This window comes from Lissotriton helveticus, chromosome 4_1 (genome assembly GCF_964261635.1).
Source record: "Lissotriton helveticus chromosome 4_1, aLisHel1.1, whole genome shotgun sequence".
Classification (NCBI taxonomy): domain Eukaryota; kingdom Metazoa; phylum Chordata; class Amphibia; order Caudata; family Salamandridae; genus Lissotriton; species Lissotriton helveticus.
The window spans coordinates 722,313,827-722,385,915 of NC_136063.1; positions in this window are offsets into that span (position 1 = coordinate 722,313,827).

Genomic DNA, 72,089 nt, shown 5'->3' on the forward strand with positions numbered 1-72,089 from the left:
ATGAGATCTTGAGGTCGTTATTAACTAAAACATGCATTTCACCAACAATGTATAGATTTTCTTAATTAATACGCAAAGTTACAATTCTTCACTTTAACTTTTCTTCATGTGTTACATCATGATATGTTTCTTTTTTGTGGCTTCCTCATTTTCACATGTCCCTTAAATTTCATTGTAGTGATCTCCACGGGTTGTCATGCAAAGTACCCGTTTGGTAAAAATATGATATGTCTGTGTGTGTGTGCGTGGGTGTGCATGTGTGCGTGAGACCTGGTCTCATGCTGCTGACTGGTTAAGATTTAATGTGTGTCAAAATTGTCTACATCCAAAAGATGTCAACCAGTGCCATGGGGAGGACTTCACAATCAGTGGCAAAACTTGTGTCTGTTTGGAGGTACAGGAGAGTAACACACCCTTCTGGGGGGCCCCACTCAGCCTACAGCCTAAGTCAAACGTTGACAAATCAGTCTCAGGGACCCTGCCACATTCTGCAGGGAGAGCGCCATCATTATGTATTACTTCACCAGGGAGACACAATGTTAGAAGTAGAACGGTTTTGTTAAGGTGGCTAGGACCGAGAAGTTTAAAGGTTGCTTTCCTTTGAGAGTTGTGTGGGGAATGACTCTTAGGAAGATCATACAGTGACTAATCCCTCTGACTGAAGTGTACTGTCTGGATGTTACCATGACCATTAGATGCAATTCAGGAATTGTATCTACAATCCATCCATTACATTTAATTTGCCCTCTAGATTCGGTTGCATGTCTGACAATCCTAGCAAAAATTTCATCTGACATATTTATTTTGCCCTAAATATCGCTTTCAAAAATATCACTCCATTGGGCTTTAAGTTTATATTAAAAACTCCAGTGGAGCAATATTTTTGTACATGATACTTAGGACAGTATTTTATATGGCAGATCAGGCCACGGTATTATGACGACACCCTAGAATATGCATTTTTGCAGTCTGATCATTGGAGTTGTCATCAGATATTATCATGATATATCTCCTGAGGAAAGAACTGTGTTACCCAGTTCGCCATTTCTGTAAGTGTGATGGATCCCAGAAAGCAGGTCTAACCCTTGATGTTCATAATGTAATAAATATACAGTTACAGCACCAAGACTGATAATTTCGTGCTGTATGAAGCTTCAGGAATTTATATCAATATTATGATCTTTTCAGACCCAGCTTTCTTCTATATTTGATAGGGACCACTTGAAATTGCAGACTTGATCAGTAAAATTGATTACTGTTCTCAGATGATACTGTCTGTTTCTTGGGATTCAGGGCGAGACTCTTTCTTAAGTGAAGCTTCAAAGATCGAAACGGTGTAAGCACAACTAAGGTGCGGCTGAATAAGGGTTGTGTCTAATAGATAAGATCAGGAAATATACTGCTTATGCAAGCTGTGCCTGGCAGAATAAACGCACGATTTTCCTCCGAAGACATACATTTACTAATATTTCATGGTATGCAGCTCAACACCAAAATTTGCTGCACAGAGTTGTGTGAAACTGCAAAGACGTCCCAGCGCCATATTTACAAAGATTGGCCTGGTGCTGGTGTCATCACCTGTGGTGGTGCACAAGCATGCAGACCTGGTGATGCACAGCCTCACATCATGATGTAGAGGAGATTGTGTATTGTCTTGTGTAGGATTAGTACTGAAGACATACCCTTCCGGCATAAATTCTTATATGCAGACAATTAGAGAAGACAGAAAAATAGAGAAGAGTTCGACCTATTGGATGTGTGCTGTGCACAGTAGCACGTATGCAATGTTTCAATTTTTTCTGGAATTACAGCCAGATTCATCAAACCAAAATCCGCTCGCAGAGGGCCAGATTCTGAGAATCTGGCTCTTTGCAAGCGCTATTTTTGCATTTGGGATGCATCATCCCAAATGCAAAAATCGCAATTCTAGAAATCTCTAAATTGCGATTATTTGCATTTAAGGAATCTCAATTTGAGATTCCTTAAATGCAATGCATGAACCATTTCAGAATTGCGAATTCGCAATCTGGGGCCGCTATTTACCGCGAAGTCTAACTACGTGGTAAATAGCAAAAACGTAGAAAAATGCACTGTAGTGCATTTTTCTAAGTTATATGTTACACACACACATGTCCTTGGGACATGTGTGTGCGCAACACCAGTGGACATTACCATTTCAGGGGAGCAACAGGGTGTCCTTTGGACACCCTGGCACCCTTGAAATTGCTTCCTTATTTGTGATTCGCTAATCGCAAATAAGGGAATGACTCCCCATTCATTCCTTATTTGCGATTAGTAATTAGCGAATCGCAAATAAGGAAGCAGTAGAAATCGCAAAAATGATTGCGATTTCTACATGCATCCCGTTTTGTGAGTCTTTAATAGCGAATCCTTAAAATTCGCTATTAAGGACTCGCAAAACACGACTTTCATGAATCTGGGGGATAGTCTATTACATCACGTGTATTTGCAAAGCATTCTTTCACCTGTGGGCATCTTGGCACTGAATAACAGATGTTTATTGTTACCCAACTCAATGGTACTCATTTTATTGGCCCCTTGAAGGATGAAAGGGTGAATGGATCCACCAGGATTTGCACCTGTGACCATGAGGTCAAACACAGGTTCCTAAGGTGGGCGCATTGGTTCACTCAGCCCCCAGACGCAGCTTGGCCTTATTAGCGCCTGCTTCCAGTAGATGCTTATTTTTGATGCAAAGTCTAACCAGGCTACCTCAGTTGATTAAACTTTACACCAAAAACAATGGGTGTTTGCAGTGGTCCACTCCCCAGTAAAGTTTGCTTGATGTAAAGCAGCAAAGAGTGGATTTGGCACTGTGAAAACGGCAGCTTACCAGGCCAAAACACTTTTAGTGCTGGGAAGTAATTTATTTTTGCCGCTTTGCTTTGCGTTAGCACTAGTGCAAAGCCTTAGTAAATCTGAGCCTATGTGCCTGTAGAGGAACTTGAGAGGTTTATGTATGATTGACAGGTGGGAATGGGTCTTTTATTTCTGGCTAACTGGTCTACAGACACATATCAAGCTGTAAAAGTATTGATGCTAAGTGACTTCTCCTTTTGGCAATTGTGTTGTGGCGTCCCTAATTGAAATAGCAATGTATACAAGGAGGAACCATCAGAGTGTGGTGATCTGTCGGAAATGCATCGCGAGCCATTCGTAGGACTCCACCGGATTGCTCCTATCCCACATCCTTCAGTGAGTTATGGTGTCTCCCAATAATACTTCCTATGTCTCTAAGGAATGATTGATCCTAAGTTAGAATTCTGGGAAAGGCCCCTACTGAGGGCATATGGCCCTCAACAGCCAAGAAGTATCCCCACACATTATACGGATATCATACATTGCCATGTCTTTGAGTCTGGTACCAGAATATTCCAGACTTACTATCATCCTGCAAAAATACCATAGACAACATAATGACTACTAAAATATTGTTTAGGTAAGTATAGGTTTACTAAACTTAATTGTACTTATATGTATCATGACACTATATATATCAAAGTTCATGGATGTAGAATTAAGAATAATGTATTTTTACAAGTCATATTAAAAAGTGCCGGCAATGGAGGCAGGGTTAGGCCACAATCCCCTCAAACCGCACTGAGATTTAAGGTTGTCTAACACTGAGCTATCAGTGGCTTAGGCGAAGAGCACCACTAGGGATTTTATTTTTCAATTAAGCTGCACATGAAGCTGATCTGAAATGTTTGATATGTGAAACCAACAGTTGCCATGAATAAATATGCGCTTATTTGGCTTACTTTTACGCTTTTAGGAAGATGACACGGACATCCTAGTCCTCTTTCCTTCAAACCAGGTATAATTAAATTTATGGCTTTCTCTATAGAATAGAAGCGACTACTAGGCCGTTCATTTTTAAGACACAGAGGCCTAGTATTCCCTTGCACATTTTGTCATTGCCCCTATCCCTTCCATTCAGTTGTCCCTGCAGCTCTGTTATTTTCTCCACAGGTTCACTATCCGGCTTTCATCTTTAATTCCTCATTGACGCCGATGAACACATCTCTGCAATCCCAAAGTCCTGTCACTATCAGTTGTTCGATATTTCCTGAAACAGTTGTTTTCTTTTTGACTTCCCTTTTACTTCTGTTTTACCCCCATATTTTGTCTTAATTATTGGTCTTCTTTATATGTGGATCTCTCCAACATGTTGCTGCTCCTTTACCATCCTTTCAAATCCCATTCATGTCTGATTTACCCCCTTCCACCACACCTGCTATTTATTACTTACCTATTCCAACTTCATTTTTTGATGAACTCTTTAAATCCATTTTCATTTTCTGTATTTAAGCCCTCTAATGTCTCTGCATATGTCAACCAGTAGCTACATTGAACAAAGGTTGCTAACGATCCCACAGGTACTATGTCTCCCAATCAAGCAGCAATAAAGGAGTGCATTGGGTTAAGACTAGGAAATATGGCTCTGAAGGTCCTTTGAGAACATTGCTTTTGAAATGAAAATTATTTGATTACCCGAATGTTTCCACACAACTTTGTAAATTAACTGAAAATATATGTATTCATTTTTTTAATTAAAATGTGTGCCATCCTTTGTACTGTTCATTTTTCTGTCAACTTTATGTATTGAGCAAAAAAATGTAGTCCAACTACAAAATACTCACATTTCGTCCTGCAATTGAAAAGAGGAGTATGACAGCACAATCCATCCGTAACACAGCTCTGCAAGTCCATCAGACATCTCCTCTTATATATTTCTTTTTTGGTAAAGTTGTATAAGACATTTAATTCAAGTAAAATGCCAGGTAGACATGCTTTCTTCGCTGTAATTCTCATTTTACAACAATTAAACCCTGTGTTGTTGAGGCTTGTAGTAATTGGGGTAGTTCACTGACGTTGAAGACTGTTGTTCTGTCCCCATGTGTCTCTTGCTAGTGCCTGCAGTGCTGCCACTGCATTGTAAATGTGGCCAGTTCCTTTACCACACTGAGGGGCCTATTACGATGTTGGTTGGAAAGACACTGACCTGACGTCAGATTCTTACCGACTGACATCTACGGTTTCACTTCCAACCACCAAATTACAATCTAGGCGGTCAGAAGTGAAACCAGCAGGTCATTCGAGCTGGATTATGAAGGGCTCAAGGAGCCCGTCGGCCAGTTGGAACTGGCACATAATCCCAACAGGACGGCCATACCGCCATCTGGATTACAATGTCAGTTTCCAACAGGCTTTCCATGCCGGGCTTTCCGACATGAAAAGCCTGTTGGGAAGCGACTTTGCGGTCTTTTAGGAGGACCCCCTTCTCCCTCCAGCCTCCAGTTGTGGGCCAAGGGGGCACATATTGATCCCCATGTTAATCCCATGAGGTGCCTACCACACAGTGCAGGGATTAACAGAATCTCCTATTTCTCTATGAGAGCTTGTGCTACGGATTGTTTATGGCTGTAGTACAAGCTCCAATAGAGAAATGGGAGTATGCAACCGCATCATGTGCGGTCGCATTGTAATTGTGGTGTCGGGACCGCCAACCGGAGGTCGGTTGGTCACGAGACCACAGTGGTGTGAGTCGGAGACAACTCCGACTGACATCGTAATCGGGCCCTGTTTATGGAAAGAACACAAAGCATGTGCCATCTTCTGTTCTCCTTTTTATTAACTGCTTTCCTCTTGCCAATCATTCTGTCAACAGGTGTACTCTGACCTAATAAATCTAGACCGGACACCCTTCACTCTGCCTCACTTTATTACTCAGTAATGACTGTCTTTACTCTTTCTTAGTAGGGCCCACAAAAGTAAGAATATTTTTCATATACCTTGAGTTGGTCTTGAGTCCGGCACTTGCTCATGAGTGGATGACAATTGTGTCCATTTCATATCATTGCTTCTGATGCGATGGCTTTCTTCCATACCCTTGTGTCTGTCCTGCCCTACAGCATTTACATTTCACCATGCTTTTTAATTTTCTGAGTTTATCGCTAGACATGAATGTGTGGGAAGTATTTGTTTTCATCTTTTTTTTAGATATTTGAGCTTTTGTACTTGTGAGTGTATTTCCTACGCACCCCCCCTCCTCTTTCTCTCTCACTCTCTCTGTAGCAAATTCTTTCTTTGCCCCTCTGCTCCTCTCTCTTTCTCTCTGCACTCTCTGCCCTACAATCATCATTTACTCTAATACCCCCTTACTAAGTATTACTCTTTCTCCCACCCTCCTTGCCGTGCTGACAATAAGCAGTGCTTTGGAACAATCTGTCTCTTCCTTTCTTTTTCATCTCTCGCTCCCTCCACATGGTGCAACTGAATGCTGCGACCTCTGTTGGCTTTTTAAATGTTTTTAAGATTGCAATGGCATTGAAAAAATCAATAAGCAGCGGCTATCCATTGTGCAATGTTGTACAAGATGGCCATCTCATTGTGTAAATGGAATATCATGGCCATCTTGAAAGTATAGAACAGAGGTTCTTAACATTTTGACTTCTGTGGATCTCCACGGAATCCTTACTGGAACCTGGGGACCCCCACCAAATCATAGTTTGAATCGGGGGACCACCACTGAGCCATTACTGGATGCGGGGGCCTGGCCTAAGCATTTACAATGATTTGAAACACAAAATAATACACAAAATATGAGAAGTAAGCACAATATATATAAAAAAATACTAAGACGGTTACAGCTTTTCTAAATTCGATCGACGCCATTCATAGTCCATACTATATTTTGTTTGATGTACTTGTACAGCTCTCTCGAATCAATTAGAGGACACTAACTCATTTTAGCCTTCAATTTAAAATTCTTTTACATTTACAGAACATTTTAAACATTTTAATGCACAGATTGCTTTTACTTATACATTTTATGTATCTGTTAATATTTAACTTTCTAAGGAGTAATGGATCCCCTGGGTAGGCTTTGTGGGCCCTATTAGTTCAAAGACCGCAATTTAAGAATCACTGGTATAGAAAATAACATTCCAAGATGGCCAGCTCTTGCTATTGACTTTTGACTCCTGAGGACCCCCATTGAATGACTACTGGAAGCCGGGGACCCCCAAGCAATTTGTACAATTTCAATTTCAAAAAATTAAAACAGTAATTCGCCAAAAATACAAAAACATGTACACACCAAACAAATACGTGCATTAATAAAGCTTTTATTATTTTATATTGAGAAATATGCAAAAATCAAAACATTTTAATGGGAAGGATGGTGCTGCATCTCGGCTACTAACTTTTCAATGTTTGGTTTTATTTCAGAAAGTTGAATCCTTAGGTCAGATTCAACATTTTGCAAGCGATTTCTGCACTTATTTTTAAGGTACATAAGATTTGAGAAAGCCTTCTCACATAAATATGTGGTGGGGAAAGGAAGTAAAACCTTAAGTGCCTTGTACGATAATTCAGGGTAATTCCCGCCTCCCCGGGACTTGTAGCCATTCCAGTACTCATCTTACTTAGATGCACACGCATGGACATCCTTTTCTCTTTACTTCTACTAACTCCATCATTTCCCATCATGGCGAAAAACAATCTGAGGATGGAGTCGATGACTATGCACAGTATTGTCCAAGGGAGGAGTCCCCTATCTCGTGACTACAAAGACTTCTTCCAAGAAGACAACAACAACCTGCAATCATCCGAGCCCAACACCAGGTGGCGATCTATCACAGACACCACCACATCACTCTGGGACACCACCACATCACTCTGGGACACCACCACATCACTCTGGATCACCACCACATCACTCACAGACACCACCACATCACTCACAGACACCACCACATCACTCACAGACACCACCACATCACTCTGGGACACCACCACATCACTCTGGGACACCACCACATCACTCTGGATCACCACCACATCACTCTGGGGCACCACCAATCACTCAGCCCAACCACACCAGCACTCAGCACCACAACAGCATCACTCAGCACCACAACAGAACTGTCCTTGCTTGCTACCAACAAGCATTGCCATAGCCAATAGTTCTCGCATTAGGAAAGTGTAAGCTATTGGCTTTGTAAATAACAATGCTATTACTTTATATATTTTCAAAGCCAACACATATTTTAAAAAATTGTTATTTACAATACCAATTGTTCACACTTTCCTAATGCGAGACCTATTGCATTGCAAATGCTTGTTTAAAAATACAAGCTTGCCTTTGTCTCCACTCATAGTGTATGGCAGGTACCACTAGTCAGAGTGCCCACTGCTGTGTTAGCACTCTGGATTGTCCAATTTATGATTTCTCTCTTTTATTTAACATCCAGCAGATGCATACTGTGTGGGCATCTTGGTCCAAGCACTGCACTTCTGTACTGGGCTCACAGCCCATAATTAATGTTACAAGGGTTATGCATGTAACAAAGGACACAACCTATGTTAGGGGATTTGTGGGGCGGGGGGCAACAGGAAGAAGTTGAGAGACTAAAGCAAACCTTTCTGCTACAGTGGAAATGCTATTTCAAAGAGGTAGGTGATCATCGAAATTAAAACTGTGGTAATATTCACACAATCCTACTATTTTTCAAAGTTGTAAGTCAGCAAAAAAATATATCGCAACAGTGCCCTGTGTTAAAACGTTTCCTTCATAAACTTCAATGGTGGGGGCTAGCATGTAATGTTGGTGAGCCAGAGGCTGTGGTCCAAGCAACAGGCTTAAGTATTGCGCCTTCTGATAAGACTGGAAAAACCACTGCAAAGAACTCGAGTGGAACACTTTTTTTGTAAAGGTCAACTGGAAAATAAAGACTAGTCTCTACGTACCTGCTCCACCTCCTAGCAGACATAACTGGGAAGTAATTCCACAGTTGAAGTCTTTTCAGACAAGATGGGCTCTGGTCAGTGATTTTTGTTTAGTATGTTAACTTCTTGTATAATGTGTTGTGGCGCCTGAAGACCGCAATAAAAAGCAAAGAGCGGTTTATTAAAAAAAAACCTTGAGACTGAAATTATACCCAAAACTCTGTTGTCCACCGGACAGAGCAATAGTGCATATAGGATAGCAATTATTGAGCATTAGAAAGTACGTGACAGTGTGGATACATTATTGTACACATGTAAATATAGAATGCTGGGGCAAGCCAAAGAGGCCTGATGGGCACGTTTTGCAGGTTGTTGATACTGCTGCAACAATAAAAAATAAAGCCCTCCTTGCACTAGGGGGCGGCCAAACCACGGACATTAATCTTCATTTATTTATGACTGGTTGCCTGGAATTCTTTTATTTTCTCACATGGTCTTTAATCCGGGAATGCCAGCTCGTTCTGAAGCTACACTTATGTTTGTTTTCAGTGAAAGAAAAGGAAAAGACTAAAACCCATGAATCATTTTAACTTCAGGGCAGTTGTGACAAGTGCACTTATTTCCAAATATAATCACTCATCTGGTATGCTGTAGTCCTGAGTGAATGCGTCACTGATTTTAGACTGCTTTCTTAAATGCAATTACAAATCAAAACAAACAAAACAAATCTACACACAAACACGCACACACAAATTAAATACTTAGATGCAGTTCCAGAAGAAGAGCCCTCCTGCCCGTTCGACGTTCTGCAGCGCTCTTCAAACTCGCCACGCAGTTGCTTTCAGGGCAAATGGGGACAGATAGCAAAATGCCCAGGACCTGGTCACAAACAGAACAGGAACCACACGCACTGCTGTGCGAGCTCGAGGTCGGGTGATGGGCAGATTGATTTACACAATATAAGGGCAATCACCCTTCAGCTTGCACCTATAGCTGAAGGGTGATTGGCCCGATTTCATCGCAGTCATGCCGCCCCTGGCGCCAAGGATATTCACACCTCTCCTGTGTGGGGAGCCTGAGGGGCAGATTGTATGGCTGTGTTGGCGCCCGGGCGCCAAGAATATTCACACCTCCTTATGTGCTGCGAGGGCTTGTGAGTGTTTAGTGTTTTATACCGACGTTAGGCACTCAAGTCCTGCAGACCCCCTGGGAATGTGTCACGGACCCCTGGGGGTCCGCGGACCACAGTTTGGGAAACGCTGCTATACAATATTAGTAACAACAAAACATACATATACGAACATGTTAATAATTGAAATTAAATATCAATGAAAATATAATATTTACTTTGAAAGAAAACTAAAAACATTAATATATACACAATGAAGACCATTGATATAAAAGATGATGCTAAACAAAGAACATAGTAAATGAAATAGAGGGAACGGAGTAAAGAAGGGAAAGAGGGAATGAAAAGAGAAGGAAAAGAGAAAGCAAGATCAAACATAAAGAAGGTAATTATAAAAGTATAGTAGCTTGAGAATGAGTGAAATAAAGCAAAATAACATATACCAAAAGTGAGTAGAAAAAGTAAGAGAGTATAATGTCTTATTTCATGGAGTTTACGTTGTACAGATTTATAGAGCGCACTGTCACCCTGGAGGGTATCCTGGTACTGAGCAGGTGTGATTCTAGCCAAATTTAGGGTCTAGTGACAACTCGAAAAGCCAGGTCCTCAGCTTCTTGTGGAAGAAGCTTCAGTATAGATAGATGTCAGTTACAAAAAAATATTTAATGAAATCCAAAAGATACTTCTTTTAATTACATCCTGGGATGAATTCGCATGTACCACATTGATTCTGTAATTTGCACAGATACCATCCATCTAACTGGAGGCCATTGCTGAAAAGCAATAGAGATAAGAAAGAATTTCTATTTTATAGTCGTTAGTATGGTTTAAAAGTGAAAGAGAACCCAAAAATAAATTTGGAGATTCAAGAGGTGAATTCAATTTAAGAATATAATTGCTGGTATATTACCATGTCAATTTCAGAAACTAAAACAAAATCCACAAGAAAACAAACAGATGATAAAGGGCTCCTTTTGCTTTTTGACTTAACCAACAGATGGATCACCAACTGCGCAGACGAGCTCACATCCATAAGTAACCCCAAGAAAGGCCACCTGGTTCACTGCCGACCTATGAGAATCCAGGCGCACCTGCAGAACTCTCGTGATGAACTGGAGAAACAGCAAATCCTCGGACGACCACACCACCTACAAGAACGCCATGACAGAATACCACCTATGCATCAGATCCACCAAGAGGACCTTCATACAGAACAAGGTCCTCTTAAACTACAGCAACTCTAAGGAACTCTTCAGCGTTATCCAGGAGTTCACAAACCCCCCCAGCAAAACTACGGACATCACCCCCTCGCAGGACCTCTGCAACAAGCTCTGCTCCTACTTCCATCTGAAAATCAAGGGCCTCTATGACAACTTCAATGACCAGACACCTGACTCTGAAACCACTCCCTCCTCCAGCAACGCCAGCCAGCCCACCATCTCCTCCTGGACCCAAGCCACCACCGAAGACACCGCATTAACCATGAAAGGCATCTACTTAGGAGCCACACGGACCGCTGCACATCTTCCACAGAGCCGCCGCCACTACCACACCGGAACTACGACGCACCATCAACGCCACTTTCGAAACAGGCATCTTTTCCGATGACTGGAAATGCACAGAAGTCAGACCCCCTACTCAAGAAGCCCTCATCAGATCCCAAGGACCTCAAGAACTACCGACCCATCTCCCTCCTCCCGTTCGTGGCCAAAGTCACTGAGAAGACCGTCAACGTCCAACTAACAAAATCCATCGAAGAAAACTCCGTCCTCTCACAATCTGGATTCTGGAGCAACCACAGCACTGAGACCACTCTACTCGCCACCACAGATAACATCCGTGCCCTTCTCAACCAAGAACACATCACAGCCCTGATCCTTCTCGGCCTCCCTGCAGCCTTCAACATCGACTCCCACCACACACTCACCACCAGACTCCACGACACTGGCATACAGGGAACCACCCTTGACTGGCTCCACTCCTTCTTCATGGGTAGAACCCAAAGAATCAGACTTCCACCCTTCCTCTCCGAACCAGAGAGATCAACAGCGGAGTACCCCAAGGATCATCACTCAGCCCCACCCTCTTCAATATCTATATGGTCCCCCTCACTACCATCATCACACAGCACAGACTCAGCATAGTATCCTACACCGACGACACCCAGCTCATCCTCTCCCTCACCAAGGACCCCCTCACAACCAGACTCAACTTCCAGGAAGGAATGAAGGACATTGCATCCTGGATGAGCAGCAGCTGCCTAAAGCTCAACTCAGAGAAGACAGAGGTCCTCATCCTCAGACCCACCCCCCCTGCATTGGACAACACCTGGTGGCCCTCCGCCCTCAGCAGCCCCCCCATGGACAACACCTAAAACCTCGGCATCGTACTCGATTTCTCCCTCTCCATGACCCAACAGGTCACGCTGTTGCCTCCATCTGCTTCAACACCCTCCACATTCTCCAAAAGACATCAAATGGATCCCCCCCGAATCAAGGAAGACCCTCACCCACGCACACATAACTAGCAGACTGGAATATGGTAACACCCTCTGCACCGGGATCAACAAGTCTCTGCTCCGCCAACTCCAGACCATACAGAACACCGAAGCAAGACTTGTCCTCGATATCCCTCGACACGAACACAGCTCCCTACACCTGTGTAACTTCCACTGGCTCCCTGTCGAAAAGAGAGTAACTTTCAAGATACTCACCCATGCCTACAAATGCCTTCACAACACCGGACGCCAATATCTCAATGATAGAATCTCCTTACACGTACCCAAGAAGAACCTCCAATCCGCTGACCTCGCCCTCGCCAAGCCTCTGCTCATCCGCGGAGCAAGAACAGGTGGGAGAACCTTTTCCTACGTCGCAACCAAGACCTGGAACGAGCTCCTATTCGACAACAGACACACCCTCACCCTGCATATCTTCAGGAAGACCCTCAAGACCTGGCCGTTCGACTGACCCGAGCTGACCCAACCCCTACCCCCCAGCGCCTTGAGACTCTCACGGGTGAGTAGCACACTTAAAACTCCCTGACTGATTGACTTATTAATAGCACACAAAAAATAGCTGTGGGTCAAACAAAAAATAATTTATCGACTTGGCATGTACCTGACTTAGGAGAATGTGACACTAAACAAGCTGGATACTTTCCATTTGTGAAAAATACCCATCAGCATTACGACCGATACCGCTCTTATCATCATCTGCGATCCTTCTCACCAGGAAGAGTAATAGCTCGTGCCCATTGAAATAATAAATTGGGTTATGAAAAATGGGTATCCCAGTGAGCTGAAAGTATATGGGCTAGTGGAAGTAACTATACAGCAGTGCGTGAAATATGTGAAAATGTGAAAAATAGAGAATAGAACTAAAATTGGAGAAAAGAGAGGAAAATATGTTTAATTAGTACCTCTCTATTTCCAAGGTAATAAAATCAGTGCGATAGTCAAAGTAGTTTAAACAAATATCTACTTTGTATTGTGCAAGGTCAACATGTTTCTGCAATTACGGGTCGGTGTCCGTTGCATTCTTCAGGTCCAAATAAATCGCTACTGCTCAAAAAGGTGAAAAGAGAAATTAAAATAGATATCACCTGAGTATTTCATATGATTCCATTCTCCTTCCTTACGGAATTACAGGATAAGTGAAGCCAGATACATAAAAAGACAAACAGAATACAGACAAATAATTATTTAGCATTCGGTTGGCAAGTGTTTCCAACTCATTCTCAAATAGGGGTGACTCTAAAGCAATTGTTATGTCACCCCAGGTGTATAATTAATTAAACACCCATACATCAGGCAAATACTGGCCTCTCACTTACCTATTTGGCAGGAGAGCACAACTCCACCCCACCTGGCTATGGCGCAGGTAAATGGAGCACCGCTCTGTTAGAGAAATATATAAAAGGATATCCAAAGCGAGGGAGTTAGGCAAATACACTGGTAGCCACGGGCTACACATCCACACTCACTGCCAGCACACCTATGCTGACTGGTCCCCAGATGTTTTGTGGGTAGTAACCTGAATGTATCCATCAATTGATCACACTAACAATGATAAAACAAAGGTCATCTCATCTTGAGAACCTGACAGTTTGTCTAATCTGATGTTAGTGGCCACTTAACTAGTCTGGAGCCAATCCCGTTTTAATGCTCTCCATAAGGTTTAAGAAGAATTCTACTCTTATCATTATTCAGTCACGCCCCACATTAGCTTCATATGTGAGACCGCAATCCTTATACCGGCATAACGGTGGTGTTTAAGTCGTCCATCAAGACCCGTTCAGGATCAAAGGCAACTGGCTACCGATAATAGCGGTATAACGGAAAAGTATATCCCCGCCATGATTGCCTCAAGCATGAAATTTACATCACTCATCTGCCAACACCCTTCTATGCCCATTAAGTGTTTGCGCCCCTAGACCTCCAGCCGCGATCTTACCGCGCTGTTTGAAAGTAGTCCTCATAGCTTGCTCACCTGACCGCTGGTACTCCGGGCGTCCCTCTGGGCTGTCTCGGGGAGGTACCGGGTCGCCGCAGGCTAGATGTTGAATCCTATGTTTTGGCGCCATTTGATGACGTCACTATCGGTAATAGTGCGACCCGTCCCAGAGGATCATGGGACATGTAGTTATTTACACAGATTCGTAAGAAAAGGTTTTTTATGTGATGTGTAAGCAATGATTTGGCTATCGTCCTTTCTGAGGGACCGCACCCAGGCAGTCCGGCTGGGGGATTTCTCGGCCACCCAACTCAAGGTCACATGTGGTGTTCCTCAGGGTTCTTCTCTTTCCCCTCTTTTGTTTAACCTTTACATCTATCCTTTGATCTTTGCACTTCAGCAACTGGAGGTCACCGTTTATAATTATGCGGATGACCTCCAGCTTATCTTTAATCTTTCTTCCTCCTCTCATTCTATCTCTAATTTTCAGACTACTATGATTTTCATCAGGGACTGGATGAACCACAATCATCTGAAGCTGAACCCCGATAAAACGGAATTGGTTCTCACGGGTGGTTCTTCCAGTCCTTGGAACTCTTCATTCTGGCCTTCTTCTTTAGGACCCCCTCCCATGTCTTCTCCCTCAGTTAAGACCCTGGGCATTAAAATCAAAAATCATCTCACTCTTCACTCACATATAACTTCTGTTGTCTCTTCTTGCTTTCTGGTGCTTCGAACTATTCGCTCTGTTTCTCGCTTTTTCTCCCCTCTTGCACTTAAACTTATCTTGTCCGCTCTGGTGATTTCCCGGCTGGACTACGCTAACGCTCTACACAACGGCATTCCAGCGTATAGTTTGCGGAAGCTCCAGCTGGTTCAAAACCAGGCGGCCAGACTGGTCCATGGTCTCCCCCGCTCTCATCATTCTACCCCCTTACTGAAGGCATTGCACTGGTTACCTGGCAGGGAGCGATCCCTTTTCAAAACAGGTTGTATGGTCTTTCAGGCGCGCCAGGTCACAGCCCCTGCCTTCATTTCCTCCTTGTTAAAAGAGTACACCCCTGCCCGTGAGCTTCGCTCATCTACTCAATCGCTTCTTCAGCTACCCCGTTACAGACGTAAGAAATGGGGTGGAGCCAATTTTTCATTCTTGGCATCATCCTTTTGGAACTCCCTTCCCGATCATCTACGTCTGGCCAGACATTACTCCCTTTTCCGTAAAGATCTTAAGACTTTTTTGTTTACCCAAGCCTTTTCCAATGTAAACTGATCTCATTTCCTGTTTTTTTTACCAGTATTTGCGTTCCTACTGCTAATATAGTCTCCACAGCGCCAAGAAACCGTATGGTGTATGTAGCGCTATATAAATATTTCAAATTCAAATTCAATGATCTATCGTGCCTAATATGCGTGATATTACAAGGTCTTTAGATGGTGATATAAAGATCGTTTGATGGCGTCACTATCGGTAAATATGCGACCCGTCCCAGAGGATCATGGGACATGTAGTTGTTTACAAAGATTCGTAAAAGAAGGTTTTTTATGTGATGATTAAGTAATGATCCATAACACCTAATATTGCGTGATATTACAGGGGCTTTGGATGGCGACATAAAGATATGTGGTATAAGCTAGTGGAAAATGCAAGGGGCTATCTTTATTAGAAACTACTATACAGTATAGCCACACGCTTATTGGCCAAAAATGTGCGAGACTCCAGGGGTAAATAGCCCGTCCTGTCACCGGATATGAATGGCATGTCTATCAGATGATCCACATGGTTACCAGAACCTAGGTATTGCGATCTGTACTTCGTTGGACAAGTAGATTAGTTCCTTGGTGGGTATTGTAAGTGTGACAGAAGTGCTCAGTACTGAAGCATCGTAAAGTCTTATGTGATAACCCATGGTCACAACTGTTATTAAATCATAAAGGGCCAATCAACCAAGAAGTGTTTACATAGTGTATTCGTTAAATTGAAAAAGATATATATATATATATATATATATTACCTACTGGCGGCCAGTAGGTATATATAGTTAGGATTTTTTCTCTATGGGATTTTTGAAAATTCTATGTCTAATAACTTTGGCGTTTGTGGACGGAATTGGCTGAAATTTTCAGGAAAATGGCACATTTTGTTTCTGAGCAGCCCTTAAAAATTTGGGGGGGTTCGTCAAGGGGGGGCCGAGAAAAAAGGGGGGTCCCAAAACGTGTTTTTAACATTGAGTTTTCCATAGGGCGGTTGGCCTCACTTTTAGCCCGAACGGCTGAATGGATTTGCACGAAACTTGGCAAAATTGTAGGGACTGGTAGCCCGATGTGCCTTTGCTAGGTCTCAATATAGGAGCTTCAGTGGATTTTGAAAAATTAACGTTCAAAAAAAGATATATATCTGTAACAGCGGACCGGGCAGCGCTCCGGTTCGCGGACTTTTCGCGGTACGGAGCTTTGTGAAGCGAAGCTGATTGGTTCTCCGGCGTCTGTGAACATTCCAAACAGTCCGTAGCGGCCGCCATCTTGTCTCTCGGTAGGATCGAGAGACAAGAGGAGGCCAAAGCGAAGGGGCAAATGACCATAAGGGGGCATAGTAGATCCTCGCTGACCCCCTAGGTTTGATGTGGAGGTTTTAAAAGGGCCCCGCGGGGCAAAAAAAAAAATAATAATAATAATCGAACGGCTGAATGGATTTGCACGAAACTTGGTAAAATATTAGGGACTGGTAGCCCGATGTGCCTTTGCTAGGTCTCAATATATGTGCTCCAGTGGATTTTGAGAAATTAACGTTCAAAAAAAGATATATATCTGTAACAGCGCTCCGCTTCGCGTAACGGAGGTTTGCGAAGCTGATTGGTTCTCCGGCGTCTGTAAACATTGCAAACAGTCCGTAGCGGCCGCCATCTTGTCTCTCGGTAGGATCGAGAGACAAGAGGAGGCCAAAGCGAAGGGGCAAATGACCATAAGGGGGCATAGTAGATCCTCCTTGACCTCTTAGGTTTGATGTGGAGGTTTTAAAAGGGCCCCGCGGGGCAAAAAAAAATAAAATAATAATAATCGAACGGCTGAATGGATTTGCACGAAACTTGGCAAAATTGTAGGGACTGGTAGCTCGATGTGCCTTTGCTAGGTCTCAATATATGTGCTTCAGTGGATTTTGAGAAATTAACGTTCAAAAACAAGATATATATCTGTAACAGCGCTCCGCTTCGCGGAGATAAAATTATCTCTGTATTACCTAGCTGTTGCTAACACCAGTTAGCGACGGCTAGTAGGAGATAGCGACCATCTTGGGCTCCACTTTGCATGTGAGTGATATTTATCACTAATGACATGCAAAGTGGGCATGCCAAGATGTTAGCGACTGGAAACAGTTGCTAACATCGCTATCTCCTATTATCAACTTTTGGAAATATTCGCGATAAGCGCGAATATCTCCAAAAACTAACAGCTGCCCTGAGCAGTTCTTAGCCATGTTATCCAATGGGAGGTGGATAACATGGCTAAGAGCATTAGCTCGGTAATGCATGAATATCGCTGAGTTTTCAGCGATATTAATGCATTGCGGTCGTTTTTTATCGTATTTGCGATAAACCTTGATAATAGCAAGGTTTATCTGCGATAATTTCTGACGATGCTGAGCGGTAAAAAAATCGTTGCTAAGCATCGTTAGGGATAAATATCGCTTAACTTTGGTAATATGCCCCAACGTCTGTTAATGTTCGATTCGAAGGAAATCAGGAAGTGTTGAAAAACATTGTCTGCGCCATCTTGCCTTTTTTCAAATGCCACACTTTTGTCGTGCACGGCAGTCATTTTAGATGCCTTGACCAGACCCACTCTGTGCACGCTGTCGATCCTTAGCATGGCTCCCCACCCTTGCAAGCATCTCCCCCAGGCAGTGGTCACCCCCGCTCTCTGTCTTATGCATGGGTAATAAACCACCCCCCATCTGCGCTGCTCTTCCCTGAGAATCACACCCTGTGCCCGCCCGACACCTCCCTTTCGCCCTATTCACTACCGCACCCTCTGACACTCCTTTTCCTCTGTGTCCGATTGTCCAGGCCGGTCCTAGGGTATCAGCTAGCCCTGCAGATGTAGTTTATGGCCCCAGCTGTAAAGAATCACCCCTCTTCAAAGGAGTTATAGTAGATCAAGGCCCACACTCAATGAGATCCGTCACAGCAGACGCGTTCCTATTATCTGAAAACCATCCTGTATTGTGATTGGGGAGGGGACCGAGCCTGAAGCGGAAGATTCCAGTGATGACTCTTTGTACATCAAAGTTTTTACAATTATGTGTCACATTAAAAATATATAGCACTCCAACAAAGTAGTAAGATTATAAAACTTTAATAACTTATAAATATATACAAGAAAACAAAAACAGTAATAACATATAAACATTTTTAGGGAAAAACAACGAAGTAGCGGTCGGCTGTGCGAATAGTCCCAACGCAGCACAACGTCCAGATTTCTGGCGTGGGGCGTCGCGGGGGGTGGGTCATCAGTAGCAAACTGTTGTGCGAATAGTTCCAAGGCAGCAGAACGATGGCACCAAGGTGATGTCCAGTAAGTTGCCACACTGGTTTTGGTATCCTACAATGCTGCTCCGAATAACGGCGTGGGGCGCCCCGGGGGAGGCGGCGTGAACGGGCCTCTCCAGGTGGAGTCTCGTCTGTTGTAGTGGGGCGCCCCTTTACCGTTTCAGTTGCCATTCCGTCCGCTTTTGGTCCACTGTGTCAAAAGCCGCAATTCAGCTGAGTTGCGCCCACTCTTGCGGTGCAGCGATAGGCGGCTGTCACAGGACTCTCAAAATGGCGGCAGGCTGTTTCCTTTTTGGGCCTGGTCCACTGAAATGGCCCTGGGACACCTTGGAAATCGGACGCTTGTCTGCTAGGTCTTGGACCCCATTCTCGAAAGCGTCCCCTCCGCCTTGAGGATTCATCAAAAGTTTTGGGGGCCCCCGACTCCTGTAGGCTTCTGGTGGGGAGCGGCTGCCATGATTGCTCGCGGAATGACTACGACGGAGCCACGAGATGGTGGTGCTTTCATGGTGACGCCAGCTTCAGTCTGAAACATCCAGAACCAAGGTGGGGCTTTCATCGTTTGGGAAAAAAAAAAAGTTTTCATCCAATGAAAAGTGTTGTTTTTAGGTCATCTGATCAAGCCTTCCATCATTAGGAAACCAAAAGTAAAATGAACCAATGAAAAGTTTTATAAACAAGTCACATGACCTGTTATGCGGCATAGGGTATAAAATGCGGAGAAAATACGTTGGCACGTGAGGCGGCGTCAGTAGCGGACCGATGTGCGAATAGGCCGAAGGCAACACAACGCGCCAAGATCCGGATGGCACCGAGGTGGTGTCCAGCAAGTTGCAGCACTGGTGTGGCCATCCTACAATGCTGCGCCGAAAGTCAGCGTGGGGCGCCCCGTTGGCCTGTGAGTTCGCGTCAGTAGCGGACCGATGTGCGAATAGGCCGAAGGCAGCACAACGCGCCAAGATCCGGATGGCACCGAGGTGGTGTCTAGTAAGGTGCACTGGTGTGGCCATCCTACAATGTTGAAAGTCGGCGTGGGGCGCCCCGTTGGCCTGTGAGTTTGCGTCAGTAGCGGACCGATGTGCGAATAGGCCGAAGGCAGCACAACGCGCCAAGATCCGGATGGCACCGAGGTGGTGTCTAGTAAGTTGCCGCACTGGTGTGGCCATCCTACAATGTTGAAAGTCGGCGTGGGGCACCCCGTTGGCCTGTGAGATGGCGTCAGTAGCGGACCGATGTGCGAATGGGGCCAAAGGCAGCGCAACAATATTTTCTGACTAGAAGACACCACAAGGCGCTGAGATGCCAAGATTCGGATGGCACCGAGGTGGTGTCTAGCAAGTTGTGGTACTGGTGTGGCCATCCTACAATGGTAAAAGTCGGCGTGGGGCGCCCTGTTGGCCTGTCAGATGGTGTCAGTTGCGGACCGATGTGTGAATGGGGCCAAAGGCAGCACAAGGCGCCAAGATCCGGATGTCACCGTGGTGGTTTCATAGTTGAGAGGCACTTCATCTGCAGTGGGGCGCCGAGATCCGGATGGCACCGAGGTGATGTCTAGCAAGTTGCTGTACTGGTGTGGTCATCCTACAATGCTGAAACTCGGCGTGGGGCGCCCCATTAGCCTGTGAGATGGCGTCAGTAGCGGACCGATGTGTGAATGGGGCAAAGGTAGCGCAAGAATATTTTTGGAATAGAAGACACCACAAGGCGCTGAGATTCGGTTAGCACCGAGGTGGTGTCTAGCAAGCTATGCAGCTGAGTTGCGTGCGCACTTGCGGCGAATAGGTCGAAGGCAGCACAACAATGTTTTCTGAATAGAAGACACAAGGCGCTGAGATTCGGTTACCACCGAGGTGGTGTCTAGCAAGTTGCAGCATTGGTGTGGCCATCCTACAATACTGCTCCAAATAACGGCGTGGGGTGCCCGAAGGGGGGGGGGGGCGGCGTGAACGGGCCTTCCTAGGTGGAGGCTCGTCTGCTGTAGTGGGGCGCCCCTTTACCGTTTCAGTTGCCATTCAGCTGAGTTTCGGCTGCTCTTGATGCTACAGCGACAGGCGGCTGCAACAGGACTCTCAAAATGGCGGCCTGTTCTTTGGATTTGGGCCTGGTCCACTAAAATGGCCCTGGGACACCTTAGAACTCGGACGCTCGATTTTTTTTTCCTTTCCTGTACATGCAAAAAAAGGTAAATGCCCGGTACGTTACACGCTTCATCTGCCACGATGAACTCTCCAGAGGAACCGAAAAAAAATATAGTTATGGTAACTATACCATGCATCGTCATATGGAGAGGTGGCACCAATTAATTATAGTGCTGCATAAAAGAGAGATTTGGAGGAGAACCCCTGACCTGGTAGTACATTCATCAAAGAAGTGGCACTGACAGCATCAGAGGAAAGGGAAACGGTCCCAAATATTTAGAAGAACTTTGGAAAGATTAAAATGACATGTTTAGATTGTGGCAAATTAATTTCATGTGGACAGATGAGTGTTACTCTAATAAATACAGCATATGAACATCATCATAGTCGATGGTTGGTAGAGACATTTTGACTATATCCTGGACCTGCCCGTCCTCGCCCAAAATGGCGCCGGAATAAATGGGACTCGTAACTCCTTGTTGTGTACTGGTTGCAGAACCTTGAAATCACGAGATACGTATGCAGTTTTGAAGCACATGGCGGGCGGGGACGAGAATTGATTGAATATTTCGACATCCCTATTGATATTAAGTTCTGATGTGTTATTGATTACTGTACTATTGAAAGTTCGAATTAACGTCACCCATGGTACTTGCCCGCAAATGTATATCTAGATAATTTTATTGTAACTGGCCCTGTCGTATTTTAATTATAAAATGTACGTCCACCGATTCCGTAACTGTTAGACACCTTAGTTCTTGCAACCTAATGGCCCGCCTGTTACGTTCCTCTACAGTGTAAATGTCTACTCATCATATACGATTACAGTTTGCTCCGTGGCCGGCCCACGTGGTTATAGGCTCGTATTTGTATAATGACATTTTCACAATAAAGGTTTTTAAAAGAAAACATGGTAGTAGTATATACATTGGTAAAGTTTTTAATAATAGTCACTGTTTTAGAATCATTAAAAGGCAAGTGAAATAAAGCAGACCAATTACATGAAGGGTAAAAGGTATAATACGAAGGAACGCAGTAAAGATAAATGGTCAAGGGCTGTTGTGTTTTCTACTCCTGCAACATAAAGTGATCGATAAGAATCTCATATTCAGGCGTATCGGCGACTAAGACAGCAGGTCGACCCTCTTTTGCTCAACGGCTCCGTCATGGGACGAAGAAACGCTCTTTTTCTCGAAAAAAGAATATATTTTACTTGCAGGACAGTTGTAAATTTTCCGGGAAAGTACATTAGCCTGGAACATTATAACATATATTTAAAAAAAAATAATGTTCGGAAGTAATAAAAAGCGTAATTTTTAGGTCATATGACCAAGCCTTTCATCATTAGAATAAGAAAAGTAAAATGAACCAATGAAAAGTTTTATTAACAAGTCACATGACTTGTTATGCTTACGTTACGCGCTGCGCGCCCCGGATGACTTCCGGATGCGCTAACGCGGCGCGTCATATGACGCATTACGCGACAACGCAGGTCCAGAATATAGTCAAAATGTCTCCACCAACCAGCGGTCGGAACACAACCCCTTTCAGCAGGCTAAATAGTTCTGTTAAATGACAACAGAAGGGACAGGCAACAAGAACCATCAGCCAAAGAGGGGAGGGCTAGTTCTTCTCTACCGGGTTACATTGGGGCGCTACCGGAACTGATCGAATTGGTAGTCTACAGTGTTTCTGGATGTTTCAGACTGAAGCTGGGGTTAGCATGAGAGCAGCACCATTTCGTAGCTCCGTCGTGGCCATTCCGCAACCAATCATGGCAGCCGCTCTTTATCGTTATTTTGGGCGGGGTGGGTGGCGGAGCCGAGCTGTTTTGCAGCCATCATTGTGTGGAGTTCAGTTCATCTCACTAGTTTTGTATTTGTCATGAGGGGTTGTTCCTAATGTTTCTATTTTAGCGAGGTCAAAAAGAGATCCCATTAGTGGCCTACTGATTTTGCTCGATTCCTTTTCTTTTTTTTTTTACACGATCTTTCGTTATCTGCAAAGACTAAACAGAGTATTGCGACTCTGTGTTTGTTTGTAAATAGAGAATGAACCAAAGAGAACCAATTCTCAAACAGTAAATACTTGGATCACAATCAATCAAATGGAGAGAGAAGCAGGCACGACGTATTACAACGGGGGCAAAGGCCTGCGTTAACTACCCTTCACTATGTGCAAAGAGAGAGTACTCCTAATAGAAATGAGGGGGGGGGGCACCATTCAAAGCAGATCAGTGTGCATAAACACGAAAATGTTTTCACTTACCACGTACTTGACATTCGACAGCTTATGATATTTGCTATTAAAAAACCATTGAAATTCACTGAAAAAACCATAGGTTATAGACCATATATAGTTAGGAATTAGCATTTACAAAACCTTGAAAATTCACTGAAAAAACCATAGGTTATAGACCATATATAGTTAGGAATTAGCATTTAAAAAACCTTATTTTACTCACACAAAACCATTGAAATTCCATATATAGTTAGTTGCACTAACTATATATCGCGCACCCGCAATCCACTGCTGATGATGTCACATATTACATCATTCATGACATGGTCAGTGACATCACTGATGACATCACTGATGACATCTCAAATGACATCACTGATGACATCACTGATGACATCTCATTTGACATCAATGACCACATCACTGATTATATCATTCATGTGACAATACAATGCATCTCCTCACATTTTAATATAACCTCTGTTTCACCCAGTGTTAAATACAGAGTATAATTTTTGAAACCATTGACACACCAATACTAGTTACTACATACGTACTCACTGATTCCTACGTCTACACACACATTCACCCATACAATCATTCATACATACAATCACTCATCTTTACAACACTATCATATGCACTCATACACCTATACAGACACTCACACTCTGCCACTCATCCATGGAGTTACTCACACACCTAGTCAGTCCTGTAAAGAATCAATCACACTTCCATTTTCTTGTCTATACAGTTAAACATAGAGCACCTTACATTTTCAAACATATACTAACACATACTTACTTTCTTATACAATCATTGATACAAGTACACATTGATCTGCACAGAGTCACACACCTCCCAGCCAGCCACACACACACTCAGTCTCCCATACAAATACTTGGACAATCAATCAATAACCCATATAGTTAATCATATAGCTACTGAACAACACATGCAGCAGTTTACAGAACAACAGACATAATGATGCACAAATTAAGACAGTTTAGTCACTAACCCATGCACTCAGTGAGACACATTTAATCACTCACTCATACATTCAGTCATGCACCTACTAAATCCTTCGTCCAGACACTTATACATCTACTCATTCTTCAATATGTAAGACATATTTAAACTTTACAGAAACAAAAAATCACTGGATGTTGTTATCAGTGATGTCATCAGTGATGTCATTTGAGATGTCATCAGTGATGTCATCAGTGATGTCACTGACCATGTCATGAATGATGTAATATGTGACATCATCAGCAGTGGATTGCGGGTGCGCGATATATAGTTAGTGCAACTAACTATATATGGAATTTCAATGGTTTTGTGTGAGTAAAATAAGGTTTTTTAAATGCTAATTCCTAACTATATATGGTCTATAACCTATGGTTTTTTCAGTGAATTTTCAAGGTTTTGTAAATGCTAATTCCTAACTATATATGGTCTATAACCTATGGTTTTTTCAGTGAATATATATATATTTATATATATAGTAAGTAAAGTAAGCTTTATTCGATTTTTCAGGTAAAAATCATAAAAGCACTACAAAAACATTTATACATACAACATTTAAAAATGGCGTGTGCATAATCGGTACAAAATAGACGCTTACTTGATCATTGAAAACATTTCATAAAATTCATAATAAAACCATAAAATACAAGCATTTCATTAGTGGCAAACAGCAATGTACCACAAGAAGATAATTTAATTTAATAATTTAATACAAAGATTTTCTATACATTATTACCATTTTTAAAAAACATGAGACGGCGTAAATGATATGATCTCCTTCTAACTGTAACATTTTTTGATATGCTGGTCTACATTTTCGTAACCCCCATTGTTTTAATAACGGCATCAAGAATTGTTATATATATATATATATATATAGGTGGAGAACTCTTGTGTTTCAGATTTGAAGTCAACCTATCAGACCATGATATTATATGGAGCGGAGTCCCCAGTCTGAAAGTTATAGGGACATCCAGGGAATGTCTTCTTTCAGTCCTGTTTTGTCAGAGTTCATCTTATATATCCATTTTTGTTCTTTTTTAAAAAGAAATTTGCTCACATCAGTGACCTGTTGTGGAATCAAGGGCTGTTCTATGACTGTCCATACGAAGTCAGTGGGTGTATGGTCTACTTCTAGGAAGTGGTTAGTCAAACAAGTAGCCTGTTTCCGGCATCTGATAGTACTCTTGAGCTCAGAAATGCGAGTCTTAATTTTTCTGTTCGTCATGCCTACATACTTTAGGCGACATGGGCAGGTAATCAAGTATATCAGGTTTAGGCTGATACAATTTGTGAAACGCCTCTGCTGCCAAGGGCGGTCACTCCCTACATTAATGCTTGTCGACTTAGAGGTTTGTGGACAAGCAGCACAGTTTCCACATGGATGATGTCCCTCTATAGCTGGCAAATCCCACAAGGTACCCACTGCCCGGGGAAGGCTGGTCTTAGGTCTGGTATGAACTAGCTGGTCTTTCAGGTTTTGACCCCGCCTAAAAGCAAACAATGGAAACGGCAAGTTGTCATCGCCAGTATTGAGGATAGCCCAATGTTTTCTCACGATTTTTTGTATGCTGTTTGAACGTGTACAGTACGTGTTAACGCATGTAATGCGATTTTGCTTCTCTTTGGCGACTGCTGGCTCTAACAGTCCTTCCCGGTTATTGTTGGAGGCTCTCAGATCAACGCACCAGATGTTCAGGGTATTTTCTGGCCACTAGTTGTTTCTCCAAGGTTCTCGCATGATTTTGAAAAGTTTCTTTAGTGGAACAGTTTCATTGTAGCCTCAAAAATTGCCCATGGGGCAAATTGTCCCTCAGTGCCTTAGGATGACAACTCTCGTAACTCAATAAAGAGTTTCGGGACATGGGTTTACAATAGAGTTCTGATTGTAATCCCTCTGGAGTGACTAGGATGAGTAGATCAAGGAACGCCAAATGATGTTTATTAGATTCAACTGTGAATCACAAGAAATAATTTCTACCATTCTACCATTCGTGGAACTTGACAAGATCTTCCTCTGTCCCCCGCCATACCACTTTCCACCTTCGTGGACTTTTTCTTAAGACCGATGGTAAGAGAGATGCAATCAACCCTTCTTAGGAAGTTACAGGCAGTGCAAAATGCCGCAGCAAGACTGATTTTGGATATCCCAAAATATCAGTTGGTCAGATCAGCATTGCGAGAACTCCACTGGCTGCCAGTCTGCCAGCGGATAAAGTTTAAGGCTCTCTACTTGGCCTATAAAGCATTACATAAAGAAGGACCGAAGTTTTTAGAGGACCTGTTTAAATGGTACCCACCAAACTGAACTCTGAGTTCAGCTAATGCATATTTGATGCAGTCAATCAAGATCAAAAAAATTAACTGTGGGGAGGAGTCTTACTTTCAACACTATCACGGAATAGAAATCCCTCCCCTTACATCTTAGAAAAGTTCCCTCCCTTCTGGAATTCAGGAAACAGTTGAAGACCTGGCTTTTTCAGCAATAGTAGCACTTAGCACAGTATGTTTGCACTGGAAGTGCCAAGACCCCCAAGGGTATTCGTTAGCTGTAAAAATTTCATTAACATTAACATTTAATTAGGCATGGACAAAAAACCTGAGAAGCAATCACAGTGGATATAATAGTTTTCAGTGTTACGTTTTATGGAAAAGCATCTAAGGTGAATTAAAATATTCTTGTAAGTACCTGAAAAGAATATCACCTTTGTCTTTCAGTAGATGAGTAATCAATAATGGCATTTCTCATGCCATTCTTTCAAAAAAAGATCAATTGTTTATTTTGATATACTCATTATACCAAGCTATAGATAAGGCAATACTGTGACAGACACTTGAGAAAATATATACCATTCCAATAAATCAAAAACATGCTTAATTAATGGAAGATTTCTGTTTATTCGAGCCAATTACTCACATATGATAGTTCATTAATAGACAAATTATTTAAAACTCTTTTTACCACTCAAAGCCATTTTACTGTGTTATTATCATTTTGAGAATTTGATAAACAGAATACTTGTCTTATGCTGAGACAGTGGTAATAATGACTAGAATCTGGGAATCTAACTCCTCCTTATGTTTTGTGCCTATTTAGTTTATTCAATTCTAGGAGGTTTTATATTCCATAAAGTTCTTGGTAAAGCTGAATCCAAACCTCTAAACACATATACTGATATTCTAAAATGTAACATTGGTAATGAACTTTAAATAGTAGGCAAGCTTCAACTTAATTGAGTCAAGCCTTCCCTGCCATGACAAATATAAGGGTGCCCACATATTAGTTAAGATAGTGAGTATTTCCTTGACATAAGTCTGGCTGATTGTAATAGTTGTAGTAACATCATTAGCAAACCCGGCACCTAACTATTTCATTTTCTTAGGGCTCCAGTGGAAATTAGTAAATTTAAACAAACATTCTACACAGAGTGTGTTTAGGGGCGGGACTTCAGTTTTTACAGAATTAAGTTTCAACGTTAGCAGATTAAGAAACATCTGACAAAAAAAGTTTGCAAGGACGTTTGAATGTGTGGCTTACATAATAAAATGCCATTAGCATATTTTGAGAGTTTAATAATAACATCTTTGAAATATAACCTTTCAGGATAAGGTTTACTTCTAATCTGATTCAGAAAAGTTCCATACATAGGACGAACAATAGATGGGAAAGTGGACAGCCTTGCTTAGTGACACTTTGTTGGCTAAAACATGATGAAAAAGAACAGTTAATAAATATACAAGCTTTAGAATTACTGTAATGATTACATATGATATTAATAACTGTATGTCAAAATCCAAACCACGATAGTGTTGTAAACAAAATAATCCCAATTAACCTTATCATATGCCTTTTTGGCGTCAAGTGATATGGCAGCTAGGGTTGTTAAAAGGAAGTTGCTTGCAATATAACATTTAAGAAAACTCTAGCATTCTCTGAGGACATCTAACCATTAATAAAGTCAGCTTGAGCAGAACTAAGGCCTTAATTACGAGTCTGGTGATCCAAAGGCCGCCAGACTTGTGGGGGCACAGCAGTGGCGGTCTCCCAGCTGACCTTTAACAACAAGGGTGGTTGGGCCGCCATTGCCCCAGAGCAGCCGCCAGGGAACTGCCATTCTCTGGCAGTGTTGCGGTGCTCAGGAGGCAGTTATATGCTTGGCGGGACTGCCATGGTTTTCATGGTGGTTCGACCACCATGAAAACCGTGGCAGAGAGGAAACAAAGGGCACCCTACAGTCAGATACCTATCATAATCCCTTACGGATGGCGTTTCTACAATCAAGTTTATGATGTCAGTTTTCTCTTTGTGCAAGTGTCTTTGAGCCCAATCCAAATCAGTTCTGTCCTCACTGGTGCAGTATGACCACAGGGGATGGGTGGAGACAGCATTGTCCAAGGGAGACAGGCCCCATTCAGGTGCAAAGAAATCTCCCCCACTACTCTAAATTCAGCCAATGTCTATCCAGCTCAGCTCTGAGTCATCCAGGAAGGGCCAGGCACACCTCGACCAGCCCGTGGCTATCTACAGTAAATGCACATCCCCAGCCCCTGTCACTCCAAAACCAGGCAGTTAACACTTTACATGCTCATGACGAGCTCGTCATGAGGCACGGTTGAGCTGTGCTCATGACGAGCTGAGCTAGTCATGGCCGTTGGAACGTTCACACGCGGGAATAATTTCCCCGCTGCGCTGACCGTTACAAAATGGGTGTGGCCGTGACCAGCTCCGCTCGTCATGAGCACAGCTCCACTGTGCCTCATGATGAGCCGAGCTCGTCACAAGCACGGCGGTGCCGCAAGCGGCACCCTCCCCCCGCAAAGCAGGTGAAAACACCCCACAGCGAAGGGGTTAATACACAAACAGGCAGAGGCACACAGAATGGTTAGACAAGAAAAGGCCTACTTTCTAAAAGTGACTGTTTCAAACACACAATTTAAAAATCACCTCGACTAAAAGATGTGTTATTAATTTCTGAGTTCAGAGAGCCTAAACTTTATTTTTCTATCTTGTCCCAATGGGGAGTTATACTTCTAAGATGTTGCAAAGCATTTCCATTTTTCCTATGGGGCAAGATAGCCATTCAATCATGAAAAACAAAATTGGCAGTATTTCACAATCAGGACATGTTACGGACACTAGTACATGTCCTACCTTTTATATGCACTGCATCCTGCCCAGGGGAGTACTGGGGACCTACCATAGGGGTGCCTTACATGTAAGAAAAGGGAAGGTTAGGACCTGACAAGTGGGTGCACTTGCCAAGTCGACATGGCAGTTCCAAACTGTGTGCAGACACTGCAGTGGCAGGTCTGAGATCTCTTATCAGGACAACTCATGTGAGTGGCACAATCAGTGCTGCAGGCCCTTTAGTAATATTTGATTTACAGGCCCTGGCACACTGAGTGCACTTTACTAGGGACTTACCATTAAATCAGATATGCCAATCATGTACAAGCAATTGTAATCACAATTTACTCAGGGAGAACTTGCACTTTGACACTGATTAGCAGCGGCAAAGTGCCCAAAGCATCTAAGCCTTCAAAAACGAAATCCTGCACAGCATCAAACATACAGGAGGTAGAGGCAAAAAGTCAGGGGAAACCACGCCAAAGATGCCAAGTTCAACATTAGCGCCTATGTGTTCAAATGGAAAACTTGTCGTAATCAGCTGTAAACAAGTACCTTTATAAACAGTCTCACTAAACCTCACTATGCAGCACACTACTTCATCACAGTCATTAGGCTGCACACAGTACCATGTAGCCCTGACCCCTGGCTTTAAATCTGCTCCCCCTCACTCATTCGGGGCTGATTTATCAACGTTTTGCATCTCCCTTGCAATGCAAGGCAACGTAGGGTGGTGCGAAAACCTAGAATTAGATTTACCAATCTATAAGATTTCAGTGCGCCACTTCTAGGATGCCATTGCATCAAAACCTTACACCTGCCTCATGGCAGACGTAAGGGTGACGCTGGGCCTTTCACATGGGGCACAAATGGGCCTTATTTATGACAAGTGCTGTATCGCTGCGACAAAGCAGTGATGCAACACTTCTCAGTGCAGCCTCCTTGCGACACCATTGGTGCGCCATATTTACAGTACGACGCATCATGTCGCAAAGAGTTACAGATACTTCAGTATTACTGATGTATCTGTATATGCAAAAGTGGCGCATTGCTGGGGAGTGTCTGAAAACAGACGCAACTCCAGCAATTTGTCCTTTCACATTGGGCAAGCCCCATGTGAAAGGCCCTGTCTCACACATGCGCCTGCCATGAGGCAGGCGTAAGGTTTTGACACAATGTCGTCTTAGAACTGGAGCACTGAAATCTTATAGATTTTAATGCTCCATTTCTATGAGGTTTTGATGCGGGGAATGCCCACCCTGAATACATTATACCTTATTCATCTGCCTAGATGCATCACTTCGTAAATATTGTACAACATGGCACATTATTTTATTTGGCGCAGCGTCACAAAAAGTGATGCAATGGTGGAGTAAATGTGAAGCAGGGCTTCATAAAAAAGCCCTATTGAGTCGTCACAAGGGCCATTAAACTCATAAAGACATTAACAGCTTCACTGAGGTGGCAGTTCCAATCAATCCTTCCATCCGTAGACACCGGGCCCGCGCTGAACATGCACTATTGTTACTGATGTGATACACAAAAAATAGCTGGCCGGTACTCTTATAGCCATGGTACTGGGTCTGTCTCCTCATTACGCCCAGAGTTTCATTTGAGCAGCATTACATTCATGCTGGCATTATGAAAATCGGCGAGGGAATTTTTATGAGGGCGAAGGTGTAAAATATAGATATGCATGCTCCAAATTAATCTTCCTATTTAACCGGGACAGCTGGCAGCTTCACTTTTGGTTTTGTTATTAGATGTCACAGCGCTTCAGAAATTGCACAAATTGTTTTGTATACTTTTAGTTTTGTAAAACATTTCTTTGGAGCGAAAGCCTTCCCAATTACCGTCAACTTACACGTCGCCTCATTAGTCTGTAGTCAGTCAAGAAGCTTTTATTCGATATGCAAGATATCTTATAAGCGTACACAAAATACAGTAAATACAAAACTAGAAAAGACATTATTTTAAAAAACAGTACTTTAAAAAGGATAAAAGGACATATGATGTCAAGATAAATTAGCTAAAAATGAATTAAACCACAATTAACAATCTCTTGCATCGGATCAGCCAAGACTGCTTTAAAAATTTGGCTACACCACAAACAATGGGGGGGGAAGTGTCCGTCATTAGGATGCGCAGGGCTACTAGATAACTACTCGTGCCCATATTGCGACAAAGGGGTTTAAGCCAAAAACTCCTAGATTTAGCATAGTCGGGACACTCGAACAGGATATGCGTAATGGATTCTATCCTGGTGGGACAGCATGCACAAAAAGGAGACGTGTGAACACATGATTTCCACTTAGACACCAGTGCACCGACTGGGAGGGAGCCCACTCTAAATTTAAAATACAATGCTCGATCAAATGGAAGGGTAATAAGGTCCAGGTAGGGCTCGTAAACCACTGTATCCTTTACTGTTAAAAAGGCAACTGTGGATTTACAATGTCCAGAGTGTGTAACTAGCTGGCCCTTAACCCAATTCCAGTATAATCTTTTCAGGGCCTCTTTTGGGGGAGCCGATCTAGATAGCCAACAATTCCCCAGTCCCAGTTCCTCCAAAAGTTTTTTGGTGTCTCTCAGCCACTTGATTTTTGCCCAGCCGCCCAAGCTCATTATCTCAGCCAACTCTTCAGCATACGATTTTAACTCTTCGCCCCTCCAGATGCGTGCCCATAAGAGGAGTGGGCGAAGGCGAGCTTGGTCTTTTATGTTCTTACATCCTGTGTCCAGCAGCACAGGCACTGTTGGCGTACTTAGTGGGATGGCGATTAGGGATTTCAGGAGCTTGCTCTCTGCTGATGCCAAGGAGTCCAGACAGCAATGTCCCCACAGTTCGGCCCCATACAAAGCTGATGTTACTACCTTGGCCTTGTAGATGTCGATTACTGGGGCAAGCGACCTCCTTGGTGATGCCCGGAATTCCCTCAGGAGGGCACCTCCAGCTCTCTTATGGTTCAATACCATCTTAACAATGTGGGGCGTCCAGTTCATGCTGTCCGTGATCCGAATTCCAAGATAGTCAAATTCGGATACTTTCTCCAAGGCGACAGAATTGAGAGTGGGGGGCCGGCCCAGTTTCCTTGGGGGATTTAGGACTAAAAACGTAGTTTTGTCCACGTTAATTACTAAGCCTTTTGCACCGCAAAAGTCCTGGAAACGAGTTAGCAATTTCTGCAGGCCTTGCGGAGTCTTTGATATCAGAAGCGTGTCATCCGCAAAGAGCAGAGTGGGGATCCTCACTCCTCCAAGACAGGGGGCGTCAGCTGGTTCTTGCTGGAGATATTCCACCACCCCATTCACATATAGTGAGAAAAGGGTGGGGGCCAAAACGCATCCCTGTCTCACACCCCTAGACACTGGGATTTTCTCTGTTAGCTCTCCGTTTCTTCCCCAGCGGACCTGAGCAAAGGTATGTGCATGAAGGCTTATGAGAAGGGACAGGATGTAAGGAGGCAATCCCAGCCCATGTAGCACCCTCCATAACTCCTCCCGGGGAACTAGGTCAAAGGCAGTCCTCAGGTCTATAAAAGCCAGGTATAGGCTGCCCTTGCCTAGCTCCACCACCTTCCACCCAAGGAGTGCCAACCTAAACGCCTGCTCAATCGTCCCCATTCCTGCCCGAAAGCCTGCCTGGAAGTCTGATAGTATTTTATTTTCCTCCACCCAATGAAGGATCCTCCCAAGTATGGCTTTTCCTGCTATCTTTTGGGTGGAGTCTATAAGGCTTATGGGGCGGTAGTTTCCCGGGATTTCTCTGCTTCTTTTTTTATAAATCGGGACCACCACCGCCCCCTTCCAGGAATCGGGCACTGGCCCTCCCATCATAATGTCATTGAGGAGTGCTGCAATGACCCTTCCCCATACCACTGGATTTGCCCGCATAAGATCCCCCGGTAGACCATCTGGGCCTGCTGCCTTGAGGGGGGCTACCCACCCTATTACCTTTTCAATCTCTAAAGGTGTAAAGAGGTCATAGGTATGGGGTCCAGATACCACTGGGAAGGTTGCCCTGTCACTTAGTTCCCCATCCGCCGGGAGATATAAAGCCCCAAAATGGTTTACCCAGCTTTGAGGGGGAATACTACAGGGTCTCATAGTTTCCTCGGGCCTGTTCCGGGAGCCTACAAGGTTCCAAAAGCCCCTTGAGTCTTTACTTTTGCTAGCAAGGAGTAGGTCCTCCCAAAATTTATTTTCCCACTCCATCCTAGCACTTTTAAGGGATCTATTGTATGCCTTCCTTGCTTCCAGTATAGCACTGTGGGATTTATGTTTCACTGCCTCTACGAGCATTGTTTTGTGTACCCTACATGTTTGCGTGTACCAACCATTACCCTGCTTTTTTCCTCGTTTGTTTCCTAACTTAGAAGAGGGGATAGTAAACACATTGGTCAAAGCCTCTACTAAAGAGACAAAGACCCCACTAGCCATACCCACCCCTGTCGGGAGAGACCCCAGATTTGACTCAGCTTGATTTAAAAGGGTTAAGATTTCTCCAACTCTCTCCTCAGAGAGGACCAGTTTAGCCCATTTTAAGCGCCTACCACAGAGAGAGACCACAGACTCGTCAGGGGGAGCTACTGCGGAATTTAGGGGACCCTTTTTAAGAGAGCGCCACCACTGGACCATGGTTAAGGAAAGTGGGTTGTGGTCACTATCAATCGATGGGACCACCACCATATCCCTCGCATGGCGCCAGAGACACACCTCCAGTAAGATATAGTCTATTCTGGAGGTGTGTCCTGGTCTATTATATGTATGTGCCCCCACCCTATCTGAAGTTGTCCTCCCGTTCACCGCTCTTAGATTTGATTCAAGGGTCAGGGAGTATAGTTGTAGCGCCACTTCTGTCCATCTCTTGATGGGTGGAATCTCTAAAACTGGGATCCCTAGCCTAACATCCTCCTCGTCCTGGTCTAGGGCAACATCCGAGCCTAAAGGCTCGAACGTACAGTTCATGTCTCCCGCGACCAGGATACATGACTTGTGTGGGGTTATGTTCAAAAGGGACTCCAGGAGAGATAATACAGAGGACTTCCTCCCGCCCTTAGTTCCTCTAGCGTACACATTGTATACATTCAGTATAATTCGTCCCCTAGGGTCTCTTAAAATAATATTTTGAATGTCCGGGGAGCCTGTCGGTGGCACCTCTATACTGCAGTCTAGGGAAGCTGCTACCCATATAAGCAGGCCACCCGAAGGGCGTCCTCTCCCTGATTCAGAGGATAGGGCAGGCACAGAGTGGGAAGAAAATCCCACCCTATGTACCGGCTCCAAACTCCAGGTCTCTTGAAAAATGCATAAGGAATGCTCATTCACCAAGGCATTCCAATCTGGAAGGGCCAACTTTCTTGCTATCCCTGCGATATTCCAGCTGAGAACCTTAAAGACCTGGTCCGTCACAGTTGGTGCATCGCTGGACGCAAGAGCACTACTGGCCAGAGACCTCACAGAAGGAACATGCAAATTACAATCAAGAGTAGTCGGCAGAAAGACTACCGACCCACTGTCGCTTTCTAATGAGGGAGAGGCTGTTCGTGGTAGTGACCCTACCCTAGGGCTTATTCTATTAACTGATACCATATCTGTATCTACAATTTCCCTTGTGTCGCCCTCCTGCAGTGAACAGCTTCCTGGGCCCTGTGGGTTCAGCCCATTGGCACCAGGACCCCCAGCCCTTCGTGGGTCCAAATTTTGGCAAAAGCCAAGAGTCTTAGGACCCTCCCAAGGCGGCGTAGCAATTTGCCTGGGGTAGAAAAAAGTTAAGTCCACTACTTTAACCCCTTGTGAATCCATGGTTTTTATAGGGCCGCAGATGGAGCTCACTACTCTGGGATCTTGGAAGTTTATTATTACACAGTCCCCCTCCTGTGTTTTTTTCCCTTGCCCTATCCACCCTACTCTGCGGACACTTAAGATAAGCCCATCCACACCAGTCGAAATAGGCTTGTTTGACTTTAGCCAGTGGATGCACTTATTTTTAAGTGACTGGTGGTTTTCCAGCTGTCCTTCCTTCAGTGGGGGAACATTTACCAGTACTGCAACAAAAGGTTGGCAGTCTGGTGGGAGGTTTATGGGGGGGATCTGCCGTTCTAATTTAGGACGGACCACTTTGGTAACAGCTGGGGTTATAGTTAAAGGGGCAGTTTTGGCTACCATTCCTGACACTGATCCCTTAATTTTGTCTTGTTTGCCAAGTATTTGACTATCTTTAGGTTTACCTTTACTTGCCAAGGGCTGGCTTTGTGGAGTTAGCTTAGATGTAGATTTCGCAACCCCTGTGGACGTTGTCATTCCCTTGGGATAAGGCCCCGCTACAGGTGGGGTAGGAATTTTGAGGACTTTGGCTCACACTCTGCTAGGTTCAGTCTTATTTGACCTGGTAGGGGAATTAGAGTCTACCTGTGGTGACGAAGAAGGTAGAAGAGCTACCTGGGGCGCACTCCCCTCTAGACCAATATCCTGGCTGTTACTCACTCTTTTTAGGTGTTTGAAGGTAGTTTTAAGTGAGTGAAAACCATCTAGGGTTGATTGCTCCAGTTTGTCTATTCTAGCCCCCAAGCCCTTAACCTGAGTCAGCAAGGGCATCAAGAGACTATTTACCCTCTCCAGAATGGAATCAATAGTCATGGGGATGATAACTGTGGGGGCATTATCAATACTATTACTAGAGGGCGTGCAGTTATTTAAACCCATTTGTGAGACTACAGCATCCCCATCCACCTCAGCCTTATCCTCAGGGACCAGCCCCGTTGCAATATTCCCGCCCTGGCCAGAAGGCTTTTTTGTTTGTTTATAGAACGCGGCCTGTTTCACCTGCCTCTTCTTATTAGAATTGGCTGCCTTTTTACTTTTGTCCCTTTTCTTTTGCTTACTTGAATTATGCATCGATGGCGCCCCATCTAGATTTACTATGGTAGGGACTGGCGGTAATGGTAATGGTAATGGTGACTGAGTTGCACCCTTATATGGGGGCATAGGTGTTACAGGTAAAGGTGGTGCAGTTGAGCCGTCCTCCCACTCAGTGCCACTAGGAGGAAGCGTGGCCGAATGCTCCAACCTGTCTATGTTTTGCCCTAATTCGAGCAGCGAAGGAGGGTCAATAGGGCAACCCTGGGCAGTGACAGGGGGGGCACATTGGTCTCGCTCACAAGCCGGTGTCAATGCCTGTGCTATGGCCCCCAAGGATGAGCGTCTAGAAGGAAGATAGACCTCGGAGAGACGGCGTTCGGAGATAGCAATTTCCTTGTCTATGACTGCCGCCACTCTAGTTATAAAGCGGTCCATAGATCCAATTACTGGGCTCCCACCGGCAGCTCCCCTGTCGCACTCACTCCTGAGTAGTTTTCCTGAGCGGGTTGACATGATGAGGGGCAGTAAACCCTAGTGAGCCACACGGGCCCACCTGAACTCGGGGTAGGGTGACAGAGATATGGCCCAGCCCTGCCTCCTCCTGCCCCGGACGGCCACAGACGGCCCGCCCTCTGCCCGGGCTCCGCCCGGCGCTGCCCGCGCGCGTCCCGCAACGCGGAGGGAGTGTCTGCACTTTGTAGCGCCTCCGGGCGCCAAGACAGCGGGAAACCGGAAGTGGACGCAAAGCCCGCTGGGAGCTGTAGTCTCCTGCCGCGTTGATGGAGCGATGGCGGCGAGACCTACAGCGTTCCCCACCCAGGGACTGGAGCTGCATGCTGGCTGCGAGATGCTGGCGAGATGGCAGGTAGGCTCGCTGCTGTGTTTGTCCCCCGCTCCCCGAGGGAGTGTCTGCACTTTGTAGCGCCTCCGGGCGCCAAGACAGCGGGAAACCGGAAGTGGACGCAAAGCCCGCTGGGAGCTGTAGTCTCCTGCCGCGTTGATGGAGCGATGGCTGCGAGACCTACAGCGTTCCCCACCCAGGGACTGGAGCTGCGTGCTGGCTGCGAGATGCTGGCGAGATGGCAGGTAGGCTCGCTGCTGTGTTTGTCCCCCGCTCCCCGAGGGAGTGTCTGCACTTTGTAGCGCCTCCGGGCGCCAAGACAGCGGGAAACCGAAAGTGGACGCAAAGCCCGCTGGGAGCTGTAGTCTCCTGCCGCGTTGATGGAGCGATGGCGGCGAGACCTACAGCGTTCCCCACCCAGGGACTGGAGCTGCGTGCTGGCTGCGAGATGCTGGCGAGATGGCAGGTAGGCTCGCTGCTGTGTTTGTCTGTAGCTTTCTTCTGGTATGGTCAGACTCGAAAGCGAACAGCGCATGGGCCTATATTAAAGACATGGCGCACAAGGCCATTGCATCCCCTTCTGATAATAAGCCGGCCCTTGGAAGGTGCTCTAGTGATCAGAACTGTGACAGCCACACAGAGTAAACTTGAAAGATGCTTGCTTCCAATTACTTGAACATCCATGGCACAGAAGTTGAGACTGGACTGCAGATCGTTAACCAAAATAAAAGCAAAAAATACATAGGCCAGCCTACACCCTTGATATTTTTGTTAACAATTAGAAGGATGGGGCCAACAAGCGATGGCGGAGGGATATTACCAAAATGGATGGAAAAAGAAAATACCTCAATCGGAGTACCGGTGGTAAAAATCGGAGAGCCCTAAGCGCTTTTTGAGTTGAGCTTTTTTGTTAACAAAAGGCTTTTGCAAGCGACTGCTCATGCGCTGTCTCAGATGAGACTTAAAAATCATTGCTTCAGCACTTTTGTCCTGAAGTTGGAGGAAGCAGGAAGCAAATGAATCAAAAGTGCCTCTGTTTTGAGAGCATGGTTTCCCGATTCTGGAATAAAACACTGAGTTATAAGTAAAGCAAGCTGCAGAAAGTGTTTAAAATTGGGTTACTAGTGATGGTTATGAGTGCCAAACAAGTAATAGGCCCACGATTGTCTCATTTTTTAGAACCAAGTACCCTATTTTAGCAGTGGACTCCCTCAGGGTAGCGAGGCAGAGCAGTCCAAGGCCTACTCAGGGGGGTGGTGGGGCTAGACATCTCAATTCCCTGCACAGAAGAATAACAGTTAATCAAGTATGACCAGTCAGTGCTTCATTTTTAAACGAATGAAAAGCACATATATTACACACACACACACACTATAAAATACTACGCATTATGTTACAAATATATGCAAAAGGTAGATGAAAGTACCTTTGGTTACACTCTTACATCACATTTTACCCGTAGTGATTACTGAACCTTGTAGGAGAGTAGGGTCTGCAATCCTATGATCACCCAGATTTTTGCTTTTTGCTTCACTGGTTTACGACTTTCCCTGGCTGTGGGCCTGCTAATCAGATCCACAGCCTAGCTGTTCTCTCTATTCCAAATTGTACCCAGGTACTGAATTGGCACTGGGCCCTCTCTGAGTCCCTGTACCCAGGGCTGAGGTGCACCCAGAAGTCTCCCAGGGGCTGCAGCATGTATTATGCCACCCCTGGGCTGACTAACCAAACAGACACAACTGGCTGCTTGACAGCTGGGAGCAAGGTGGTGTAATCACCCTTTGCTTTAGATATAGTATACCTATATCTAAACCTAAAATGGGCACACAGATCTCCTATCAGTCACTCCTATGGCAGGCCTTAACAATCCTGGAGGCAGAGTGCTTGGAATCGTGTGAGATAGTGCTCTGGCATGAGCTGAGCCTGTCTGCGGCTTTCGGGATCTATCCCTTAGCCATTTCCATGATAGCGTCAGACCATATACTCTTAAGTGCCTTATAATCCTCCCGGTTATGGTAACTTTGGTCTGACAATATCTAAACATGTCGTGTAAGGTGTCATACGCTTTGGAATACTACCCCCTCGCCAGTTCTGGCGACGGGGGTAGCATTCCACCCTTCTAGAGGGAGAAGACATGTTGGTAGCCTGTAACCCCGGTTAAAGTTAACTCAAGCCTCAGCTCCACAAGATGGATGCTGCCACCGAGACACAAGTCTGCCCTCCTGCTGCTGGGAGTCCTTCCAGCAACGGAGACCTGGACAAAGGGTTTCCTGTCAGGGGCGGTGCCAGCACCATCCCAGACAGGATTTTGTGTATCCCAGGTAGACAGGGCTTTAGAGGAAGGTGACTGCAAGTGGCACCCCGGTGCTCACTATGCATAGGCCGTCTCAAACCAGTTCTGGGGGCACACCAGCCCCTGAGCTGGGGAGAGACCGGACAAAGGAGAGGGGTGTAACCACCCCCCTCCTAGTCCCACCCATAGGGCAGGACTTAGTCGCGTGCCAGCCCCTTTTCTCAGGATAAAGGTAGGAGCAGGCCCCCTTCCAAATCAGATCATCTTTGAATCCTGAAACTACTTTCCACGAAAGGAACTCAAGACTTCTTCCTAAGATTTCTCCCTTGTGACTAAGGAGTAGTCACCCTGCAGCAGCAGGCACCATCCAAGCATCACGGTTTGCTGTAAGTCTCTCCTCCGGATCAAGACTGCCCAGCTCGACGAGAACCGGCTTTCCTGGCACCTCTGACCTCTACCTGCATCATCAGCCCAGCTGAGATTCGTGGGTATGACGAGACCTCGAGGGACCGGCCATCTTCAAGACTGCACGACGCTTGCCCAGCACGACTACTGAGGGATCCTCACGTGAGTGCTTTGGGGTCGGAGAAGCCCCAACCCTGAGCAGCTCCAGCACCGAAGTCCAGCCCCATTGCATCCACGAGATCTGCGTGGGGCCCTTCTGCTCTTTGCTGTTCACCGCGTTGTCCAGGTCACTTGCCCGTTGGCTAGTGGCCCTTTTGACGATGACTTACGACAACAACACCGCTGGTCTGGTTGCTCCAGACTGGCCCTAGCTCCCCTTCAACAGAGGAGCACCCCGGACCCTCCTGGTCCACTCCAGACGCCATTTTAAGTCCACCGCGTGGGCTTGCATTTGCCAAGAGTTGTTGCCCCAATCCTGGGTCCAGCGACGTCGACAGCAGATACCACCGTGGGACAGCTCGCCCCTCCATCCTGGTCACCGACAACGCCTCCTGGTCCGAGAGACTGCAGAGCCCAGCGTCACCCACTCACCTGGTCGAGGTGACTTCGTCCGGTGCCACTCTGGTGCCCACCTAATCACTGGCTAGTGATTCAGAACTTGGTCCCCTCTGCTTACAGGTCTTCTTCTTCACCGATCCAGGCTTGGATCATCACGAACTTCTTCACTGGTCGCCTGCCAGCAACTTCTTCTTTCAGGCTCCATAGACTGCAACGAGGATTCCCGACATCTTTTCAGACCTATGCAGCCGCAGCCCTTGGGCTAGGTAACCCAAGCATTTCGGTGCTCCAGCATAGTCTAACTATCTAAGTGTCAGGATCCTTTGTCGTTTCAGCTCTACCTAGTCGGGTTCGCCCGAGAACACTAACTTTGCTTTTACTAGCCTCCATAGACTTTTTCCCGCCTTACGCGTGAGAGTTCCCACTCTGCACACGACGTCCCTAGGCCTCCTGCTTGTAATCTGAAGGTTCAGTAGAATAGTCCTAGCGATCCTAAAGCCTATGAGAATAGTTACTTACCTGCTAGTAATTCGCATTCCACTTTTGTAGTATATGGTTTTTCGTGCCCCTCGGACAATTGTGTAACTTGTGCGACATTCAGTATTTCTTCAAGAGTTTTGTTGTGTGCTTAGCTCCCTGACTCATAAAGAGTTCAGGGTAGTCTTGTTATAAACAAATATACTTTATTTTCATAACAACTTGTGTGGTGTCCTTTCACTTGGTGTTCAAGGGGTAAATGTGATGGTAAAACAGCTGGCTTAACACGCCCTCTAGAGTTTAGCCTAAAGACTGCACGTGTCCATGCTACTAGGATAGCTGGTCTATCAGGTTGACTTACAACCAATCATCAATAAGGGTCGTTGGAATGATACATAGTGATCACTAGAATAGTGAGCACTGCATATCAGGCCAACTTCTCACATTGGTGAGCAGCGGTTGGGATTTGAGCTTGCTGTTGTTTTACCACACGTATCCTAAGAATATCATTTGAAAGATCACATAAGTACCAAGGTACATATAACTTAGCTTAGAATACTCTGAGTTCTACTGAACCAGCTGTTGTAGCTCCTAGGGCTTAGCACACCCTAAACTACAACTCTAGCAAGGGATCAGTAGGTAAACAAATAGTGTAGGTAAGTGCACCACTTACACCTCACTAGAAAAGCATGTCTACCCATGGAGAGTCTTCAGAGACTCCCCTAGTGGCTAGTGACCCTCCACAGGTCATCTCAAGATATGCAGCTCTCAATTTCCAGGAGTTGAGACATTTGTGTACCTCCAGGATATTGAAACAGGGGTCTAACCCCACCACTCCCTTTCTGTTAGGTCTCTTAGAGACATATGATGCTAGGAAAGCTTCTCATACAGATGGGAGTATGCCAGTCTTAGAGGGTACCCTTGGTGATCCAGACCTCCTTGACACTGAAAATGCAGTTGAGGAGGAGGAAGAAGAGGAGCTCTCTGGGGATGAGGCAGACAACAGGTCTGAGTTAGTCAGCAGACTTACTAGGGCCAACTTAGACCTACTTAGGGAAGGATCTGGGGGACCCCCAGTACTGACCCTAATGAGGCCTAACCTTGGAGTTAGGAGAGATAGATCTCCTTCTAGGGACTCCAATACATCTCTGCACTCTAATGCCTCTTCTCAGAGGAGAAGGATTTCTCCCCAGAGGAGATTGACTTCCCCTCAGAGATGAGAGCATGAAGCAAGGATGAAACAGGCTAATCTGAGGATTGAAAGGGAAGAACTTGCCCTGGCCAAAGAGAAGCTTGCCTTTGCTAGAGAGCAGCAGATGAGTGGGATAGTTCCCACTGGTGGCAGCAATCTCCCTAGAGATAAAGAAAGGAGTTTAGATACTAAACACCTGAGTAAGATAGTGCCCCCCTTTAAATAAGGGGATGACATCCACAAGTGGATGGCTGCTTTGGAGAGGGCCTGCACTGTCCAGTGCATCCCCCAAAGTCAGTGGGCAGCTATACTGTGGCTCTCCTTTGAAGGCAAAGGTAGAGATAAGCTCCTCACTACTAGAGTTGAGGATGCTAACAATTACCAAGTCCTGAAAAATACACTGGTTGATGGGTTTGGCCTAACCACTGAGCAGTACAGGTTGCTGTTCAGGGATACCCAGAAAATTCAGTCTCAGGATTGGTCTGACTTTGTGGATTGTGCCACTAAGGCTTTGGAAGGCTGGTTGCTGGGCAGTAAGGTTACTGATTATACAGGGTTGTACAATCTGATCATGAGAGAGCAGATTTTAAATAACTGTCAGAACCAGTTGTTGCATCAGCACCTTGTTGACTCAGATCTGACCTCTCCGCAAGAATTGGGAAAGAAGGCAGACAGATGGATCAGAACAAGGGTCAAGCAGAACCAGACTCAGAACCAGGGTGGTCAGAAGAAAGCAGACCAAAAGGGTAGTAACAAGAATGAACAAAATGACCAGAAGTCTTTAACAGGTCCCCAACAAACCAAAGAGGGTGGGGGTCAGGCTTCACAGCAGAAAAAGAAGACTCAAGAAGGCCAGTCAAAAAGGTGGTGCCAATACTGTAAAAGTAAGTCTCACTGGTTTAGTGAGTGCACCAAAAGAGGAGGGCAAACTCCTACCACTACAGCCCCTAAGGCAACTGCACCCCCTAGTACAGTCAGTAGTGGTAGTGCACCTCCCAAGGGAATAGTTGGGTTAACCTTGGGAACTGAGGGGTCTGACAACTTAGTTGGCACACTCACTCAGGCTGTCCTTGTCTGTACAGGGGATGTAGATATATCCCCTGATGCAAGTCCCAATACATTGGGCAAATACAGGCAGACACCTTTAATTAATGGAAAGATGGCTCAGGCCTACAGGGACACTTGTGCCAGTGTCACAATGGTGACACCTAACTTTGTGTTCCCTGGACAGATCATGCCAGGTGCAGATTACCTGGTGACCAATGCCAGCAATGTCACTACCAATCACAGTATGGCAATTGTTGATTTCTCCTGGGGAGGGGTAAGTGGCCCAAAGAAGGTTGTGGTTAGTTCAGACCTCCCAGTAGAATGTCTGTTGAGCAATGATTTAGAAACCTCCCTATGGTCAGAAGTGGAGCAGAGGACTCACATGGAAATGTTAGGCTTGCCAGCACATGTCCTTGATGTGACTAGGTCATAGGCCAAAATATGCCCCACTGAACAGGTGCTGGATCCTGGAACAATGGACCAGACACCTTCCAAGAAGAGGAACAGTAGGGTCAAGGCATTGCCTTCCCCCTTGCCACAGGTTGGGGATCAAGTCTCCGAGGAGGCTGATCTCAAAGAACTGAGGGAAACTGAGCCTAAAGAGCTTGAACCTGATCAGGTTGAGTTTCTGGGCTCAGGGGGACCCTCCAGGGAAGACCTGGGAAAGGCACAGTTGGACTGCCCCTCACTTGAACCCCTCAGACAGCAGGCTGCTGCTGAGGCTGCAGGGAATGCCACAGGTACCCACAAGGTATACTGGGATGATGGACTCCTGTACTCTGAGTCAAGAGACCCCAAGCCTGGTACAACCAGGAGGCTGGTCATCCCCTTGTCTCAGAGAGGTTTCCTTCTTACCTTGGCCCATGAAATTCCCCTTGCAGGTCACTTAGGCCAGAACAAGACGTGGGACAGGCTTGTCACACACTTTCACTGGCCTCACATGAGTGAAGATACCAAGGAGTTTTGTCGCTCCTGTGTCACTTGCCAAGCCAGTGGCAAGTCAGGTGGCACAACAAAGGCCCCCCTGATACCACTACCTGTGGTGGGGGTACCCTTTGAGAGAGTGGGAAATTGACATTGTTGGTCCAATGGAACCCCAGACAGCATCAGGGCACAAGTTTATACTGGTGGTAGTGGATCATGCCACTAGGTATCCTGAAGCTATTCCCCTTAGGACCACTACAGCACCTGTTGTGGCAAGAGCCCTAATTGGAGTGTTCTCCAGAGTGGTCTTCCCTAAGGAGGTTGTCTCTGACAGAGGTGCAAACTTCATGTCAGGATATCTGACTGCAATGTGGAAGGAATGTGGTGTCAACTATAAGTTCACCACACCCTATCACCCACAGTGCAATGGGCTGGTTGAGAGATTCAACAGGACCCTCAAAGGGATGATTCATGGGCTACCTGAACCTCTCAGGAGGAGATGGGATGTCCTGATACCCTGCCTCTTGTTTGCTTACAGAGAGGTCCCACAGAAGGGGGTTGGCTACAGCCCTTTTGAACTTCTGTTTGGGCATCCTGTAAGAGGACCCCTTTGTTTGGTAAAGGAAGGATGGGAGAGACCTCTCAAAAAGCCTGGAACAAACATTGTGGACTATGTACTTGGTCTCCGCTCCAGGATGGCTGAGTATATGGAAAAGGCATCTAAAAACCTTGAGGCCAGCCAAGAACTCCAAAAAGCTTGGCATGACCAAAAGGCTGTCCTGACTGTGTACAAGCCTGGACAGAAGGTGTGGGTGCTGGAGCCAGTGGCCCCAGCAGCACTCAAAGACAAATGGTCTGGGCCCCCACAATCATTGAGCAAAAGGGAGAGGTCACCTACCTGGTGGACCTTGGAACTCCCAGGAGCCCCCTCAGGGTGCTCCATGTAAACAGGCTCAAGGCATATGTCGACAGGAAGGACATGGGCTTGCTCATGGCCACAGATGAGGGACAGGAGGAAGAGAGTGACCCTCTCCCAGACCTGCTCACTCAGAATCCTGATGATGGATCAGTAGATGGTGTTGTCTTTTGTGGCAGCCTCTCTGAACATCAGCAACAGGATTGTAGACAGGTTCTGCAATCCTTTAGACATATGTTCTCTCTGACACCCAGTCAAACTGATTGGTGTACCCATGAAGTTGACACTGGAGACAGTCTGCCTGTCAAGAGTAAAATCTACAGACAGCCTGATCATGTCAGAGACTGCATCAAGACAGAAGTGCAAAAAATGTTGGAGCTGGGAGTCATTGAGCCCTCAGATAGCCCTTGGGCTAGCCCAGAAGTTCTAGTGCCAAAGCCTCACACCCAGGGTGGTAAGAAAGAGATGAGGTTTTGCGTAGACTACAGAGGCCTCAATGCAGTCACTAAGACTGATGCCCACCCAATACCAAGAGAAGATGAACTTATAGATAGATTGGCTTTTGCCAACTACTTAAGTACATTTGACCTGACAGTTGGGTATTGGCAAATCAGGTTAGCTGAGGAGGCCAAACCCAAGACAGCATTTTCTACCCCTGGTGGGCATTATCAGTTTGTGGTAATGCCCTTCGGTTTGAAAAATGCACCTGCCACCTTCCAAAGGCTGGTGAATCAAGTTCTCACTGGGTTGGATGACTTCTGTGCAGCATATCTTGATGATATAGCTGTCTTTAGCTCCACCTGGGAGGATCACCTGGTCCACCTGAGGAAAGTGTTAGAGACACTGCAAAAGGCAGGTCTCACTATCAAGGCCACTAAGCGCCAGATAGGGCAGACACAGGTTGTATACCTGGGCCACCTTGTAGGTGGAGGCCAGGTTCAGCCATTGGAGAGCAAGATACAGGCCATCAAGGACTGGGCTCCTCCACCCACCCAGACTCAGGTTCGAGCTTTCTTGGGCCTGACTGGTTACTATAGAAAATTTGTCAAGAATTATGGGTCCATTGTGACTCCACTTAATGACCTGACAAGTAAAAAGATGCCAAAGAAAGTTCAGTGGACAGCAAGCTGTCAGAAAGCATTTGATGACCTAAAGCAGGCCATGTGCACAGCACCTATCCTAAAGAGTCCAGACTACTCCAAGACCTTCATTGTCCAAACAGATGCTTCTGAGTTGGGTGTGGGAGCTGTTCTATCTCAGCTGAATTTTGATGGTAACGACCAGCCCATTGCTTTTATTAGCAGGAGGCTGACCCCCAGAGAGAAAAATTGGTCAGCTATTGAGAGGGAGGCCTTTGCTGTGGTGTGGGCCCTGAAAAAGTTGAGGTCATACTTGTTTGGCACTCACTTTAAGAATCAGGCCGACCATAAGCCCCTCTTATGGCTAAATCAGATGAAGGGTGAAAACCCCAAACTACTTAGGTGGTCCATTTCCCTACAGGGTATGGATTTTACAGTGGAGCATAGACCTGGTACTGATCATGGCAATGCTGATGGGCTCTCCAGGTATTTCCACTTAGAGCAAGAAGACTCACCTGGTCAAGGTTAGCTTATTGTCCCAAAGTTTGGGGGGGGGTCATGTAGGAGAGTAGGGTCTGCAATCCTATGATCACCCAGATTTTTGCTTTTTGCTTCACTGGTTTACGACTTTCCCTGGCTGTGGGCCTGCTAATCAGACCCACAGCCTAGCTGTTCTCTCTATTCCAAATTGTACCCAGGTACTGAATTGGCACTGGGCCCTCTCTGAGTCCCTGTACCCAGGGCTGAGGTGCACCCAGAAGTCTCCCAGGGGCTGCAGCATGTATTATGCCACCCCTGGGCTGACTAACCAAACAGACACAACTGGCTGCTTGACAGCTGGGAGCAAGGTGGTGTAATCACCCTTTGCTTTAGATATAGTATACCTATATCTAAATCTAAAATGGACACACAGATCTCCTATCAGTCACTCCTATGGCAGGCCTTAACAATCCTGGAGGCAGAGTGCTTGGAATCGTGTGAGATAGTGCTCTGGCATGAGCTGAGCCTGTCTGCGGCTTTCGGGATCTATCCCTTAGCCGTTTCCATGATAGCGTCAGACCATATACTCTTAAGTGCCTTATAATCCTCGCGGTTATGGTAACTTTGGTCTGACAATATCTAAACATGTCGTGTAAGGTGTCATACGTTTTGGAATACTACCCCCTCGCCAGTTCTGGCGACGGGGGTAGCATTCCACCCCTCTAGAGGGAGAAGACATGTTGGTAGCCTGTAACCCCGGTTAAAGTTAACTCAAGCCTCAGCTCCACAAGATGGATGCTGCCACCGAGACACAAGTCTGCCCTCCTGCTGCTGGGAGTCCTTCCAGCAACGGAGGCCTGGACAAAGGGTTTCCTGTCAGGGGCGGTGCCAGCACCATCCCAGACAGGATTTTGTGTATCCCAGGTAGGCAGGGCTTTAGAGGAAGGTGACTGCAAGTGGCACCCCGGTGCTCACTATGCATAGGCCGTCTCAAACCAGTTCTGGGGGCACACCAGCCCCTGAGCTGGGGAGAGACCGGACAAAGGAGAGGGGTGTAACCACCCCCCTCCTAGTCCCACCCATAGGGCAGGACTTAGTCGCGTGCCAGCCCCTTTTCTCAGGATAAAGGTAGGAGCAGGCCCCCTTCCAAATCAGATCATCTTTGAATCCTGAAACTACTTTCCACGAAAGGAACTCAAGACTTCTTCCTAAGATTTCTCCCTTGTGACTAAGGAGTAGTCACCCTGCAGCAGCAGGCACCATCCAAGCATCGCGGTTTGCTGTAAGTCTCTCCTCTGGATCAAGACTGCCCAGCTCGACGAGAACCGGCTTCCCTGGCACCTCTGACCTCTACCTGCATCATCAGCCCAGCTGAGATTTGTGGGTGTGACGAGACCTCGAGGGACCGGCCATCTTCAAGACTGCACGACGCTTGCCCAGCACGACTACTGAGGGATCCTCACGTGAGTGCTTTGGGGTCCGAGAAGCCCCAACCCTGAGCAGCTCCAGCACCGAAGTCCAGCCCCCTTGCATCCACGAGATCTGCGTGGGGCCCTTCTGCTCTTTGCTGTTCACCGCGTTGTCCAGGTCACTTGCCCGTTGGCTAGTGGCCCTTTTGACGACGACTTACGACGACAACACCGCTGGTCTGGTTGCTCCAGACTGGCCCTAGCTCCCCTTCAACAGAGGAGCACCCCGGACCCTCCTGGTCCACACCATACGCCATTTTAAGTCCACCGCGTGGGCTTGCATTTGCCAAGAGTTGTTGCCCCAATCCTGGGTCCAGCGACGTCGACAGCAGATACCACCGTGGGACAGCTCGCCCCTCCATCCTGGTCGCCGACAACGCCTCCTGGTCCGAGAGACTGCAGAGCCCAGCGTCACCCACTCACCTGGTCGAGGTGACTTCGTCCGGTGCCACTCTGGTGCCCACCTAATCACTGGCTAGTGATTCAGAACTTGGTCCCCTCTGCTTACAGGTCTTCTTCTTCACCGATCCAGGCTTGGATCATCACGAACTTCTTCACTGGTCGCCTGCCAGCAACTTCTTCTTTCAGGCTCCATAGACTGCAACGAGGATTCCCGACGTCTTTTCAGACCTATGCAGCCGCAGCCCCTGGGCTAGGTAACCCAAGCATTTCGGTGCTCCAGCATAGTCTAACTATCTAAGTGTCAGGATCCTTTGTCGTTTCAGCTCTACCTAGTCGGGTTCGCCCGAGAACACTAACTTTGCTTTTACTAGCCTCCATAGACTTTTTCCCGCCTTACGCGTGAGAGTTCCCACTCTGCACACGACGTCCCTAGGCCTCCTGCTTGTAATCTGAAGGTTCAGTAGAATAGTCCTAGCGATCCTAAAGCCTATGAGAATAGTTACTTACCTGCTAGTAATTTGCATTCCACTTTTGTAGTATATGGTTTTTCGTGCCCCTCAGGCAATTGTGTAACTTGTGCGACTTTCAGTATTTCTTCAAGAGTTTTGTTGTGTGCTTAGCTCCCTGACTCATAAAGAGTTCAGGGTAGTCTTGTTATAAATAAATATACTTTATTTTCATAACAACTTGTGTGGTGTCCTTTCACTTGTTGTTCAAGGGGTAAATGTGATGGTATAACAGCTGGCTTAACACGCCCTCTAGAGTTTAGCCTAAAGACTGCACGTGTCCATGCTACTAGGATAGCTGGTCTATCAGGTTGACTTACAACCAATCATCAATAAGGGTCGATTCAGTGAGAGCCTATTTGAGGGAATTACTGAGGCGGCAGTGCGAGTTGATAAATATCTGGTATTGGGTGATTTCCATCTTCACCTTGACGACCCCGCTGATAAAGTAGCTAGGGAATTTCAGCAAAACATGGAAGAACTGCATTTTGAGCAGAAAGTTATAAAGCCCACTCACCAACTTGGTCACACACTGGATCCGATTTTTGCTAATTGGGAACAGGTAGAAGTTGCTGATCCCATCCCCATTCCCTGGACAGATCACCACCTGGTACCCTTCCTGATTTATATCCAGGGAGCTCGGCCGGTGATACCGTCTGCCGCTAAACACCGCAGACGACGATGGATTAACTTTTCCCAAACTAAATTTAATTGGGTCCTCAAAGAAAAAGGTCACCCAGGGGGAGTGGGAGTGGAAGCTATAAACACTAACTTTGACCAGCTCATCACGGAGGCCCTGGACCAGGTGGCTCCACTTGGTATAATAAGAGGGGGTGGCCGTGTGCAGAGCACGGCACCATGGTATGATGTGGAGGTGCGGGCAGCTAAAGTTGTGTGTAAACACGCAGAACGACAATGGAGGAAAGCCCTTACAGTACTTGCGAAATCAGAGTACACAGACTGATTAGGAAAGCCAAAACTTTATACTTTGGCACTAGGATTCTGGAAGCTGAAAATTCTACAAAAGAATTGTTCCTAATCTATAAAACACTATCGGTAGGGAAACCTGTAGCGGTGCCGGAAGAGCTCTGCACGGTGGAGGGTTGCAACCGAATAGCAGAGTTCTTTGCTAAAAAGGTAGCAACAATTTATGCCTCCTTCCCACAGCAGACAGATCAGATTTCTAAGCCTCTGGAAACAACTAAGGTATTAGGGAAACAGCGGCTGTCCAGTTTCACCACCCCCCCGACTGAGGATCTCATCCGCATCTGCAGATCCATACGATCTGGCTCACCTAGGGACCCCACTACACCCAGACGGCTAATGGGAAGCCTAGATGTCCTCGAACCATATATACGCCATCTATTAAACACCTCTTACGAGTCACAGACTGTTCCCGCTGCGTGGAAACAAGCGATTGTTCTCCCGCTGTAAAAGAAAGCTAATGTCAGTTTTGATAAACTTGAGAACCTGCGCCCAATCTCCCTCCTGCCATATATAGCGAAGGTTGCGGAAAAAATTGCGAATCTCCAGCTGATGAAATACGTGGACGATACCTTTCTGCTCCACGATTCTCAGTTTGGCTTCCGCCCCCGACATTCGACGGAGTCAGCTCTCCTTATGGCGGTGGAGACTTTGCGTCAGGGTGTGGATGAAGGCCAGACCATGGCCTTGATCCTGCTGGACCTCAGCGCTGCATTCGACACTGTAGCACACTCCATCTTGCTACAGTGTCTGAATGAAGGAGGAGTTTCAGGAGCAGCGCTGGGGTGGATAGGATCATTTCTTACTGACAGACGCTTCCAGGTTCGTCTGGGTGACTGTTATTCGAGAGAGATTGGGTTGGGCCAGGGAGTGCCTCAGGGCTCGTCCCTGAGCCCAACCTTGTTCAATCTTTATGTCTCCCCATTGGCAGGAATCGTTGAGAAATATGGTTTGCGCCTAGTGTCCTATGCCGAGACACGCAGCTGGCTATCTCCCTCTCACGTGCCCCAGGTCTTGCGGCGGACAATTTCAGGAATTGCATGAAAGATCTGGCAACCTGGATGTCCGCCAACTGTTTAAAGCTTAACGGTAGCAAGACCGAGGTACTGATTGTGGGAGGGACGCCGGCCGCCTGGTTGTCGGCTTGGTGGCCTCCTTGCTTGGGTGAGACGCCAGTCCCTTGTCGGGAGGCAAGGAATCTTGGGGTTTGGTAGGATACTGGTCTGACCTTTGACACACAGGCCGGCCGGGTGGCTGGGGTATGCTTCGGCGTTCTGAGAACTTTAAAAAAGGTGTTAGATCTTCTGCCGCTGGCAGCTCGCAGAACGTTGGTGCATGCCCTGGTGACATCCCGCCTCGATTATGGAAATCTGTTATATCTGGGTGCCACGGGAAAAGTCATCAAACGCCTCCAGGTGCTGCAGAATGCAGCTGCCCGCTTAGTATTGAGGCTCCCCAGGAGGTCTCCCTCCAAAACAGCGCTCCACGCACTTCATTGGCTCCCAGTTGCCAGCAGGGTGGAATTTAAATCTCTTTCCACATGCCATCGTATTCTGAATGGCAAAGCTCCTGCTTTGCTCAGAAGCCTGGTGACTGGGTACGAGCCAATACGCAACCTTCGCTCTTCTTGCACGGGTCTTCTGACGGTGCCAAGAGTTAGGAAAGCACGTATGGGAGGTAGGTCTTTCAGATACTTGGCAGACAAGCACTGGAATGCTCTACCCCTATATCTGCGATTGGAACCGTCTGAATCCATTTTTAGGAAAAAACTTAAGACTCTCTTATTTAGCAGGTAGACGACTGGGAGGGTGGGCGGACTGTTAGCTCTCACTTATCACAGCGCGGGGACACGCCGGTGGGCGTACTTCCAGGCGCTTTATAAATGTCCAAAATGAAATGAAAATGTCGTTGGAATGATACATAGTGATCACTAGAATAGTGAGCACTGCATATCAGGCCAACTTCTCACATACCCCATATTCACAATGCCTCCCACCTACCAATAGCAGATGTAACATCATTCGCCAAGTGGGTGTCAGTTTATATAAGGTAGGTCTATTGGCTTTGCCAAGGGGTCATCCCCTAGCCATGACCACAAGTTAAACCTCAGTTATATACCATCATTAACACCAATACCCAGACTCATATGTAATCAGTGTAAATATAAATATAAACAATAAATATAACCATTGCTGTGATCATCAGTAACAATTCTAATAACATATTTAACAAAAAAAACAACCACAAATATGTGTCACAATTTCACTTTGACATTATGCAGGCGACATAATGCAGCCATACGACCAACCACTAATCCCTGAATTTCAGAGTCTGAGAGCAAAAGATCCAACTATTGAAATGATTGTAACCTTACCTGTGGCCATGCTCTTTAGGCCCTAGGAGACAGGGTTAATTGCTTTAAATCCTTTATGGTGTTGGGGGGGACAACTTCACTCCTTGCAGCCCCCCAACACTTACAAAATATGTTGGTGATGGCCCATGGGGCATTGTGGGGCGCTCCAGCAGGGAGCATGGAATAACTAATTAATGGGTCTGTCCTATATTATATATGGTTTTGCTGCCTAGCTGCGGTTCTTACTTGTTATTTCCCTGGGTGCCCTAGTCCTACTGGGACACCCAGTGCATCATGCAACATTGAGGATGGCAGGACAGCCCCATAGCACCTGAGACCCCAGAAGGCTCCCCATATGCAGCTTCTGTGCTGCTCAGGAGCCAGCACTGTCCATTCTGTTCCTGCCACAGTGGTAACACACTCTTTGTTGCTCTTGCTAGAGGGCAATAGCTTGCACCTTCCCCAGCCAGTTGTGAGTGAGGGCATGGAATGATAAGGCTGGCACCACCTGCCCTCCCCCAGACATAGGCATATAGGGCGGGCAACATACTTAGCCGGGTGGTCTTCTTGCTTTTGTCCTGGAGAATGGAACCTCCACAGATGGAATTTACTTATGGCGGGCCCAGGGAAATGTGGTACATGGTTTTATATGAGTCTATTGAGAGGGATCCCTATGCATGCCCCCTTCCTAAAAATGTTAACTTCATTGAGCCCAGGGCCTTGGCCCACCCAAGGGGTTTCCCTGGGAATTAGCAGCAGAGTTCCACACACTCTGTTTCCCTTTTTAAAAGGTCCTATCTTTTCAGGTCCATACCTGTGGCCCTGTTGGATCGACTTGGTAGTCTGGTGTGAGCTCTAGCCACCAGGAACATTTCCAAGGTCTTTTGGCCTCTAATGGGGTACACTTTGTTGGGAACTGAACATACTGATGCCCTGCACCAGCCTTCTCCTCTCCTGGCTCCTGGTGCCTCTCTCCTGCTGGTGAAGGCATCTTGCCCATCCCCTTCCACTACCAGCCAGTAGAACAATCTCCTGCTCGCACTCCCAGCCCAATAGCCTCCTGGTTGTCTTTGTCTTGCAGAGCACCAGGGGTCGCAGTGGAATACAGGTTTTCCCCCCAATTGGTCCTCAGGGGGCAGAAAGGGGTCAGACCCACTGGCCCTGGAGAGACGCATTCTAGACATAAGATCAGCTGGGTTTACAGGCCTTAGTCCATCTTGACTGGGCATCAGGTGGCTCTTCTTTCCATCTTGCCATTCATTCACTGTTGTCACCTCCTAGCTAGAGGATCTTCTTCTCCACCTCTTCCTTGTGCAGGAGTTTAAGTGGGGATTGAAAGTTATACATGCCAATCATTCCTGGCCAATCCGAGGATGCCACATCATACTCCACCCTTGTGCCAGCTCCCCAGCATTCTAGGACAATCCAATATGGCACTATCAACTTTCTCTGTGTAGAGCTCCTCTGAGGGCCTCAGCTCCACCCCTAGATGACATCACCACCAGATCTCTTCCCAACATAACTTCTAATGGGAGTCCATGCTGCATTGACTCCTAATGTCTCAGCTTCCTCCTTTTTTCATTGGGCCTCTGGTGACCGAGGCCAGGTGCAATGTGATAGTTAATTATTAAATGCCAATTTTCACCATGCCCTTCCCCTCTACCATAAACTGGGAAATCACTAATAATGGTTCCTTTTGTGTTGGGAGGCCTTTGTCCTCTATGCTGGGAAGTAGAATACTTAGCTTGACCCAACAGGTGGGACAAAGGCCTGAAATCGAATTATGAGCTGATCCAGAGAAATCAGACAATTCTAGATTTCCTGTAAGATGCATATGTCGGTTATTGAAATCTGCATATTTAACCTTAGAATGCATGTTTTACCCCAGTTTGACACCTTGCTGGACTGTGTAGGCCTAAGTGGGGTGAAACTGCACTCTAAGCAGGACTGTAGCTCTATGTATAATACATTGAACACACTACAGATTTTCCATCAAACCTTACTGACCTATCTATGAATGTTCACTATTATTATAAGGCCCACCCAAGGTCAGCACCTATCCTTCCAGAGTCCATTTTACACGAGGCTACCCGTGCCAATAACCGGGCTGCGCATGGCTGTAATCGTACATGTGCAGCCTGCAAATGTGGGTGCACATGAGTTCACTTGTGACCACCAGCCTAGCGCCCCTTGCCCTTGCTGCGAATAAACTGCCATATCTTAAAAGGAGGACACTGGCAGTAAACACACTCTCTTCAATTACTTTGAAATTACCATGAGTGATACACTCAGGTAGTGCATCCACAGTAGAGGTGAATACGGGGGTGATCCAAAGTGAAAACTTATTGATCAGAGATTTCAAGAGACTGAATAAACTATTGATTTATATCCTAAGGAGCTGAAAAAATTACTGACGAAGCTGTGTCTAATGCTTTAAAAACACATCGAATTATATCCTGACGCTCATAATTTTAATCATGATGATCCATACTGAAAACAAGATTTGTACAGGGGACTAGATTGAAAACTCTTTTTGCACATGTCATAGAAAATGTGGGTTCTGCTCCTCATGAAACAGGAGTTGTCCAAGGTGATTTCTTTTCAAAACTGTACTTTTAAGACACTGGTTCTATTCCAGTGCATGTTGTAATACACATTCTGGACAAAGAAAGGAATGACCTAGAGAAATAGTCCTTTCCCATATTTTTGGGCAATTTTGTTTCTGAGGGGCGGAGCACTGACAAAGATGGACTCTATTGGCGTGTGGATCATTGCAGTCCTCTTAAGCTTTTGATGATGCACCCCCTGCAGATAACATGCACAAAAAGATCAACGTGGCACTTAAAAGTGCATTTTCTTACCAATTTTGCTATTTCATGCACACTTGTTCTAAAAATGCCTTATTCGCACAATGGTAAACTCTTTTTAGTGGTGTACCATTACACAAAGATGAACAAGTGCTACCTGTGCAAAATTACTTCTCGAGATACACCCTGAAGTACAAATGTCTTAGGAGTAAAGCACGTAATATGTATAATTTCACGGAAATCACATGCATTATGCATAAAAATGTGACAGAGTTGTCTTTATATCTGTAAGAAATGGGGTCTCCAGTTGGCAGAGGTATGCACCCTGTCCAAGTAAGACCACGATCCTAGTCAGGGTAAGTCAGGTACATAACCTAAATTAACCAAAGCTCACTCTATGGTAGTTTGGCACACAGCAGTGGGGCTTAACTTAAGAGACAATGTGTAAAGTATTTGTACAACACATTAATTATAGTAACACAGTGAAAACACCACAACAGACTCCACACCAGTTTAGTAAACTAGAGAATAGTTATCTGAGTAAAACAAGACCAAAATGACAAAAATGAAATACATAGAAATTGAGATATGAATAAAAAATAAAAATAAACTGCAATATAGTGCTTAAAAGCCAATAGTGGGTAAGGGTTAATTGATGTTGCGCTGGACCGGGGTAAATCCAAAGTTCAGGCCAGCCACAATGGAGGGCAGGGTGCCTATAGGACCAATTCAGGACCCGCTGAAAAAGTACCTTGGAGAGAGGAAGAGCTGGCATCAGATTTGATGCATCGGTTCCAATCCACGTAGTTGGGTAGACATGTTGGTGCCGAGCCTCGCAGTCCGGTAAATGTGTAGTTGCCAAGCCTCGCAGTTGAGTCCTGTGTTAGCATCCAACAGCTTATGATGCAGGTGCAGCGTTGTCGACAAGCCTTGCAGTTGGGTTCTGCATCCTTGTGAAGCCGTTCATGGATGCCATTGAATCGCCGCTACGTCAGCGTCGAAGGGCACTGCGTCGGTTGCAATCGGCAAAAGGTCGTCACTGCATCAATGTTTCAAGAAAATCAGCTGCACAACGCAATTTCATAGGCTCAGGACTGAATTGGCACTTTTTTGGAGGGACGACTCAGTTGGCAGAGTACAGGAGCTGAAACAGAATTGAAGGAAGTCTTTGATGGCCCTCACGGCAGCTCACCAAATACCTGGAGAGAAGCAATCTGTTAGGCGCCTCCCAATCTGGGTTTCACACCAACCACAGCACCAATTTTTTACAATATCTTGCAGAGGTATTGATGGTTTAGACAAGTCGCACATCAAATTCTACAAACAGTACAAAAATGTGTCACTTTCTATTTGGGGTATATAAAAATTACGGTGCCAATCAAGGTGACAGAGACATCCCACTACCAAGGATGTCAGATCAACAGGTAAAAAAATACCTGATGTGAAATGTCTTATAAATTGGTTGTACCTCGGCACTCTATGATTTTAATTTACGCAGTTCGCATTCTTTCTTTTTTATCAAAACATATATGTCTGATGGCCAAATATCAGATAGTCATAGCAAGTAGTAGCTCATGAATGGCGGAACCGCCTAGTTGCTGTTCCGAAAAGAAGAAGGGAACATCTACAAATTAAATGTATTATCTTGTTCTATTTAATGTTGTTTCAATTCAAAACATTCTATAGTATCAAGTACAGTAAGGCTCCAGGCATTATACCAAGAATTCCAAAAAAACAACCTGTACATAGGATATTTACAGTACATGTAATACATAGGATGTTGGCAGTACACGTGATGTTCACATTCAATTTACAATTTACTTAATCTTTTTGGCACTACAAAAAGACAAAAAGTAACGGCCACATTGGGAGTCCTGGTCCTAGGACCCTCCAGATCGTGATGGTCAGAAAACAGTCGATGACAGCCTCCAGATCGTGATGGTCAGAAAACAGCCGATGACAGCCGACACGTGTTTCGTTACTTGTAATGTAACCTTCTCAAGGCTCGCTCTTCCTCTTTCCTCATTTGCATGGGGTTGTGCCTCATGCAAATGAGTGAATCCAGCAGCACATTCATCACAATACAGCACATTTCCCTTCATTGCAGCATGTGCACCTTTTAAAAGGTGCGCCAAGCACAATGAAGGATAATGAGCCGCATGTATAATACTTCCCCAGATCGGGGTCAAGGAAGTTTCACTCAGGTGGATAGAATCATTTCTTGCGGGATTTGTGCAGATAATCCACCTACCTCCCTTCATCTTGGAACCTACGAGCACCATCTGTAACTTCCCTAAGGGCTCACCCCTCAGTGCCACCCTCTTTAACACCTACATGATGCCTTTAGCTAACATCGTCAGAAGATCTCAACATAATATCCTATGCTGACAATACCCAACTGATCTTCTCACTCTTAGTAGACCTCACCACCACTAATACCAATATCCACAATTTCATGAATAATGTCACAATCTGGATGAAGGACAACTGTCTGAAGCACAGCACGGGCAAGACCGAAGCGCTGAACTTTGACAACCACGCCTTCCTCTGGAACAATAACCAGTGGCCCACTGATCACGGACCTACCCCCATTACAAAAGACAATGCCACAACCTCAGCATCTTCCTGGACAGCAAAATCATCATGAAACTTCCACACTCTCCATTTGCTCAGACGAATCTTCAAATGCCTCCCCATCAGCACGAGAAAAACAGTCACACAAGCCTTAATCACCAGCTGATTGGTCAATGGCAATGCATTGTACACAGGAACATCCATTGAACTCATGAGGAAGCGCCACACAATACAGAACTCAGCAGCCAGACTGATCCTCAACTTGCGCATACGGACTCACACCACCCAACACCTGAGAAGCCTTTACTGGCTCCTCATCCAGGAAAGATGGCAATTCAAGCTACTAACACACGCCTACAATTCCCTGCATGATCAAGGACCAACATACATGAACCACCGCCTGAACTACCATCAACCATCCAGAAACCTTCCTTTTGTCTCCCTCACCCTCGCAGACACCGCACATCCTCCAAAGCCATAGCAGAAGCTGCTCCTTCTCTCACCTTGCTGCCGAACCTGGAATGCCCCCCCTCACCGCCAGACATAACCATCACTTACAGACTTCAGGAAGAGACTCAAGACCTGGCTCTTCGACTAAAACCCAGCAACCCAGCGACATGAAACCCTCACAGGTGATAATCTGTGCATTGCAAATACTGTGTGATTGATTGATTAACTGAGAATTCAAAACAGGAGGTAAGGCAGCAAGCCCTTGGAGAACTTGGGTTCAAGGAGGTGGAGAGCAGGTCCAGGTAAAAAGCAGCAGGCAGCAGACCAACACAGCTAACTTGGGGAGGGCCGAAAATTCTGTTCCGCTCGTAAAATTTGCGAAATTTTGGCAATTCCACATTTCGGAACGCGGAATTGCCGAAAATTGAGCGATCTGCGGTGGAACGGAATTTGTGGGCATGGTTGGTGAGTAAGTACAGTAGAGGTATTGCACAAAACAGTGGCATCTCCTTGGATAAATATGCAGGGCAGGATTCATTCTGGCACGATGCTCCTGGCCCAAGTTGCAACTCAAATTCGGTAACGCATTAATGAGCCCAAAAAATATCGTGCGCGCGATGGAGGCTGGGCAGGTGTGGTTTCTCCCCATATCTACCGTCAAAAAGTAGCTGCGATGCTTGATGGAGGTCTTTGCATCCATGACTTTTTTGAGGTCAACCCCTGTGTAGTTCCTGTGACCAGAACGTTCTCCCTCCTCATCTGCTGCTTTTATCGGTCTCTGATCTTTTATAAACAAGAGGTATGTTGTTGTGAACTCGCATAGAAGCCCTGCCCCACACACACTAGCGGTATGCAACCTCTTTCCACCCTTTACCCACTATGATGGACAGCTCACTCAAGGGACCCCGGCGCCTTTCGGTGCGGTGGCAAAGTTACAGACATGGTCACTGGATAGACAACTCTTTACGCAGCTGTAGTGTAGGGAAAGCACTATACATTTACTTAACGAGGTAGCACTTACTGATTAGCCAGTAGAAAGTACTCCAGTTGAGTTGAGGTATTGCACAAAACGGTGACATCCTTTTGGATAAATATGCAGGGCAGGATTCATTTGGCACGATGCTCCTGGCCCGAGTTGCAGGTCAAATTCGGTAACGCATTAATCAACCCCAAAAATATTGTGCGCTCGGTCGAGGCTGGGCAGGTGTGCTTTCTACCCATATCTACCGTCAAAAAGTAGCTGTGATGCTTGATGGAGGTCCTTGCACCCATGGCTTTCTCAAGCGCAATCCCCATGTAGTTCCTGTGACCAGGAGGTTCTCTCTCCTCATCTGCTGCTCTGATTGGTCTCTGACCTTTTATAAACAAGAGGCATGTTGTGAACTCGCATAGAAGCCCCGCCCCACACACACACTAGTTGTATGCAATGTCTTTTTGCCCTTTACCCACTATGAATATGATGGACAGCTTACTCAAAGTACCCCTGCGCCTTTCCAGCGCAGTGGCAAAGTTACAGCTGTAGTGTAATGGGCGGAACAAGAAATTTCGAGAGCATGCAAAATTCCGCGTGCTCGCTGAGTTTTTTGCCGTTTTGTGGAACTTTGCGTAGCCCGACTACACAAATTCCACCCACCCTAGCTAACCAGGTAGAAAAGTGGCAGTCCCTCCAGCACAGCAATCAGCAGGCTGCAAGCTAACACAGCAAAACAGTGAGCAAAGTGACAGTCCCTCCTACAACGCAGCAGCTCTTCTTCCTGGCAGAATATCTTTAATTCCAGCAGTGTTCTAAAATCATGGTGTCAGAGTTCCAGTATTTATACTCATTTGAGCCTTTGAGGTAGGGAGATTTCAAAGAGATGCTTTGAAGTTCACAAGGTCCTGACTTTCCTGCGCTGTCCCCAGACTCACTACCCGAGGGTATGCAACCCTTTGTGTGTGAATAGGAATAGCCCTCTCCAAGTACAAGTGTAAGCACCCCCCTCTCATCCTGCCTCAGGATGACACATCAACATACAGGTGGCTGCTCAGTCACACCTACTCTGCCTTTGTGTATGGTTGTCTAGAGGGAATGCAGGAAGCCAGCTGTCACCCACCCCAGGCATGTATTCCAGGGACAGGCAGAAGGCACCAAATGGTATAAGTAAGAAAATGCCAATCTTTTTAAAAGCGATTCCTTTAAAAGATATACTTTTGACTCATTTTATCTTACATAAATAGAGAGATATAATGACACTCATGAAAAAACAGATCAAAACAACTTAATTGAAGCCGTGTGTATCAAAAAGTGTAATCAAATTTATATTTCAAAAAGCATAAAAGTAGGGATGCAGAAACAACAGTACAAATAAAACATACATTGACAATAGACAACAGATAAGTTTAACATACAAAAATATCCTGATTGTCAGTGTATAAATGCCCATCTTCAGAGGGATGAGTTTTTCCAAACATAGGATTCAGAACTCAAGAGAAAAATAACTAACAATAACAATTCATCTTGAGTAATTTCTTGAAACCTTGGTTAAAGGATCGAAAGAGAAATTCTACTCTCCCAATTGGCCTCTTGCGTACAAAAATAAATACATTTATTGTTTTACATTGCCGTAGTATCTGATTTTAATTTACGCAGTTCGCATTCTTTCTTTTTTATCAAAACATATATGTCTGATGGCCAAATATCAGATAGTCATAGCAAGTAGTAGCTCATGAATGGCGGAACCGCCTAGTTGCTGTTCCGAAAAGAAGAAGGGAACATCTACAAATTAAATGTATTATCTTGTTCTATTTAATGTTGTTTCAATTCAAAACATTCTATAGTATCAAGTACAGTAAGGCTCCAGGCATTATACCAAGAATTCCAAAAAAACAACCTGTACATAGGATATTTACAGTACATGTAATACATAGGATGTTGGCAGTACACGTGATGTTCACATTCAATTTACAATTTACTTAATCTTTTTGGCACTACAAAAAGACAAAAAGTAACGGCCACATTGGGAGTCCTGGTCCTAGGACCCTCCAGATCGTGATGGTCAGAAAACAGTCGATGACAGCCTCCAGATCGTGATGGTCAGAAAACAGCCGATGACAGCCGACACGTGTTTCGTTACTTGTAATGTAACTTTCTCAAGGCTCGCTCTTAGTATGTAGAAGTAGTGAATATATATTCTTGACTGCGTACTGGCTCTGTAAGTTGAAAATCTGATAGTTCACAGGTCCCGTAGGCTACCGTTTCAAAATATATGGGATGCCATAAATTGTAAGACGTGATTGAATAAAAACCGTCAAGTGACCTGGTAAGTGGTTCATTCAGGTCTCGCCTCGTGTTTCGCTTCTAAACGCCTTGTAAGGGTAATTTCTGGCAAAAGTCTCTCAGTTCTTCAGATTTGAACAGTAGCGTAGAGAATTCGAGTAATGTGCAGCAAACAAGGACTATGATATGTCCTTGGTAGAGAACGGGCCGTGATTTCTCGCGAACGGGGCAATCTTTTGATGTGTGTGGCAGCTTTTGGATGTTCACTTCTTCTTTTTGGAACAGCAACCAGGATGTTCCGCCATTCATGAGCTACTACTTGCTATGACTATCTGATATTTGGCCATCAGACATATATGTTTTGATAAAAAAGAAATAATGCGTACTGCGTAAATTAAAATCATAGAGTGCCGAGGTACAACCAATTTATAAGACACAGCACTAAGACTGCCCTGATCACGCCACTGATGACATCCATGCCCCACTCTATGGGAGAATCAGCTGCCCTGATCCTCCTGGACCTCTCTGCAGCTTTTTGACAGCGTATCCAACCACACCTTCATCAAGAGCTGCACCAGGGACCATATTATACAAGTGCCCCAGAGGCGCAACAGGTGTTTGCGCTCGCTTGCGTGCCCCAGGATACTTTGGCATTACAGAAGGGGCTGCAGTCGCTAGTGTGGCCCCTTCTATAATACTGATAGTGCTGGCATACATAAAGCACCAGCACTAACTCAGAGGGCTTTTCCTCATTTGCATGGGGTTGTGCCTCATGCAAATGAGTGAATCCAGCTGCACATTCATCACAATACAGCACATTTCCCTTCATTGCAGCATGTGCACCTTTTAAAAGGTGCGCCAAGCACAATGAAGGATAATGAGCCGCATGTATAATACTTCCCCAGATCGGGATCAAGGAAGTTTCACTCAGGTGGATAGAATCATTTCTTGCGGGATTTGTGCAGATAATCCACCTACCTCCCTTCATCTTGGAACCCACGAGCACCATCTGTAACTTCCCTAAGGGCTCACCCCTCAGTGCCACCCTCTTTAACACCTACATGATGCCTTTAGCTAACATCGTCAGAAGATCTCAACATAATATCCTATGCTGACAATACCCAACTGATCTTCTCACTCTTAGTAGACCTCACCACCACTAATACCAATATCCACAATTTCATGAATAATGTCACAATCTGGATGAAGGACAACTGTCTGAAGCACAGCACGGGCAAGACCGAAGCGCTGAACTTTGACAACCACGCCTTCCTCTGGAACAATAACCAGTGGCCCACTGATCACGGACCTACCCCCATTACAAAAGACAATGCCACAACCTCAGCATCTTCCTGGACAGCAAAATCATCATGAAACTTCCACACTCTCCATTTGCTCAGACGAATCTTCAAATGCCTCCCCATCAGCACGAGAAAAACAGTCACAAGCCTTAATCACCAGCTGATTGGTCAATGGCAATGCATTGTACACAGGAACATCCATTGAACTCATGAGGAAGCGCCAGACAATACAGAACTCAGCAGCCAGACTGATCCTCAACTTGCGCATACAGTCTCACACCACCCAACACCTGAGAAGCCTTTACTGGCTCCTCATCCAGGAAAGATAGCAATTCAAGCTACTAACACACGCCTACAATTCCCTGCATGATCAAGGACCAACATACATGAACCACCGCCTGAACTACCATCAACCATCCAGAAACCTTCCTTTTGTCTCCCTCACCCTCGCAGACACCGCACATCCTCCAAAGCCATAGCAGAAGCTGCTCCTTCTCTCACCTTGCTGCCGAACCTGGAATGCCCCCCCTCACCGCCAGACATAACCATCACTTACAGACTTCAGGAAGAGACTCAAGACCTGGCTCTTCGACTAAAACCCAGCAACCCAGCGACTTGAAACCCTCACAGGTGATAATCTGTGCATTGCAAATACTGTGTGATTGATTGATTAACTGAGAATTCAAAACAGGAGGTAAGGCAGCAAGCCCTTGGAGAACTTGGGTTCAAGGAGGTGGAGAGCAGGTCCAGGTAAAAAGCAGCAGGCAGCAGACCAACACAGCTAACTTGGGGAGGGCCGAAAATTCTGTTCCGCTCGTAAAATTTGCGAAATTTTGGCAATTCCACATTTCGGAACGCGGAATTGCCGAAAATTGAGCGATCTGCGGTGGAACGGAATTTGTGGGCATGGTTGGTGAGTAAGTACAGTAGAGGTATTGCACAAAACAGTGGCATCTCCTTGGATAAATATGCAGGGCAGGATTCATTCTGGCACGATGCTCCTGGCCCAAGTTGCAACTCAAATTCGGTAACGCATTAATGAGCCCAAAAAATATCGAGCGCGCGATGGAGGCTGGGCAGGTGTGGTTTCTCCCCATATCTACCGTCAAAAAGTAGCTGCGATGCTTGATGGAGGTCTTTGCATCCATGACTTTTTTGAGGTCAACCCCTGTGTAGTTCCTGTGACCAGAACGTTCTCCCTCCTCATCTGCTGCTTTTATCGGTCTCTGATCTTTTATAAACAAGAGGTATGTTGTTGTGAACTCGCATAGAAGCCCTGCCCCACACACACTAGCGGTATGCAACCTCTTTCCACCCTTTACCCACTATGATGGACAGCTCACTCAAGGGACCCCGGCGCCTTTCGGTGCGGTGGCAAAGTTACAGACATGGTCACTGGATAGACAACTCTTTACGCAGCTGTAGTGTAGGGAAAGCACTATACATTTACTTAACGAGGTAGCACTTACTGATTAGCCAGTAGAAAGTACTCCAGTTGAGTTGAGGTATTGCACAAAACGGTGACATCCTTTTGGATAAATATGCAGGGCAGGATTCATTTGGCACGATGCTCCTGGCCCGAGTTGCAGGTCAAATTCGGTAACGCATTAATCAACCCCAAAAATATTGTGCGCTCGGTCGAGGCTGGGCAGGTGTGCTTTCTACCCATATCTACCGTCAAAAAGTAGCTGTGATGCTTGATGGAGGTCCTTGCACCCATGGCTTTCTCAAGCGCAATCCCCATGTAGTTCCTGTGACCAGGAGGTTCTCTCTCCTCATCTGCTGCTCTGATTGGTCTCTGACCTTTTATAAACAAGAGGCATGTTGTGAACTCGCATAGAAGCCCCGCCCCACACACACACTAGTTGTATGCAATGTCTTTTTGCCCTTTACCCACTATGAATATGATGGACAGCTTACTCAAAGTACCCCTGCGCCTTTCCGGCGCAGTGGCAAAGTTACAGCTGTAGTGTAACGGGCGGAACAAGAAATTTCGAGAGCATGCAAAATTCCGCGTGCTCGCTGAGTTTTTTGCCGTTTTGTGGAACTTTGCGTAGCCCGACTACACAAATTCCACCCACCCTAGCTAACCAGGTAGAAAAGTGGCAGTCCCTCCAGCACAGCAATCAGCAGGCTGCAAGCTAACACAGCAAAACAGTGAGCAAAGTGACAGTCCCTCCTACAACGCAGCAGCTCTTCTTCCTGGCAGAATATCTTTAATTCCAGCAGTGTTCTAAAATCATGGTGTCAGAGTTCCAGTATTTATACTCATTTGAGCCTTTGAGGTAGGGAGATTTCAAAGAGATGCTTTGAAGTTCACAAGGTCCTGACTTTCCTGCGCTGTCCCCAGACTCACTACCCGAGGGTATGCAACCCTTTGTGTGTGAATAGGAATAGCCCTCTCCAAGTACAAGTGTAAGCACCCCCCTCTCATCCTGCCTCAGGATGACACATCAACATACAGGTGGCTGCTCAGTCACACCTACTCTGCCTTTGTGTATGGCTGTCTAGAGGGAATGCAGGAAGCCAGCTGTCACCCACCCCAGGCATGTATTCCAGGGACAGGCAGAAGGCACCAAATGGTATAAGTAAGAAAATGCCAATCTTTTTAAAAGCGATTCCTTTAAAAGATATACTTTTGACTCATTTTATCTTACATAAATAGAGAGATATAATGACACTCATGAAAAAACAGATCAAAACAACTTAATTGAAGCCGTGTGTATCAAAAAGTGTAATCAAATTTATATTTCAAAAAGCATAAAAGTAGGGATGCAGAAACAACAGTACAAATAAAACATACATTGACAATAGACAACAGATAAGTTTAACATACAAAAATATCCTGATTGTCAGTGTATAAATGCCCATCTTCAGAGGGATGAGTTTTTCCAAACATAGGATTCAGAACTCAAGAGAAAAATAACTAACAATAACAATTCATCTTGAGTAATTTCTTGAAACCTTGGTTAAAGGATCGAAAGAGAAATTCTACTCTCCCAATTGGCCTCTTGCGTACAAAAATAAATACATTTATTGTTTTACATTGCCGTAGTATCTGATTTTAATTTACGCAGTTCGCATTCTTTCTTTTTTATCAAAACATATATGTCTGATGGCCAAATATCAGATAGTCATAGCAAGTAGTAGCTCATGAATGGCGGAACCGCCTAGTTGCTGTTCCGAAAAGAAGAAGGGAACATCTACAAATTAAATGTATTATCTTGTTCTATTTAATGTTGTTTCAATTCAAAACATTCTATAGTATCAAGTACAGTAAGGCTCCAGGCATTATACCAAGAATTCCAAAAAAACAACCTGTACATAGGATATTTACTGTACATGTAATACATAGGATGTTGGCAGTACACGTGATGTTCACATTCAATTTACAATTTACTTAATCTTTTTGGCACTACAAAAAGACAAAAAGTAACGGCCACATTGGGAGTCCTGGTCCTAGGACCCTCCAGATCGTGATGGTCAGAAAACAGTCGATGACAGCCTCCAGATCGTGATGGTCAGAAAACAGCCGATGACAGCCGACACGTGTTTCGTTACTTGTAATGTAACTTTCTCAAGGCTCGCTCTTAGTATGTAGAAGTAGTGAATATATATCCTTGACTGCGTACTGGCTCTGTAAGTTGAAAATCTGATAGTTCACAGGTCCCGTAGGCTACCGTTTCAAAATATATGGGATGCCATAATTTGTAAGACGTGATTGAATAAAAACCGTCAAGTGACCTGGTAAGTGGTTCATTCAGGTCTCGCCTCGTGTTTCGCTTCTAAACGCCTTGTAAGGGTAATTTCTGGCAAAAGTCTCTCAGTTCTTCAGATTTGAATAGTAGCGTAGAGAATTCGAGTAATGTGCAGCAAACAAGGACTATGATATGTCCTTGGTAGAGAACGGGCCGTGATTTCTCGCGAACGGGGCAATCTTTTGATGTGTGTGGCAGCTTTTGGATGTTCACTTCTTCTTTTTGGAACAGCAACCAGGATGTTCCGCCATTCATGAGCTACTACTTGCTATGACTATCTGATATTTGGCCATCAGACATATATGTTTTGATAAAAAAGAAATAATGCGTACTGCGTAAATTAAAATCATAGAGTGCCGAGGTACAACCAATTTATAAGACACAGCACTAAGACTGCCCTGATCACGCCACTGATGACATCCATGCCCCACTCTATGGGAGAATCAGCTGCCCTGATCCTCCTGGACCTCTCTGCAGCTTTTTGACAGCGTATCCCACCACACCTTCATCAAGAGCTGCACCAGGGACCATATTATACAAGTGCCCCAGAGGCGCAACAGGTGTTTGCGCTCGCTTGCGTGCCCCAGGGTACTTTGGCATTACAGAAGGGGCTGCAGTCGCTAGTGTGGCCCCTTCTATAATACTGATAGTGCTGGCATACATAAAGCACCAGCACTAACTCAGAGGGCTTTTCCTCATTTGCATGGGGTTGTGCCTCATGCAAATGAGTGAATCCAGCAGCACATTCATCACAATACAGCACATTTCCCTTCATTGCAGCATGTGCACCTTTTAAAAGGTGCGCCAAGCACAATGAAGGATAATGAGCCGCATGTATAATACTTCCCCAGATCGGGATCAAGGAAGTTTCACTCAGGTGGATAGAATCATTTCTTGCGGGATTTGTGCAGATAATCCACCTACCTCCCTTCATCTTGGAACCCACGAGCACCATCTGTAACTTCCCTAAGGGCTCACCCCTCAGTGCCACCCTCTTTAACACCTACATGATGCCTTTAGCTAACATCGTCAGAAGATCTCAACATAATATCCTATGCTGACAATACCCAACTGATCTTCTCACTCTTAGTAGACCTCACCACCACTAATACCAATATCCACAATTTCATGAATAATGTCACAATCTGGATGAAGGACAACTGTCTGAAGCACAGCACGGGCAAGACCGAAGCGCTGAACTTTGACAACCACGCCTTCCTCTGGAACAATAACCAGTGGCCCACTGATCACGGACCTACCCCCATTACAAAAGACAATGCCACAACCTCAGCATCTTCCTGGACAGCAAAATCATCATGAAACTTCCACACTCTCCATTTGCTCAGACGAATCTTCAAATGCCTCCCCATCAGCACGAGAAAAACAGTCACACAAGCCTTAATCACCAGCTGATTGGTCAATGGCAATGCATTGTACACAGGAACATCCATTGAACTCATGAGGAAGCGCCAGACAATACAGAACTCAGCAGCCAGACTGATCCTCAACTTGCGCATACGGTCTCACACCACCCAACACCTGAGAAGCCTTTACTGGCTCCTCATCCAGGAAAGATGGCAATTCAAGCTACTAACACACGCCTACAATTCCCTGCATGATCAAGGACCAACATACATGAACCACCGCCTGAACTACCATCAACCATCCAGAAACCTTCCTTTTGTCTCCCTCACCCTCGCAGACACCGCACATCCTCCAAAGCCATAGCAGAAGCTGCTCCTTCTCTCACCTTGCTGCCGAACCTGGAATGCCCCCCCTCACCGCCAGACATAACCATCACTTACAGACTCTAGGAAGAGACTCAAGACCTGGCTCTTCGACTAAAACCTAGCAACCCAGCGACTTGAAACCCTCACAGGTGATAATCTGTGCATTGCAAATACTGTGTGATTGATTGATTAACTGAGAATTCAAAACAGGAGGTAAGGCAGCAAGCCCTTGGAGAACTTGGGTTCAAGGATGTGGAGAGCAGGTCCAGGTAAAAAGCAGCAGGCAGCAGACCAACACAGCTAACTTGGGGAGGGCCGAAAATTCTGTTCCGCTCGTAAAATTTGCGAAATTTTGGCAATTCCACATTTCGGAACGCGGAATTGCCGAAAATTGAGCGATCTGCGGTGGAACGGAATTTGTGGGCATGGTTGGTGAGTAAGTACAGTAGAGGTATTGCACAAAACAGTGGCATCTCCTTGGATAAATATGCAGGGCAGGATTCATTCTGGCACGATGCTCCTGGCCCAAGTTGCAACTCAAATTCGGTAACGCATTAATGAGCCCAAAAAATATCGTGCGCGCGATGAAGGCTGGGCAGGTGTGGTTTCTCCCCATATCTACCGTCAAAAAGTAGCTGCGATGCTTGATGGAGGTCTTTGCATCCATGACTTTTTTGAGGTCAACCCCTGTGTAGTTCCTGTGACCAGAACGTTCTCCCTCCTCATCTGCTGCTTTTATCGGTCTCTGATCTTTTATAAACAAGAGGTATGTTGTTGTGAACTCGCATAGAAGCCCTGCCCCACACACACTAGCGGTATGCAACCTCTTTCCACCCTTTACCCACTATGATGGACAGCTCACTCAAGGGACCCCGGCGCCTTTCGGTGCGGTGGCAAAGTTACAGACATGGTCACTGGATAGACAACTCTTTACGCAGCTGTAGTGTAGGGAAAGCACTATACATTTACTTAACGAGGTAGCACTTACTGATTAGCCAGTAGAAAGTACTCCAGTTGAGTTGAGGTATTGCACAAAACGGTGACATCCTTTTGGATAAATATGCAGGGCAGGATTCATTTGGCACGATGCTCCTGGCCCGAGTTGCAGGTCAAATTCGGTAACGCATTAATCAACCCCAAAAATATTGTGCGCTCGGTCGAGGCTGGGCAGGTGTGCTTTCTACCCAAATCTACCGTCAAAAAGTAGCTGTGATGCTTGATGGAGGTCCTTGCACCCATGGCTTTCTCAAGCGCAATCCCCATGTAGTTCCTGTGACCAGGAGGTTCTCTCTCCTCATCTGCTGCTCTGATTGGTCTCTGACCTTTTATAAACAAGAGGCATGTTGTGAACTCGCATAGAAGCCCCGCCCCACACACACACTAGTTGTATGCAATGTCTTTTTGCCCTTTACCCACTATGAATATGATGGACAGCTTACTCAAAGTACCCCTGCGCCTTTCCGGCGCAGTGGCAAAGTTACAGCTGTAGCGTAACGGGCGGAACAAGAAATTTCGCGAGCATGCAAAATTCCGCGTGCTCGCTGAGTTTTTTGCCGTTTTGTGGAACTTTGCGTAGCCCGACTACACAAATTCCACCCACCCTAGCTAACCAGGTAGAAAAGTGGCAGTCCCTCCAGCACAGCAATCAGCAGGCTGCAAGCTAACACAGCAAAACAGTGACCAAAGTGACAGTCCCTCCTACAATGCAGCAGCTCTTCTTCCTGGCAGAATATCTTTAATTCCAGCAGTGTTCTAAAATCATGGTGTCAGAGTTCCAGTATTTATACTCATTTGAGCCTTTGAGGTAGGGAGATTTCAAAGAGATGCTTTGAAGTTCACAAGGTCCTGACTTTCCTGCGCTGTCCCCAGACTCACTACCCGAGGGTATGCAACCCTTTGTGTGTGAATAGGAATAGCCCTCTCCAAGTACAAGTGTAAGCACCCCCCTCTCATCCTGCCTCAGGATGACACATCAACATACAGGTGGCTGCTCAGTCACACCTACTCTGCCTTTGTGTATGGCTGTCTAGAGGGAATGCAGGAAGCCAGCTGTCACCCACCCCAGGCATGTATTCCAGGGACAGGCAGAAGGCACCAAATGGTATAAGTAAGTTAATGCCAATCTTTTTAAAAGCGATTCCTTTAAAAGATATACTTTTGACTCATTTTATCTTACATAAATAGAGAGATATAATGACACTCATGAAAAAACAGATCAAAACAACTTAATTGAAGCCGTGTGTATCAAAAAGTGTAATCAAATTTATATTTCAAAAAGCATAAAAGTAGGGATGCAGAAACAACAGTACAAATAAAACATACATTGACAATAGACAACAGATAAGTTTAACATACAAAAATATCCTGATTGTCAGTGTATAAATGCCCATCTTCAGAGGGATGAGTTTTTCCAAACATAGGATTCAGAACTCAAGAGAAAAATAACTAACAATAACAATTCATCTTGAGTAATTTCTTGAAACCTTGGTTAAAGGATCGAAAGAGAAATTCTACTCTCCCAATTGGCCTCTTGCGTACAAAAATAAATACATTTATTGTTTTACATTGCCGTAGTATCTGTCTCATGAGCACGGAGTGGGATCCAAACAGGGCTGAAGGCTTGATCCCGCGCCGTGAGACAGATGCTACGGCAATGTAAAACAAGGAATTTAATTCCTTTTCTATGCAAGAGGACAATTTAGTTAAAAGATTTTCCCTAATATTCCTTTTGAAGAAACCTATCATGAGAGTAGAATTTCCTACTCGATCATTTGACCAAGGGGTCAAGAAATGACTCAAGATTAACATTTGTCCTGAAGATGGTCTCATTGATGTAACACAAAGGAGACCGAAACGTCGTTGCCTATCCCATTCTTCTTCTAAAGTTATTGTTAATTAGTTTTCTCTTGAGTTCTAAATCCTATATTAAGGACAAACTCGTCACATTGAAGATGGGCAGCTATACACTGACAATCAGGATATTTTTGTATGTTTATTTTATATGTTGTCTTTGTCAATGTATGCTTTAATTGTACTGTTGTTTCTGTACCCCTACTTTTATGCTTTTTGAAATATAAATTTGATCCATCTTTATTTATACACCTGGCTGCAGTTAATTTATTGTTTAATTTGGTTAAAGTTGTTTTGAGCTATTTACAAGAGTGTCATTAGATGTCACTAGTGATTCAAAATATTTTAATGAATGCCTTGTAAGCACCTTTACCTTTCTTACTTTATTACCCAAGCCCACAAGGGTCTATTGGGTTGCTAATTTTTTTTGTTATAAACTTTCCAAAAGCGGCATTTTCAGAATTGCAATTTAAAAAGCAACTGCACCAAAAGTTGTGTTCTGAAATTGTGAGTCTAGAGACACCAAATGTGGCTTTCCCATCTTGTCCCAGTGGGAAAATACACATAAAATGTTATAACGCAGTCCCCATGTTAACCTATGGGAGAGTTAGGCCTTGCAGAAGTGAAAAATACATTTAAGAGTATTTCACTGTCTGGACATTCAAGACTTAAAAGTACTTGTCCAGCTTTTTAAATATACTGCACCCTGCCCTTAGGCTGCCCAGGGTCTACTTTAGTGGTGACTTACCAGTAATAAAAAGGAAGGTTTGGTACTAGCAAGAAGGTTAACTTGCAGGTCGAAGTGTCAGTTTAAACTGGACACACAGGCTCTGGAGTGGCATGCCTGAGCCATGTTTAAAGAGCTACCTAAATGGGTGGCACAGTTAGTGCTGCAGGCCCACTCGTAGCATTTAATTTACAGGCCATTGTGTGCACTTTACTAGGGACTTATAGGTAAATGAAGTATGCCTATTGTGGATAAGCCAGTGTTATCATATCTTATGTACAGAGTACATACACTTTAGCACAGTTTAGCAGTGGTAAAGTGCCCAGAGTCCTAAAGCTAACAAAAACAAATTCAGCAAAAAAGGGGAGGAGGAAGGCAAAATGTTTGGGGTGTCCCGCCAGAAAGAGCTATTTCTAACAATACCCATTGTTTTAT